Source organism: Stegostoma tigrinum, chromosome 2 (genome assembly GCF_030684315.1).
Source record: "Stegostoma tigrinum isolate sSteTig4 chromosome 2, sSteTig4.hap1, whole genome shotgun sequence".
Classification (NCBI taxonomy): Eukaryota; Metazoa; Chordata; class Chondrichthyes; order Orectolobiformes; family Stegostomatidae; genus Stegostoma; species Stegostoma tigrinum.
Window position 1 is genome coordinate 36,168,566 of NC_081355.1, and position 72,089 is coordinate 36,240,654.

The 72,089-nt window shown below is 42.3% G+C and overlaps 1 protein-coding gene across 3 annotated transcripts; it reads left to right on the forward strand.

Annotated features, from left to right (window-relative positions):
• Positions 1 to 981: 981 nt before the first annotated feature.
• LOC125467267 (uncharacterized) lies at positions 982 to 40,092 on the forward strand. Of its 3 annotated transcripts, XM_048562894.2 has the most exons (10): positions 982 to 1,126; positions 11,036 to 11,237; positions 18,669 to 18,768; positions 19,775 to 19,896; positions 20,345 to 20,494; positions 20,639 to 20,666; positions 28,732 to 28,782; positions 28,896 to 28,928; positions 34,321 to 34,382; positions 37,619 to 40,092. In XM_048562894.2, the coding sequence occupies exons 2-10, from the start codon at positions 11,190 to 11,192 to the stop codon at positions 37,658 to 37,660; spliced, it is 636 nt and encodes a 211-aa protein (XP_048418851.1). In that variant the 5' UTR covers positions 982 to 1,126; positions 11,036 to 11,189; the 3' UTR covers positions 37,661 to 40,092. The 3 variants fall into 3 exon arrangements, with proteins under 3 accessions (XP_048418851.1, XP_048418870.1, XP_048418861.1); XM_048562913.2 differs by lacking the exon at positions 11,036 to 11,237; XM_048562904.2 differs by lacking the exons at positions 982 to 1,126; positions 11,036 to 11,237 and adding an exon at positions 3,400 to 3,480.
• The last annotated feature ends 31,997 nt before the right edge of the window (positions 40,093 to 72,089 follow it).

Genomic DNA, 72,089 nt, shown 5'->3' on the forward strand with positions numbered 1-72,089 from the left:
TAAAAATTTCTACAACAGTGACCAGAGCTTCTTAATTCCAGATATTTTGCTGCTGTGACATTTACAGGAAGCTGAGGCTGTCTGAATACTCCTCAGTGTCCTCGAGTGTGCGTCCTCTGAGGCTGATGCAATCCTCATGAACCTTGTGTTGCTGCAGTTCTGCCCTCTGTGGCCACAGCAGTTTTCTTCTCTACTCCTCCTCATTGCAGATCTCCAAATCTGAGTGAATGAGGTCCATTGCAAACTGCTGCACTCAGTTTGCAGTTATTCCCCACCACTCCCCTTTGCCTGAGTACATACAGGGGCCACATGTGAGACAGCACACGACTAGTATGCCCCTGCTTTGCTGGTATTTGTCTATGGTTCTGATTGCTACTTCATTGTCCACACTGTTCCCCCATCCCTGCCAAGCTACATTGCTGTACATGGCGCCAATCCATAATCGACACTGACCCTACCAACCGGCTACCACCTCTTACATGGTAAAGCCCTGTTGCGCCATGCACCCATTGTAAAATTAGTCAGAAAAATACTAATTACTGGAGGAACTCAGCAGGTCTGGCAGCATCTGGAGAGAAATTTAATGTTTCGGGTCCAGTGACCCTTTTTGAGAACCGGTTAAGCTCTAATTAAATAAAGAGTGAATTTGCCTGTGTATTTTTCCTGCTGTGTTGTAGGACACAAGAAACTAATTCCCTCATCAATCTTTTGAGACATGATGTGATGATGTAATTATGTAAACACTACTGGCCTCTTTCCTTTCGTCAGAACAGTATGAATCATTTTCACTTTCCAAAGGGGGGGAGGGAAAGAACTGTTGAACATCGAGCACGAACATGTTTATCTGTGGATTGGGCAGTGTTGTCAACCCTGTATCAAAATGCAAACACCGCCCCACGAAGGAGTCGCCAAGTTCCCTCTGCTCAATCAGCAGCGGCGGACGTACCTTGAGATCATCCTCGAAGGGGCGGGGCAGTCACTTTATAAAATGCACTTCTTGCGGGTTTTTCTAGTTTTGAGTTATTTATTATCGAAGTAGGTGCTGTGTAAATCGGCTGTGTCTTTAAACGTGCTAAAAGTAGGATTTTTTCATCCCAGGGGCCGAGAGTGTACTTTCCTGTAACAGGTCTGTAAACTCGGCGTGGGCTGCTCAGCTTTCTGTCTTTTTTTTCAATATAGAACATTGTCAGAGGGAACGCGTGGTTGTGGTGAGTCTGAGAATGGATCCCCGAATGTTCTATGATTTATTTCGGTAGCATACGTGTCCCTTCTTTTGATCCCGTTCCCCTTTAATGTGCAGGCTTAAAATCGGCGACTGTAAGGTTAACGGCTTCGTAAACCTCAGTTTGGAAAATTACATTATCCCAGAGCTCCTGCCGGCGATTCATGATTGTTGAATTTCTAGCTCCCATCAGTTCAGCAACAACTTTCTCGAGGTTAGTGTTGTTATCACTGAGTGCCGTCACGAACGGAAAACTGGAGTGCACCGAGTCGCGGTCTAGGTGTTTGCAAACTTGCGGCTTTGTTGTCTTCTGGCTTTCACCAAATCCCCCCTTTCGGAATCACTGTCCACAAACTCAGACAACTTGTCACTGTATTGAACGCAATCGCTTAACACCGCTTTGGCTTTAAACCACACTTGAAAGCTTTCATTCCATTTCATGTTATTTTTAAGGTTTTGGAATTACGTAGATCTATCGTCTACATTGCAGTAGTGACTACAGTAACACTATTTCACTGGCAAAAGTCATATGATGATCCGAGTGGGAGCGATTGTTCCTCCACCTGTATTTGATTCCTTTACTCTGAGGATATTTCGCCCTTGAATGTTGTTGGCGGCACCCAGAATGTGATGGAATGAGGCTCGGTTACTGCCGCTTTCTGACTCATGCAATATATCGCGAACTTTCTGCAAGAAAATGAAATTTTGCATCAGAGTGGGAACAGCGCTGAAGGTGGCCATTCAGCCCATAACCGAACATTCACCTAGTACTAACCCCCTATCTTTTCCCGTAGTCCTACAGTCTGTATTTTTAAAATTGGATATGGCGGGGAGGGGGTGTATGGTGACGTAGTAGTACATCACTGGATGTATGTCCAGAGGCTCGGGCGAATGCTCTGCCGTAGGATAAATATCCATAATACCAACTGGTGGAATGTAAATTCAGTGGATCTGGGATATAAAAGCTAGTCTCAGGAATGATGATCAAGAAATCTGTCAACAATTTTCATTTTAAAATAATCTGGTTGTCATCAATTGTCATAATAAGTATCTGGTTTCCTAATGTAATTTAAGGATGAAAATCTGCCATCCTTACTCAGCTTGGTGTTCACGTAACTGAAGACCACAGCAATGTGGTTGACACTAAACCGCACTCAAGTCAAAGCCAATTGATGCTGGGCAACAAACCTTGGCTATGATGCCATTTTCCTATGAAAAAAGTGGAATTGATGATTATCAGAACAGACTCAGTGGGTTGAATGGTCTACTTCTGGTCCTAGATATTGTGGTCTTCTTAATAAATGACAAGATTGTGGGGTTGCTGATGCTGACCCCTTGGGTGCCTCCATTGTATGCATTCTTCAATTTCAAAACAGCTGTTTTCACATCCATGATCCTGTCTCCTTTTTATTTCATTTGCTTTAATGTTGCTCACAAATTTGTTGTGTCATATACTTGGAAATTCACATACATCACATGAACTGCATCACATTCCTCAACCCTCTCTACTAGCTCAGAATCATACATTACAGAAGAGACCTTTTTGACCCATCAAGTTTGTACTACCAAAAATGTACTGCTACCTATGCTAGCCCCATTTTCCCACAATAAACCCATAGCCTTGGACGTTACAACACTTTGAGTGCTTATCCAAGTACTGTGGGCATGTGGGCAGTGTTGCCAACCCTGCATCAAAATGCAAACACCACTCCATGAAGGAATCGCCAATTTCGCTCTGCTCAGAAACTGTATTTCAGGGGCGGTGGACGTAAGTCAAGTTCACCTTCGGAGGGGCGGGCCAGTTACTTTATAAAATGCACTTCTTCTGGGTGTTGCCACAGTTTTGACTTATCCTTTCTGGAACTGGGTGCTGTGTAAATCGGCTCTGTCTTTAAATGTGCTAAAAGTAGGATTTTTCAGCCCAGGGGCCGAGAGTGGACTTGCCTGTAACAGGTCTGTAAACTCGACGTGGGCTGCTCAGCTTTCTGTCTTTTTTTCAATATAGAACATTGTAAGAGGGAACGCGTGGTTGTGGTGAGTCTGAGAATGAATCCCCGAATGTTCTGTGATTTATTTCAGTAGCATCCGTGTCCCTTCTTTTGATCCCATTCCCCTTTAATGTGCAGGCTTAAAGTCGGCGACTGTAAGGTTAACGGCTTCGTAAACCTCAGTTTAATTACATTATCCCAGAGCTCCAGCCGGCGATTCATGATTGTTGAATTTCTAGCTCCCATCAGTTCAGCAACAACTTTCTCGAGGTCAGTGCTGTTATCACTGAGTGCCGTCATTACAGAAGAGACCTTTTTGACCCATCAAGTTTGTACTACCAAAAGTATACTGCTACCTATGCTAGTCCCATTTTCCCACACTAAACCCATAGCCTTGGACATTACAACACTTTGAGTGCTTATCCAAGTACTTATTAAAGGTTGTAACATTTCCTGCTTCAATTAACTTTCCAGGCTGTGCAATCCACACCTCCACCATAGGTGAAGAGGTTTTTCCTTAAATCCTCTTTTAAGCCTCTTGCGTTTCAATTTAAAATTATGCCCCCTTGTTATTGACCCCTCAATAAAGGATACAGCTGCTTTTGACTCATTGTGTCCATGTCCCTCATAATTTTGTACACCTCAATCAGGAATCTCTCTTCTCTCCTCCCCCTCCTGCCTCTGTAACACTACTTTCTCTGGCAACCTGAAGTTATCAGCCTCTCCCCATCACTGCAACATCCCAGTGAATCTCCTTTGGACCCCCTTCAGTGCAATCACATTCTTCCTATAGTGCAGTGACCAGAACTGCACAGATGCATTGATTGTAATTTTCCAAAATTCCCTTGGATTCTGGAGACGTACCAGAGGATTGGAAACCTGTTAATGTGAAACCCCTACTCATAAAGGAGGCAGCCACAAAGTTGGTAACAATTGGCCAATTAGCCTAACATCTATTGTTGGAAAAGTGTTGGGATCGATTATTAAGGAGGTAATAGCAGAAGATGAAAATTGTAATCTAATGAAGCAGAATCTGTATGGCTTCATGAAAGGGAAGTCGTGTCTTCATAATTTATTAGTTTTTCAAGGAAGTTTCAGTGAATAGTAAGCCAGTAGGTGTGTTGAATTTCAATTTCCGGAAGGCTTTCAACAAGGTACCTCTCAAAAGACAATAGAGTAAGAGCACATGGTGCTGAGGGAGCATATTGTGATGGATAGATAACCTAATAAGAAGGAAGCAGATTATGGATAAGGGGTTTTCTTTCAGATTGGTGACCCATAACCAGTTGGGCTCGACATGGATCAGTGCCGTGGCTGTAACAGTTCACAATATATATTATAGATAATAAATTACTGCCCCACTCACAATATATATTAGTGACTTAGAGGAATTAAGTGAATGTATTGTCGACAAATTTGTAGACAACACTAAAAGTGGGTGGAAAGGCAGTTTGAGAGGGATACACAGTTTAATTAAGTGGGCAAAAGTTGGCCAATGGAGTATAATGTGAGAAAATGTGAAGCTGTTCATTTTGTAAGGGAGGACAATATAACAATATTATTCAAATGGGGGATAAAGAAAAGCTGCAGCTCAAAGGGTTTTGGAGGTACTTATGCAGGAAACACGGAAAGCTAGCACACAAGTATAGCATGTAATCAGGAATAGCATGTAATCAGGAAGGCTAATGGAATATTGGCCCTATTTCAAGCAGACTGGAGTATTAAGAGTAGGGAAATTGTACTGCAACTGTACAAGTTGCTGACTAGACCATATCTGGAGCAGTGTGACTGCCATTGGACCCCTTGTTGAAGGAAAGATATTTCATTAGAAGCACTTTAAAGACAGTTCACTATGATGATCCTAGGCATAGGGAGATTATCTTATGAGCAAAGTCTAAATGCATTGAGACTCTACTCATTGGAGTTCAGAAGAAAGAGAATTGATCTCATTTAAACATGTTGGATTCTTAAGGAGCTTGACAGGGTAAATTCTGAGAGGATATTTCTCTTCATGGGATTGTCCAGGACGACTGGGCATAATCTCAGATTAAAAGGCTACCATTTTAAGACTGAAATGAGGAAGAATTTCTTATCTTAGATAGTTGAGTCTTTAGAACGTCTTGCCACAGAACTGGGGAGCAGAGTCTTTGTGCATATTTAAGACTGAAATAGATGGATTCTTGACTCCCCTACTGATCAAGGGTTAGGGTGAAAATATAGGAAACGGGGTCTGAGTAATGTCGGATCAGCCATGATCCTGTTGAATAATGGAGCAGCTTTAAGGGGCCGCATGGCCAGTTCCTGTTTTGATTTTGTTATGGTGTTGTGTTCTTATTCCATTTGTGGCCTAAGTAAAGTTCTGTGCAGCTCCAACATTACCTCCTTGCTCTTGGTAATTGTGCTATAACTAATAAAAGCAAGCATACCGTATGCATTCTTTCCAAACCTATTAATGTGTCTTGCCACCTTCAGGGATCTTTGGACAAGCATCTCAAGATTCCTCTTTTCCTTCTAGTGTTTAGCCATTCATTATGTACTATCTTGCCTTGCTTTTTTTTCTTCCAAAACTTATACTCATCAGAGTTAAATTCCATCTGCCACTGATCTGCCCACCCAATCAATCTGTTTATTTTTTCCTGCAACCCAACTCTTTCCTCCTCACTGCTAACAGACTGGCCAGACTTTGTCATGTGCAAACTTACTACTTATCCCCCTCCCCACCTCATTCTCATCTATATCATTGATGAATTTCACATACAATAAGGGACCCAGGACAGGTCCCAGTGGTACCCCACTGCACACGGGGCTCCAGTCACACAGTCTTCAACCACCACCATCTATCTCCTATCATTAAGCCAATTTTGGATCAATTTTGCCAATTACCCTGGATCCCATGAGTTTTTACGTCCTTTATTGGTTTCCCATGTGGGACCTTGTCAAAGACCTTGCTGAAATCCATATAAATGACACCAACTGCCCTAACGTCATCCAAAAACTTGGTCACCTCCTCAAAATTCCACCAGATTTTCTAGTATGACCTCTTTCTGACAAAGTCATGCTGACTGTCCCTAATCAAACCTTGCTTCTCCAAATGCAGATTATTCTTTTTCCTTAAGTGCTTTTTCCAATAATATTCCTACCACTGATATTAGATTCATTGGCCTATTGCTGCACGGTCTATCTCTTCCACGCTTCTCATACAGTGGAATCACATTAGCTTTCCTCCAATTGTCTGGCACCTCCAGCTCATCGAAAAACAGAAGCAAGTTCCTTGTCACTACTTTGCATGAATAAATGTATACCAGGTTTTCTTAACTAATTCACAATAATCAAGTGATTATTAATTTTTTCCCAAGTTATTGCTTCTAAAAACATCACCATACCAAAGTTAACCTGACTGGTGGTTGGATTTTTTATTGGACAATAATGTTACTTTGTGCCAGTCTTCAGTGTTCTGGCAACATCCCTAAGTTTAAAGGCTGAAAACGTATGATCTGTGCCTTTGTCATTTCACTTTTGTCCCTCAATATCCTTGGATTCATCTCATCCTGGTGTCCTATCAATGTCTTAAAGGCAGACAGTTTATCCAGTGCTGCCTCCTGACTAATTTTAAACTCACTGTGTGTAAATTCATACTTTGTTCAGTATGCACAGCGTCCTCTGAGGTAAAGTATGATACAAAATATTAAAATACCTCAGTCAAACTCATAGCCTCCATGTATATAAACCATTTTCTATCAAAAGAGACATAGAAGAAGTACCCACCAGACACCTACCTGTTTCCCTGTGGCATTGTACTTGAGCTCTGACAGCTGGCAACTGGTTGAAGCACCTCTCTCCTGCTAGCTTCTATCTCCTGCTGCTGCCCTTCTCTCACCGGTATGCTCCTCCCTGTTTATGAAGTGGCTGTATCCACGCTCTTGTGTTGTTTGAGAAGCTGCTGTCCCCACCTCATCTTGCACTGCCTCCTGTCTCTGATCCTTCTCTTACTCTTTAGTGGTAGTGCAGGAGATGGCGGGGTGTCCCCAAGGAATGTATAGGAAGCACGGAGCAGGAAGTGGTTTGAAATCATGACATTGGGTGAGACATGTTGTGTAGGGAATATTGCAGATGCAATAGAAAAAGTTGTGCTCCATGTGCCTTGGTGAGAGATAAGCAGCAGCAGAGTCAATTGGTGGTAGCCCTGTGTGTGAGGTAGCAGAGAGAAGATGGCAAACGCTTAACCTTGTGGTGTGGGGAACATTGACCTTAGTTCTGCACTACTGCATATCCCAGTTCACCTGGGCACAACACTGACCCAGATTGTGATTTATGTCCAGGCTGGCAAAGGTTGGTGGCATGGCCTCCTGTGATGATTGACATGAGAAAGCACTGTTTTACCCCACCAAGAACTCTAGGTCCCTGTTCTACGAAGCAGGGAAGGAGCTTCCCTTTTCTCAGGGCCATGTCCTTTGTGATTACAATCAAAGATGACAGTGTGAGGGCCAAATTCTGGCTAGCAGCATCTGAAGTAGTGCACACCATGGCTTGAATGCCAAAGTTGCAGCAGCCCTTCCACCTCCAGTCTTGTGATTGCCCAGAGAAGGGCACCCGGGAGATCATAATGAATTAGGTAAAGAGTGGAAGATTGAGAAGTTGCTCTGACAGACGAGATACAATGAATCCTTCTCATTCTGACTTAAAATTGGGAGAAATCCACTCTTTGTGTGCGGACAGCGGGCAGCCATCTTCTAGTTACATAGCAGAAACTAAGCTTCTGATGAGATTTAAGGCCAATTATTGAAACATCACACATCCTGCTAAGATCTCTTAATAAGCAGATTTCTAGGTGGCTTGGATCCTACCGTTGTTGGGGAACTGAAACAAGATCAAATTGTTACAATATTTCATTTGCACATGACTAGAGTGCAATAAAAGAAATGTTTGAGACCAGTAATCCACTATGAAACTGTTTTCCTAAGCATGCAGACTTTCTTCATTGAACTTAAAGGGATTACAGTTGTTTTCAAGTTGCTTTTCAACAGAGTTAAAAAAAAAAGTGACAAGGAAACCTTGAACTGTCGAGACCAAAGCTTATGATACCTTCTGTAATCATATTTGTGTGGACATCTTCTGGTGGATTGAACATGAAATGTTTATCTTTTGAACTCATGTAGAAAAAATTTTTCTCATTGGTCTGTTCTTGTGACCACATTCTGTTTAGAACACTGGCCACATTTTTCTTTAAAGACACATCCTATCTCCTCAGTCAAGAGGTGGGGAAGTGGGAAACAACCCTGACTGTGGTTTCTGCTGTTCACTTAGCAGTTGAATCTTCTACCTTTTGGTGCTCTTCCTTTTGTGGGTAATCACCAAACAGTTATTCTTGTATAGGATGTGTCATTGCTGGCAAGGCCAGCAACTTTTTTGCCCATCGCAAAACTTTTGGTAAGTGGCCTGCTTGGCATTTCATAGTCAGCCATGTTGCTGGCTTCACCAGGATTTATGTAGGCCAGACCCGCTATGGTTGGCAAATTTCCCTATCAAAAGGATATTAATGGACAAGATCGATTGTTATTGCAGTCGACAATGATTACATGGTTGCCATTAGATTCATATTTAATTTTAGATTTCACTGAATTCCAATTTGACCATCTGCCATTTGAGCAAATGTCCCCAGAACACTTTGCTTTTACTTTGGTAATCCAGCCATGTGGATGCTGGCAATCTGAAATAAGAAACAAATCTCAGTAAAATCTCAGTAGCTCTGGCAGCATCAGTGGAGAGAGAAAGATTCAATATCTTGAGACCAAAATTATTCTTCTTTGGAACTGAAGGGACTGGAAAATAACAGATTTTTTACGCTGTTGATGAAGGGGGAAGGGAATGATTCGAACAGATGGTGATGGTACCCCGAGCAATAGACAAAGGGAGTGATAATGCTAGTAGAGGGAATATAGATGCAGAATAGGTACAAATAGTAGATAATAGGCCAAATCTGATGAGAGAAACAGAACGCTCGGGGTGGAAGAGGGTGTAGTTAAAATGGAGGGCACTGTTCTTTTTCTGAAGTTGAACTCCATGTTGAGTCCTGAAGCTTGTAAAATGAGGTGCTGCTCCTCTACTTTGCATAAGACTTTGCTAGAACATTGCAACAGGCCAAGGGCAGTAATGTGAACAGCAGAGCAAGTTGGTATGTTGACCTGGCAAGTGACTGGAAAGTTGGGGTCATTTTTTTAGACGGTGGAGACATTGCAGTTGCAGTTGTACAGGGCCTTGGTGAGACCACACCTAGAATATTGTGTGCAGTTGTGCTGTCCTTTTCTGAGCAGGGACGCTCTTGCTCTCGGGAGTGCAGTGAAGGCTTACCAGGCTGATTCCAGGGCTGTCGGGTCTGGCGTATAAGAAGAGATTGACAAAGTTGTGATTACTCTCACTAGAGTTCAGACAAATGAGTGGGGAGAATCTCATGGAGACTTAAGTTCTAACAGGACTGGACAGGGTAGATGCTGGGAGAGTGTTCCTGATGGTGGGTGTGTCAGAATCAGGGGTCGCAGTCTGAGAGTTTGAGGCAGATTATTTAGGACAGAGGAGACACTTCTTCGCCGAAAGAGTAGTGAGCCTGTGGAATTCATTTCGACAGGAAGTAGTTGATATCAAAACATTGAATATATTCAAGAAGCAACTAGATATAGCACGTAGGGTGAAAGGGATCAGAAGTTATGAGGAGAGAGAGGGATTAGGATATTGAGTTGGATGATCAGCCATGATTGTGATGAATGGCAGAGCAGGCTCGAAGGGCCGCATGGCTCCCTCCTGCTCCTGTCTTCTGTGTTTCTATTCCACATTGTGATCAGCATATGCAGTAGCCTAGTTTGAAAGAAGTACAAGCACACTACTGCTTCAGCTGGAGGGTTGAGTTTTGATGCCTTGGACAGGGTTAGAAGGTAAAAGTGCAAGGGTTACATCTCCAAATACATGGGAAGGTAGCATTGGACACAAGCCACAAAGGGCTGAGGGAGCATTGGGGTAATGGAGGTGTGGACCAGGGTGCTGTAGAAAGAATGATCCCTGCATACTGCTGATTAAAGGAGGGCTGGATGTGTTTGGTAGTGGCATCCTGCTGAAGATGATGGTTGAATTTGTGGAGTGTGATTCCTTGAATGTGGAGGCTGGAAAGTAAGGATAGGGGAACCCTATTGTTGCTCTGGGAGACAATGAAAAGAGTGAAGCAGGATATCTGGGGACTGAAAGAATTATGGCTATTGGAAATCTGTAACAAAAATGGAAAATATTGGAAAATTTCAGCAGGTCTCGCAGCATCTGTGGGGAGAAATCAGTTAATATTTCAGGACCAGTGACCCTTCAGAATTCTTTCACGTTGTGCAGTTAGCCCAGGGAAGGGGGGTGGGGAGGAATAGGGAAGCAGAGAAATTGAGCGAACCAATGTTAAGTTGACAGTTCTCAATGAACAGGTCGAGTGCAGGTAAAAGGCCAGAGGGAGAGATCCAAGTGGAGGGAGACTGGTGAGTGAAGGGGTCTGTGGGACAGGGAGAAGGCTCTTGCCCAAAGAAATGGGCATGGAGGCGAATGCAACGGATGAAAAATTCAACATTGTTGTGCCCAAAATTCATGAAGTTGGGGATGCAGAGAGATAAAACTGAGATCTTTGCTGAGGACAGAACATTCTGCATCAGAGAGCAAAAAGTCAGAAGGGACAGTAAATACACAACAGGAGTTGGGGTTAGGAGAGGGGATGGAATCAGAGGGCGGGGTAGAATAGAACAGTTATGTTCTGAAGAAGGGACACTGGACCCGAAATGTTAACTTTGATTTCTCTCCACAGATGTTGTCAGACCTGTTGAGATCTTCCAGCAATTTCTGGATACGTGGGAAATAGGTTAGTCGTGGCAGAGAGCCCAGTCAACCACAATTGTGGAAGTGGTGGTTGGAATTTGGGAAAGGAAGGACATATTGGATATGATGGAGAAACTGGAAGAATGGAATGGATTCCCTACAGAAAGCTATGTGATTGGTGTCCTATCAAGGTAACCATTAGTCGATAGGTTTGTAACAGATATTGGTGGACAGTACATCTTGAAATGGAAGCAGAGAAGTCCGGGGAGGGAAGTTAAGTGTCAGAAATGGGTTGGTGAATGTGAAAGAAAAACGGAAATTGAGTGCAAAATTGATTTCTTTCCAATTCCGGATGAGAGAAGTAAGCATCATTTGTTGTCAATATACCAGAGAAGGTTTTGAGAGAAGGCAGGAGTAAGGAATGTTCCACATACCCCACAATGACACAGCCATGTGGGCTGTGATCCGTCCAGGTACTCAATGGCAACATCTCACGTGGAGAAAGTGAGATGAGTTAATGGCGAAATTGTTTGAAGTGAGAATGAGCTGAACTAGGTGGAGACAGGTGCTGGTGGATATGGACAATTTAGCCTCTTTTCAAGGGAGAAACAGAGAATCCTCAGACCACCCTGATGGGGTAATGAGTGATCGAGGGATAGTGTCCATAGTGATGAGGTCGCTGAGGCTTGGAAATTGCAGAACTGATGTAAAATATATAAAGATTCACTAATGTAAGTGGGAAGAAACTGGGTGAGGGAAGAAACAATTATCACAAGACAAAGAAATAAGTTCAGTGCGGCAAGAGTAGGCTGAAATGATTGGTCTCCCAGGGCAGTACTGCTTGTTGAATTTGGGAAGGAGGTATAACTGGGTTGTGCCAGATAGGATAGCTGTGAACTGGGAAACTGCGGAGGCAGAATCTCTAAAGGTGGTGAGATCTGTGATAGCTTGGGACATCTTGGCCTGGGAGCAAGAGGAAGAAGTGTCTAAGAATTGGTGCTCTGGCTGTCTAGGATTGAAGCCAGCATGCCAGAAGACACTAATATCACTGTTGTCAGCAGGTTCATCATAAATTCTCTGGATATTATTAACTTGGCCAACATCTACCCTGCTGAGCCAAATATGATGCCATGGACTTGGTTTTGACTGCACTCCCCAGATGACCTATCACTGTCCTCAGTATTCACAATGTTTGAAGAGTATGATGCGCTTGGCTGTCAACAGAACATTGCCCATCATGTCCATCATGGGCCTCCTGCACTGCCACAATGATGCCACCCGAAGGTTGCAGGAACAGCAACTCATATTCCGCCTGGGAACCCTGCAGCCATATGGTATCAATGTGGACTTCACCAGTTTCAAAATCTCCCCTTCCCCCACTGCATCCCTAAACCAGCCCAGTTCATCCCCTCCCCCCACTGCACCACACAACCAGCCCAGCTCTTCCCCCCCACCCACTGCATCCCAAAACCAGTCCAACCTGTCTCTGCCTCCCTAACCGGTTCTTCCTCTCACCCATCCCTTCCTCCCACCCCAAGCCGCACCCCCAGCTACCTACTAACCTCATCCCACCTCCTTGACCTGTCCGTCTTCCCTGGACTGACCTATCCCCTCCCTACCTCCCCACCCACACCTTCTCCACCTATCTTCTTTACTCTCCATCTTCGGTCCGCCTCCCCCTCTCTCCCTATTTATTCCAGTTCCCTCCCCCCATCCCCCTCTCTGATGAAGGGTCTAGGCCCGAAACGTCAGCTTTTGTGCTCCTGAGATGCTGCTTGGCCTGCTGTGTTCATCCAGCCTCACATTTTATTATCTTGGAATCTCCAGCATCTGCAGTTCCCATTATCTCAGAACATTGCCTGTGTCTTCTTGACAGATTGGGCCTTTATTTGTCAATCCAAAGAGTGGTTAACTTGTAACTAAACATTCCAATGATCCAATAAGCCACTCCGTTCAAGGATAATAAAGATGGGGAACAAATATTGATGTTGCCAGCAACATCCCCATCCCATGATAGAATTTCTGAAAAACACTGATAGAACAGTTAAGCTTATATGGTCAGTTAGACAATTATATTTTGAAATAATGTCTATGAATGCATTGGCCTACTGTGCCTTTCTTGTTTTCCTTTCAATTTTGAGAGGACTGTCAAGTGTTGTATCCAATCTTGTCTGAGTCAGTGGGAAGACCAGGCCACCATCTGCTTGCTGTTGTTCTAAAGTTCACTTGTCTTGAACAAGGCTTATAACTTTTGGTATTGTACATAGATATTCTGCTTCACAGTAGTACATCTGTCCTGGAGCAGTTTGTGGATTACAAGGAAGCTACTTGTTGGATAAGTCTTCACCAATTTTCTTTAAGCATGATGCATAAGATGTTCCTGAATTGCTGATATTTAACATTCTGGATTAAGCCAATGTGTGCACTCAGCCAATTCCTAGATCTAATGTTGTTGAAAGAGTCTTTTCAACTTAAAACATTAACACTGTTTCTCTCTCCACAGATGCTGCTAGATTGCATTTTTCATAGGCTGTTCTATTTAGTGACATTTTGTTTTTTTGTCTCCCACTTAATAACCATATATGCGTCAAGTAGCTCCAAGTGTGCACGCTGCAGCAGATGGTTGAATGGGGGCAAAAGAAAGCGATCTGTACCTATATAGCTTGCTATATTGTCCATATTCTCAGTAAGCTTTCCAGACAATACAGTACTTTTGGAAATGTGGTCGCTGTTGTAATATTAGAAACACAGCAATGTCCTGAATTGAAGCTTGTGATAATAATCTTGTTAGCTTTTAATGATGTTTATTCAGAGATAAATATTGGACAGGTCACTGAGGGAATTCTCTGCTTGTCTGTGAAAATTTTCTATGTCTTGAGAGGGTAAATTGTATCTCAGTTCAATGTCTGATCAGTAAAACAACACTTCCCAGAAAGCTGGGATTATACAATGTTATACTGGAGTGTTAATGGGCTTTGCATTTGGACCTCTGGAATGGTACTTGAACCTACATTCTCCAGTTCAGAGGTGAGAATGAACCTCAGCCTCGGCTAATTAAGACCTATAAAGGCAATAACCTGGAAAACAGGTAAACAAACCATGGTTAACCAAGGGAGTTAAGAATAGTTTGAAATTGCAAGTAGGATTATATATTATGGCAAAGATTAGTCATAAACTAGAACACTGGGAAAATTTTACTGGTTTGTAAAAGATGACCACAAAGATAATTGGGGGTGAAAAAATAAACTGAGGGTATAAGTAGCAAGCAATACAAAAATGGAAAGTAGGAGTATATATATAAAGGGATAGAAAGACCCATGTGAACATAGACCCCATAGAGAAGAGGCTGAAGAAATGATAATGAAGACCCCGGCAATGATGGAAGTTGGATAAAAGCTTTGCATTGGTTGTCATGTAGCGAACTAATAGCAATCCAAAAGTAACAAATCAAGGGACTTGGGAGGTGAGTGGGTGGAAATAAACAATATCTACTACTGGATAAATTTATCTAAAGGAACTAATGGAGCTCAGGGTTTGACTGAAGATTTTGTAGCTTAGAGGTGCTGGTTGTAGACGTTAGTGTGTTCACCAAGCTGAGAGTTTCGTCCCCTTACTAGGTGACATCCTCATTGCTGTGGAGCATTCTGTGAAGTGCTGTTGTCTTGCACCAGTTCAAATTTATATGGTCTGGTTTTTGCTGCTCCCAGAAGGTGCCGGTTCCAACTGTGTTGTAACGGTCGATACATCGGGTCTAATTCAATGTGTTTGTTGATGAATGCCAAGTCTCCAAGAATTCCCTGGCTGTCCTCTGTTTGGCTTGTCCAATGATAGTATTGCTGTCCCAGTTGAAAATGTGATTTTTTTTCTTGTCTGCATATTGAAACCAAGGACAACTGGCCATGTTGGTTAGTTGCTAGCTGGTGTTCATGGATGTGGGTTGCTAGTTGTCTGTCTTAGTTTCATGTAGTGTTTTGTGCAGTCTCTGCATGGTATCTTTTAAGCTACATTCATTCTGTCCATGGTATCTATTGTGTTGTTTATCTTCGTCAGTTGCTGTCTTAGTGCGGCTGCCAGTTTATGTGCTGTCATGATTCCTAGCAGTCTGGCTAGTCTGGCTGTCAGTCTGAGCTGTTTCTTATAAATGGTATGATGGTCATTGTTTTGCCATCATGTGGTTGTGTTGTCTGTTGACATGGTATCTGTGGATGAAGCTACAGGGGTATCCATTCCTGCCAAAGACCTTTCAGAGGTGTTCATCTTCCTTCTGCAGATCAGGTGTGCTGCATTGCGTAGCGGCCCATTTGAACAGGTTCCTAATGCAGCTCCTCTTGTGGGAGTTGGGGTGGTTACTGTGATAGTTTAAGATCTGGTCAGTATACTTGGATTTCCTATATAATTTTGTACTGAAGTCACCGTCCTCTTTTCTTTCCATCATCTCCAAGAATAGGAGTTTGTCATTTTCCTCTTCTCTAGTAAATTTGATTCCTGTGAGTATGGTGTTGATGAGTCAGTGGTTGTTCTCCATTTCTGTTCTTAATTACAAAAGTGTTGTCCCTGTATTTAATTCAGAGCTTGGGTTGAATTTGCGGGAGGGCTGTTTCTTTCCAGTCTTCGCATGACTGCCTCAGCTATCAGTCCAGAGATGGCTGAGCCCATGGGAGTCCTGTTGATTTGCTCGTATATCCTGCCTTTGAAGGTAAAGTGAGTTGTTAAGCGTATGCCCTGTGTTTGAGTATGCAGTGTTAGTTGATCTGGTCATCTGTTGTGTTTGTCTAGTAGGTTGGATATCGTTTCTTTGGCTAGATTTCTGTAGATTGATGTAAACAATGCCGTTATATCAAACAAGATCATCACTTCTTTATTTATTTTTTGTGTTCTTGATGTTGTCCAGGAATTCTTGTGCTAATTTGTGTGATGGGGTTCCTGGTAGAACCACAACTGGTCTGAGGGATATGTCAGGCCTGTGTATCTTAGGCAGTCCGTAGAATCTTCGAGTGTTTGTTGCCTTCCGGTTTCATCTTTTGTCGTTTTTGTTATCTGTCCTGTTTGTGTGAAAGTCCCATATTGTATTGTTTATTCTGTTAGCTGTGGTGGAGGTCCCACTCCCGGTGGTAGGCTTGTGGATCTGTAAGTACTTCTTCAGCTTTTTGTATGTAGTCTGTTTTGTTCATTACCACAGTCATTCTGCCTTTATCAACGAGAACAATTAAGATGTTTTTGTCCTTTTCTTCATCCCTTTCCTCTTTAAGTGTCTTCATTTGTGTTCTCCTTGTCAGTCGGTATACAATGGTCTGTCTGATTGTTGTTTCTTTGTTTAGTCCATTGTGTGGATTCCAGTGCTGCCAGGAAGTCTATTTTTTCAGCATCTCTGGTTGTAGTTCTGTCTTTTTGATCAGTACTGTTTATACTGCATATGTGAACTGTTGGTTGGAGAGGTTTCTTATCCATTTTCCAGTCATGTTATCTCCTGTCATTGGTCAATTTTTTCTGTAGTGTTGTTTTTCTGTGTGGCCCAGTTCTGTTATTGTGACGGCTCATTCGATTTTTGTAGTCCACACCAAATTGGTCACTTCTGAAATTAACAACTTTTGGTGTGCAATTTCTTGTTTGTACTGGTGGAGTCAGCTATGGGATCTGTGATCATGACGTGTATCATCCTGTGGCTGTTCTGTCTGGCTGTTTCTCTGGCTTGTGGGTTATTAACTGGTGGTCTGTACCTTAATCATGGTGGTAGTAGTTTGCTTTTTTTCTTTTGCACACAAACTGGCAGCCACACTAAGATAGCAACTGACCAGAGCTAAAAACTCGAGAGATACCATGGATAGGACGAATGTGGTCTACAAGATACCACATGCGGAGACTGCACAAAACACTATGTTGGACAAACAGGCAGACAACTAGCAACCCACATCCAAGAACATCAGCTAGCATCTAAATGACACGACCAGATGTTGTTAGTTTCAATGCAGACAGACAAAAAAAAATCACACTTTCAACTGGGACAACACTATTATCATTGGACAATCCAAACAGAGGACAGCCAGGGAATTCTTGAAGGCTTGGCACTCATCAACAAACACATTGAATTAGACCCAATATACCGACCATTACAACAGAACTGGAACCCTCACCTTCTGGAAGCAGCAAAAACCGGACCATATAAATTTGAACCGACGTAAGATGACAGCACTTTACACTGTGTCACCTATATAGGGGGTGAAAGTCTGCTAACAAACCTCCCAGTTTGGCAAACATACTAACATCTACAACTAATGGAGCTAAAAGATGATAAATCCCCTGGACTTGTTAGTTTGCATCTTGGGCTAATAAAAGCAGTAGCTACAGAGAGCACATTCATGGACACGCTGATTAGTAATCTTGCAGGAATTTCTACGTACTGGGAAAGTCTTTAGTAAATGTGTTTGATATGGTACCACACAGTAAGTTACTTAAGAGTTATGTTGTTGAGTGGTACAATTTCCTACTTAGAGAATTGGCTGACTATTAGGAAAGATTTGGGATAAAGGAGGCACTTTTAGGACAGCATCCTAAACTAGTGGAGTGCCCCAGGATCAGTACTAAGGTCGAATTATGTACAATGTATGGGGCTTGGATGAAGGAAGTGTATATACTATTGTCATAAGTGTAGATGACAAAACATAGATGGGAAAGCAAATAGTGAAAATAACAGATTCAATGGAGGAATATGGAAAGGTTCAGCGAATGAGCAAAAACTTGGTAAATGTGAGCTTTTGTGCTTTTGACGGGAAAAATGGAAGAACTGGATAGTATTTAAATGGAGAAAGACTGCAGTATCAGAAGGATTTGGAGGTCCTCATGCATGGATCCCAGAAAATCTTTCATCCAAATTCAGGGGGAAAAGGAAAGGTGAATGGATAGTTGACCTCCATTTCAAAGAGAATAGAATATCAAACTAACGTTTTTACTAAAACTCAGAAGGCACTACTCAGACTGTGCCTGGATTACTGTGAACAGTTTTGACCCCTTACCTAAAGTAAGATCAACAGGCAATGGGGACAGTCTGGAGAAATTTCGGTTCCAGGTATGGAGGGATTTCCTAACAAAAAGAGGTTGAGTAGGTTGACCTTGTATCATTGGAGTTTAGAAGAATGAGAGGCAACCTTCTTGAAATATACAAGATTCCTCAAGGACTTGACAAGGTTGATGTGGGTTCCCCATACATGACAATCTAGGACTGGAGGGCAGTATCTCTCAAAGGACTCATTCATTTATGACAGATGGGAGGACCTATCTGCAAGCGGTGAATTTGTGGGATCTTTACTGCAGAGGAAAATGAAGGCTGGGTCATTAATGATATTTGAGGCTGATTATATACAGAATTTTCCTTAAGGGAATTGAGGGTTATGGGGATAAGGCAGGAAGATGAAGTTGAGGATTATTTGTGGTAGATACAGGAGGCTAGAAGAACACAGCAGGCCAGGCAGCATCCAGAGGAAAGGAGAAGAGATGTGATGCGCCAAATAGCCTACTTCTGTTCCTCTGTCATGTAATATTACCATTTTCATCCATAAAGAATGTCCATGCACAGCCAGTTATACACAACATCTTGTGTCTTCAGAATCTCTTCTTTCTCTTTCCAGTGCACCTCCAGATTCTCCCATGTTTCAGAGCAGTTTGACCCAATTGCTATGGACTGGAGACAAAAGCTCTCTCTACTTATCCTCACCATTGCCACAAAAGGTAGGTAAAGCAAGACCTTCAGTCCTGTAATAGTTATCACTTATACTGCATAGGGGATGCCCTAGTGTCTTTAAAACATTCAAATACAAAAGATCCTGGGTATTGCAGAAACTGCCTCGTCTACCGTTTCAATTATGGGTATGGCAGCCTAGTGCTTATGTTACTAGACTAACAAGATCCACAGATTGGATTCAGATCTTACTATAGCAGCTGGTAAATTTAGTTTAATTAGGAATAAAAAAAACTAGTTTTCATCCTGGTGACCATCAAACTACCAAGTGTAAATAAACATCCTGTTCACTAATGTTTATTGGGAAAGAAATCTGCTGTGCCTTCTTGGTCTGCATTTTGCAACTCCAGACCACACATCAATGTGGTTGACTCTTAAATGTCATCTGATACTGTTTAAACCAATTTAGTTTTCTCTAGTACAGTAGGGCATGGGCAATTAATTTTGGCTTTGCCGGTGATGCTGACATCCTAGTCTCAGGAAGTTTTTTAAAAGTAAGAAGTGGGCAGTTGCTCATTTCTAAGTCAAATTATCCACCCAGCTGCTGGACGTTAGCAACAATGAATATTAGGGACATACAGGTATTCTTTGTGATATCAACATTGAGGTGTACTTGGTGCAGAAGAGCGTTTGCAATATATAGTTTCTTCTTCTGGATATTATGATCCTAAACTTGCTCCTGGTAACCAATGTCACTGCCCAAATTATGCCAGATTCCTGAGGCAATAAAACAATATTTATTTCCCATTGATGGACTCCAGTAAAACTACAGTAATGGTGTACTGCATGACACAGGAAGTCTTCAGTATTTGTGCTGGTGTAATCGTGGGAGTAAACGGAAAGAAGCTAGCCTATAAATTCACTGTTATATTTTGTATCTGTAATGAGCGTTGACATAGAGTAAGGCCCTGTGTCGTAACTTCTGTTAACACAAGGCAGAATCTGTATGCTGCTACAAGTTCTTACAGAATATTTTCCATTTAATTGTTTCTGCAGCAATAATAGCAATACGAGTAGAATATCACACGATGATTCATAATGGAAATGAATGTGGAATTGATATTAATAAAAGCAACTGTACAGGTGGATTTCAGGAAGAACATGAATTGACCCTGGATGTAAGTTTTATGATGTTAAACTCTTGCTTTTAGAGGCTTTCAGATATCCAACCATGAGCAAAAGTGTACTTGTGTTGAAATTTCCTCTGAGTTTGTTGTCACCAGGTACAGACGGTACAGGAGACCTCCGTGTCTCTGTCCTTACCCCAGACACACGCTCATTCTCTGTTTCCTCCTTTCATTTTCCCCGTTATCTTTTTGTGCTCTCCCCCTCCTCATTTTTGCACTTGCCCTTCCTTGCTCTTGCACCACCACCCCTCCCTTCATCACCAACCTTTGCCCGCTGTCTCTCTAGATTAGTGGGGTTTTTGTTGAATTGTTCAGAGGACTTGGTTCCTGCCAGGAATTGTGTTAAAATTCTGCTTGTGGCTTTTTAAATATGCTAAATTTTAACTGGGTGTAATTTTAAGGAAATCAAACACAATGACATTACTTGTTCTTTTAACAGGATAGACCCATTGCTATTTGGGAAAAAGGCAAGCCTTTAAATTGTACTGACCTGTGCATAAAACAACAAAATGGTGTCATATGGCTCAACTGCACCCCAATGACCAGTAAGATAGTAAAATACTCAACCATGTGCACAAAAGATAATCAGGTAAGATTAAAAGGGGAATCATTGAATAATACTATTATTCAGTCATTCTGCATTAATAATATTATTATTCAATCATTCTGCATTAATAATATTATTATTCAGTAATTCTGCATTAATAATATTATTTTTCTTTTATAAATTTAGCTGGATGAGTCAATCCTTTATTTCAGAGGCAAGTATCAGTTTGGATTTATACTATATTTAAATAGCAAAGAATCAAATATTAGATATTTTTGCAAAGAATGTGTGGCACAAATGGATTTTTTAAAATTTCTAATTTATTAGAGTAGCTAAAATGTGATTACGGTTATACAAGTATGCAGTGGTCACATTTGAAATAGTGTGTAAAGATATTCTGTAACTTGACCAGTATTTGAATAGCATGTGGTATTGGAGCTTGCTCAAAAGATTGCATCAGTCTTAAACAAGAAGTACTAAGAAGCCTGTAGGTTTTGCATCCCTAAGCTAGGATTGTCCATTCGTGGGGAATCAAATGGGCCTTACTTTAATAATCCTTGTTAAGTATTTCAGGTACACTGCTGCAAAACAGTGCCAACTTTAGTTGGGGTTAGCAGTCTTCCCTCTGGCCACTGACTCAGTCATAGCTCAAGACACTTGCTGTCTCAGATTCATGTGGACAATTCACAGCAGTATTCCAAAAAAGGGAGTTTTTTCCCAGCATCCTGGCTGACATTTATCTATCAAGTAACAGCTAACGACGCAAATTTTTGGGTCATTTCTGTATTGTTGTTTATAGGACTTTGATAATTAATTTTGAACATGATATATTTCCTTCATTAGAGAAGAGACTTTTTTCTGAACGTAACTTAATGTCCTGAAGTCCTAAAACAGGTCAAATTCAGTGTATTTTTTCAGCTTGAGGGTTGTGTTAACCCTGCCCATGTTGATTCTGCTGAAGGTCTGTGTTGTAAAAATGTGATGCTGATAAACTTGTATAACAGGCATTGGCAGATGCAGTATCTGCCACTGTTGCCTACCTGTGTACCAAGCTGATTTGTGTGGAAGGCTCATGGTACAGCCAGCCTTTTGTCCTTTAAAGGAGTTCATCCCTTTTACAGAGAGGTTTCTGCTGCCACTCTAAACAAGGTGCATAATTTAACACTTGGGCCCCAGACCATCCTGCCCAGGAATTAATTTGGCTGTGGTAATACCGCTGCCCCAGATGCACTGCTGTGAAAGGCAAGTGCTCAAGTCCCCTTTCAGTTTTTTAATGCTATTTATCATCTAATTTAAATATTTAATCGAGACGAATCATTCTGGTTGTGGAACTTAATGGTAGTAACATGGGCTGCCAGGAGTCTCAGCAGGGTGGGGGAGAGAGCACAACAGCTAAGAGGAAGATCTGAGGAGCAGGAATTTGCAGATAAGGTTTAAGGCTTTCTAGTGATTCGCTATGGGTGTGTTTGCTGCTGAGGAACGTTTGGTGATTTGCATGGAAGAGGCTGTCAAACAAGAGGTGTGGATTTTGGGATTGTGCAGCAGCAGATGTTAAGAATAGTGCACTTGGTTCAAGCTTCCTCCCAGAGAGGAAGGAGAGACTGTGTTGGCTACAGTCATACACAACATGAGCATTCCAATGGCCCTGAAAGCCCAGAAAGGTAGCAGTCATTGACAGTCCGCCTCAGGTCACTTGAGATTATGAGGGCATTGTGATCAACTCCTGCCAGTGCCAGGAACCTCCCCATGAGGCTCCAGTGTCTTGGGCAGAGGAGAGGCTGTCATTATCAGAAACTTGTCTAGCTCTTGGTGCTTTTATGCAGTGTTATTCTAAGTACAACCAGAGTGATTGATGTAACACAACTGAGGTGCCAGTATCTGCACTTGTGCTAGGTCTGGAGCAAAGATGGCATGGTGTACCCTCTGGTTCCACCTCAACTCCTTCCAACCCCCCTGCCCCCACCTTCTTGGAGGTGAAGACTTGACCCCTGTGGTTAAAATTTGGTAACCGTGATAAGTAACCTGCAGAATAAGTGAGTAGGCATTAATGTGTTGGGTAGAGTAGAAGGACCTTCATCTTGGGCCAGTTCCTAGAAATGAAGCACGCATGTGATTAAGTTGATGCCCCTACAACATGTGCACATACTTTCATCCTCCCTCCTCCCAAGACAGTACCTGTTCTAGTCCCTGTCTCTGCCAGACTCCTCCCGCTGTACCCCATCATTGAGCAGTTTATTAATGCATGCTGCAGCATCAATTGGAGTGTCTGTGGCCACAATTACCACTCCCCCCCCGATGTTCAGAGTGCTTAGTCCCCAAGTGCTACACATTAAGCCTCTGACCTAACAGCATTTTCTGTCCTTGCAGCTACGTTCAAACTTTGCAAGGGGGGAGGAATAATGTGAAGATAGCAACAATTCTGAGAAGTAAACTTTTTAGACATTTTGGATGGTAATGTAGAATGCCAACTTGATGGAAAAAAGACTGGATAGGCTGGGACTTTTTTCACTGGAGCTTGGGGTATTGAGAAGCGACCTTTATTAAAGTTTATAAAATAATGAGACGGTACAAATAAAGTTAATGTTAATTCACTTTTTCCTCGGATGGGGACTTCAAGAGTAGGGGGCACACTTTTGAGATGAGAGGAGAGAGATTGATAAAAGACATGAGGCAAAGTTTCTTTACACGGTGTTTCCCATGTGGAATAACTTTCTTAGGAAAGCCAAGGATATGGGTATAATTGCAATGTTTAAAAGACATTTGGATAAGTACAGGAATAGGAAAAGTTTGGGCCTGTGGCAGGTGGGTGGGGTTAGTTTAGTTTGAGATTATATTCAGCATGGATTGGTTGGACTAAAGGGTCTGTGCTCGTACCATATGACTCTATAACTTTAAGGCTGAAAAGAATTGAAATAGAAATCCAGATTATTCCACAATGAGTGCTTGATCCACTTTGCCAGTTAACTAACCAGGTATTAAAGACAAAGCATCAACCTGTGCCTCTGATTTGTTTAGGATGGGGCAGGAATGATGGTGCTGAATCAGTAGGAGGGCCACGTCATGGGACAAGTGAAAAAAAAGCCTGATGGTGGCTCCGTTCCCAGTGGTTATCACCTATAATTGCCACAATTGCTCTGACCGCTGTGGATTAGAAGAGCATAGGAACTTGGAGCAGGAGTTAGCTATATAATACCTCAAGTAAGCTCCACCAACCCTTGAAATCCAGGCTTGTCAACCTCAATGTCTGTGCTGTCATTGTATCCCGGTTCTCTTAGTATCCAAAATTCTAATGCTGCCCTGCCTTGAACATAAAATCCCATGAGCAACGAGAGCACTTTGGGGTAAAGAAACTTCTCATTTCGGGCCTTATATGATTGACCCCTTATTTTGAGACAGCTGTGAAGTTAATGATTCTCAAATCTGGGGAAATATCCTCCATGCGTCTACACTGTCAAGACCTTTAATAAGAATATTAGACGACTCCATGAGATCATGGTCTGAATTCCAACCTAAACACAAATGGAGCTGTGTTGGGTATTAACATTCAAAGAAACTGTGTCTCTGTCCTCAAGCTTTTGCAACACACTTCCAACTTTAACTTGAAGCAAGCTCACTTCTTGAAATCCCCATCCAAGGGAAAAGTCAATTGATATTAACTCTATTTGTACCCTGTCATTATTTTAGAACCTTCTATAAAGGTCACTTCTTAATACCCTAAGCTCCAGTGAAAAAAGTCCCAGCCTATCCAGCCTTTTATCAGTCAATCTACATCACCACCCAAATGATGAAGTCTATAAAGTTTAGTTCTCAGAATTGCTGCTATCTTCACATTATTCCTCCCCCCGCAAAGTTTGAACGTAGCTGCCAAGGACAGAAATCTGCCAGCTTCATTAAGGTGAGAACACAGCTGGATCCAAGTGCCCGCCTTAGTAGGCTTCCCTTACACCCTTTCTAGAGACAACTGATTTATCCTGCCCCTGTCTTTGAACTCCTTTACTTGGCAATTAGATTGACACCCCAGCACAGCCTTGCCTGCAGCTGGAAGCCTTTAGTTTCTAGGCTAACCTGCAGTCTGTTAGAAAGCCAGTGATTTAGATTGGCTTATGAGTAGAGAACCAATCAGCCACTTCACATGAGTGTTGTGTCGTGAAAGTTCTAGCATGTGAGGAAACCTCTGGCAGCTTTTTGACTGACCTACACTGTGCGTCAGATAAGTTTGAAGTTTCTCAACCCCAGGAAAGTTAAGTCTACCCACTCAATCTCTCCTGAAAGGACAGCTTCCTCATTCATTAAACCTACATTGCACTCCCTCTAAGGCAGTTGTAGTCTTTACGTTGGAAGACCAAAGCACTAAGGATTAAGAAGAATGTAGATTCTGGAAATAGTGTATGTTGTATTTCTTTGTTTACTATAAACATAGCAAAGTGAGTTCTTTTGAAGACAGTATTACGCATGCACAACTGCTGCTGTAATGTTTGGTCTAACAAATCATGTACAGCAATTGTGGTAAGATATTTCCACAAAGGTCTGTGTTGATTGCACTGCTTAGGTTCTAAAGAAGACACATTGCGCAATGGGAGCAGACGATGATTTGAGTGCTAATGTGGGAAGCTGGGCATGTTGCCAGGGCCCAGAACCTGCTTGTGTGCGAATGTGTCTCCAGCTGCAGTTCCTGAAAGCCTGAGTTTCAGAGTTAGAGTGGTGTCTGCAAATGCTGTGGAGCATTCGTGAAGCAGAGGGTGTTGTGGATAGCATGTATAGAGAGGTGGTTGCACTGCAAACTTAGACAGGAACGGAATGGATGACCATCAGGCAGAGCAGGAGGGCTAAACAGGCAGTGCAGGAATCTCCTGTGGCTGTTTCCTGCAAAACAGATATACTGTTTTGGATATAGTTGAGGGAATGGTCTTTCAAGAATGGTCTTACATAGCGCCGTGGTTGGCTCGGCTGCAGAGAGAGGGAGAAATAGGCATAGAAATGCTATAGTTATAGAGGATTCATTTGTAGGGAATAGATAGCATTTCTGTGGTTGCGAACAAGTGTCTAGGATGGTGTTGCCTCCCTGGTGTTAGGATGTCTCGGAGTTGTTGCAGGTTGCTCTGGAGGGGGTGGGTGAACAGCCAGTAGTCATGGTACACATTGGTTTGGGGGAAAAAACCATGAGGTCCTAAAAGCAGAATATAGAGAACTAGGAATAAAGTTGAAATGTAGGACCTCAAATGTAGTCATCTCAGGATTACTACCAGTGCCACGAGCTAGAAACAAGATATATAGAATGAACATGTGGCTGAAGAGATAGCATGAGGGGGAGGGTTTCAGACCGGTTCTGGGGGAGGTGGGCCCTGTACAAACTGGGCATGTTACACCTGTGTAGAAACAGGACTGATGTCCCTAGTGGGGATGGTGGTAGATACATGGTACAGTGATGGGGGAGGATTTAAACTAGTGTGGCAGGGTGATTGGAACAAGAGGAGTAGGGCAGTAGATGCAGAAATTGAGGGAGAGATGGAAACTAAGGCAAACGTGACTGTGAGCAAGAACAGGCAAGAAATGCTGTTGAAAAGAGGAGAGGGGGTGGTCTGAAATGTGTGTATCAATACAAGTATATTACGCAAGACAGATGAACTTACAACTTTGATTAGTACTTGGAGCTATGACATAATGTGATTTATGGAGACTTCTCTGAAAGAGGGTACAGGACCAGCAGCTGAATGTCCTAGGATTTGATATTTCAAGTGTGATAGGGGATGTAAAAGGGGTAGGGGATTTGTGTTACTGGTAAAGGAGTATCTCGCAGCTGTACTGGGGGAGGATACGTGAAGTAGAATTCCGAAATGGAAAGGTGAAATCACAATGGGAGTATACTACAGGCCTCCCAATAGCCATAGGATGCTAGAGGAGATAATATGTAGACAAATGCTGGAAAGGTACAAAAAGAGCAGTGTCGTTATAGTGGGTGATTAACTCCCCCACCTCACCCCCCCATATTGACTTCGACTCACGTCGTGCTAAGGGCTTGGATGGTGCACAATTTGATGACCATTCAGGAGGGTTTCTTGACACGGTACATAAATGGCCCAATCAAGGAAGGAGTTATACTGGACCTGGTTTTGGGAAATGAACCTGGCTTGGTGGGGAAGCATTTTGGGAGTATTGACCATAATACCATGAAGTTTAAGATACGCGTGGATAGGGATAATAGCAGTCCTTGGGTGAAGCTGTTAAATTGAGGGAAGGTGAACTACAATGATATTAGGCAGGAACTAGAGAACTGATTGGAGGCGGCTGTTTGAGGGTAAATCCACATCGGACATGTGGAAGTATTTCAAACGGCAATTGATAAGAGTTTAAGAACAACACAATCCTGAGAATGAAGAATAGGTAAGGCAAATTATGTGATCCTTGGATGACCAAGGATGTTACGACCTTGGTCAAAGAAAAAGGAAACATATATATGATCTCGGAGGTTGGGAACTGATAAAGACCTTGTAGTATGTAAGGAAAGTTGGAAAGAACTTAAACAAAGAATTTGAAGGGCTAAAAGGGATCAGGAAAAAGTTGTTTTGCCAACAGGATTGAGGAGAATCCCAATGCTTTTTATACATATATAAAAAGCAAGAGGGTAGCCACGGCAAGGGTTAGCCCACTTGACAAAGGAGGGAATCTGTGTGGAGCCAGAAGAGGTAGGTGAGGTCCTAAATGAATACTTTGAGTCACCATTCACCAAAAGGAAGTAATTGGTGGAAGATGATCTCAGGGAAGGGAGTGCAAAATTTCTAAGCCAAGTTGCTATTAAAAAGGAAGTGGTGTTGTGGTTCTTATAAAGTATTAAGGTAGATAAGTTGCCAGGTCCTGATAGGATTTATCTCAGAATATTGAAGAAGGCAAGAGAACAAATAGCTGGAGCATTGACAAACATTCTTGTATCCTCTTTGGTCAAAGTGAGGTCCTAGAGGACTGAAGAACAGCGAATGTTGTCCCATTGTTTAAGAAGGGTAGCAGGGATAATACAGGAAATGACAGGCCTGTGAGCCATATATGAACAGTCAGGTTCAAAGAGTAATTTGATCATGTCAGGGCAATATTTTTTTCCAGTGGTTATTCAGATACTGCAGAGCTCCCATGCTTTTCTTTAAGGATATTTTCTGCTTTTAACTGCAGGAGGTGCAATCGTTGCTCATGTCATAGAGCCAGTAGTGCCTGCTTATATCCAAGAACAATGTTCAGCTGGTTCTGTTGCTGCATTACGTGCACCTATTGATAAAGCACCACCTCTCTGCCTCACTCATCTTGGTTGAGCCAGGTCACCCTCTCTTGCTGCCAAAAATATCAATCCTCTTGCCCTCCTTGCTAATCCCTTCTCTGAGGGTTGATGAACAGGACATCAAGGAGGAAAGCAAGTGAGAGGTAGAGTATCAGGAACACAGGCATGCTGTTCTGGGACAGTGGCATCAGTGGCAATGGCAGGAATTAGTGTTTTTCCCAAAGTGTCGTGCATCCATGGAATCCCTACAGTGTGGAAAGCAGACCATTCAGCCCATACTGACCTTCTGAAAAGCATCCCACCCAGACCCAGCCTGCTGTCCTGTCCCTGCATTTCCCACAGCTAATCTACCTAGTCTTCACATCCCTGGATGCTATGGGCATCTTAACATGGCCAATCCACATAACCCGCACATCTTTGTACTGGAGCACCTGAAGGAAGTCTGTGCAGACATGGGGAGAATATACAAACTCCATACAGTCAGTTGCCAAAGGATGGAATTGAACCTGGGTCCCTGGTTATGAGGCAGCAGTGCTAACCACTGAGTCACCATGCTGCCCATCTGCCTGAGAAAAAAATGACATCAGCTTAGATTTGCATCAGATGGCAATTGCCTCCAAGATTATCCTCGGCACTGCACTGAAGAGTCAATCTAGATCACATGCTTAAGTTTCTAGGTCAGAGCTTGAACCCATAGCTGCCTTAGAGTTGATGCACTACAGGAATAAAGCTGACCAAACTTAAAAATGAAAAAGGCAGCAGTGTATCAAAATTCTTTGTTCAAGTTTATGTGAGTTCTTTCTCTTCTTTCTAACTGGAGAAGGTCAGAAGAGAGTTCTAGAGTAGAGTCGTTACTTAATACAAGTTTAGAAGAAAATTTAAATATTGAATTTAGTATTGAAAAAAAGTGCATCTATCATAAATGACTGCCTCTGTTTGAAATTTCTATCTCTTGAGTTCATTTTATTGATCAATGGAACAAAGTCTCTAATAATAATCTGTCTTTTTGAAACAGACAATCAAGAGCGGTTATCTCCTTTTCTAAACCCGACAATGGTTGCTCCAAGTAAGTGGGTTTTTTTAAACTTTGGGCAGCCTACTGAATTGTTTATACACTCCCACCTTGAATTCTGTTCACAATCAATCATGTCTGAATTTTTTGCTGTCTCTCTTTCCAAGCAGGCCCCCAAGCAAACAAGAATAAGCATATAGGTAAGTCACAAAACTCGAACTTTTGGCATAAATATGAGTGAAAGCCTTCAGTTGTTGCTAGCAAATGTGCCATATCAGCTTTAATATGAGGCAGATTAGAGTAATATTAATGGAGCAACTGCCCATATGTCTTTAAGAAAAAGCATGTTTAATAATCATTAGTGCGTTTGTTTTTGATTTCTTTGTGCATGGTAAGCATGTGCAAATTTAGAGTTCTCTTTTTTTTTGTACCTTTTGTTTCTGATTGTGATAAATAACCATACCTAGATGCTGCTATATCTGGATGACAATAAAAGCTGAGCTGTACAATTTGGATACTGTTGTTTTTTCTTGGAATGCGGACACAGTAGTTCTTGAGGTTGTAGACATGCTCAGTGAGCTGGTGGGTTTGGTTTTAAACGTTTTGTCACCATTCTAGGTAACATTGTCAGTGTGCCTCTGGTGAAGCATCAGTGGTCTGTCCTGCTTGTTACGTGTATGTTTCGGTTTGCTGGGGAGGTTGGCCTGACTTCCGGTTCTATTTCCTAATGGTTTGTACAATGGACCTAATTTAGTGTGTTTGTTAATGGAATTCCCTGGCGTGTCTGTTTGGCTTGTGCAATTATGGATGTGTTGCCGCAGTCAAATTTGAGTCCCTTGTCCATGTAGTGAGACAGGCGCATATAAATAATAAGCGGGACAGAACATCAATGCTTTACCAGAGGCGCAGTAACGAAACACTTGCAATCAAACCCACTGGCTCAGCGAACATGAATACAGCCTCATCCACAACTCAGGCTACAAATCTTGTTAAACTGTAAATGATATTTCTTGTCCATTGCTATGGACCAGACCAGATCCCTTCAGTGTATTTTAAGGTAGCCTAGACCCTAAACTTTCTTTCTTATTTTGATGGTAAGTGTCAACTGCCATGTTCCAAATACAATGCAACTGGTCAAACCAACTTACATTAAGCAAAATACAATTTATTTAAACACTACAGTTAAAATACAAAGGAGGAATTTAGAATAACCTATCTATGGGAAAACTTAACCCAGTAATACATACAGTACCTATTATTAACTGTTCTAATATAGTAAAATTCCATTAATATACCCCAAATCTAAAAGGCAAATTCGGACACATTCTCACATACAGTTCTCCAATCTAGGAGGAGGAAAACGCATCAAGAGAAAATTCAGAAAGTAGCAGCTAGGAAACATTCACTGAAGTTTCCACTCTTTAGGTCCCAAAGGCTTCTGATATGTCTGTAAAAAACCAAAGCCTAGAAATCTGGATCTCAGTTGTCAACACCCATTCAGGCTGTTTTTAAAGAAAAAACACTCAAGGCCTCTCAAGCTATTTACTCAAGTCATCCTCGATAGCCAGCATTTTTTTGCCTCTTCCTTACAATCTCTCTTCGAAAAGAAATGGGCAAAATAACCTCAAGTAACAACATCTAACTTTTCCTAGAATATATATGATTCAATATTTAGGGTAATGTTTAAGCCAGTCTAAGTAGGTACCAGCAATCTGTCCTTGGAGAATGTTGATGAATCAGTTTTATTCCACACAATATCAATCATGGTAATCAGCTTCTGTTAGTGCACAAAAGATTCAATTTATTGAATTCAACTACGTGACCTCAAGAACGTTGATCCACCATTCCAACCATGAGCCACCACGCCCCGAATAAGACTACGCAGCAATAAAGACAAATTGGAGCTGAAATATCTTTATTGGGGAAAAGAACCAGTCTGGAAGGAAATATTTTGGATAGAATAGAAAGAGACTGGATGCAGTAATTGACTGTTTACATTTAAATGTTTATGCAATTTATTGCAACAAGCAAATAGCTGTGGCATAAAGATGAACAGAGTGCAATCTAGTTATGGAGCCTTTATTGACAAGGTTTTAGATTTGGTTTTGGATGCCTGAATTCTTTTTAAAGGAATTTGCCTTTTCTTGTTCATGAGGTGGTTTCTTTGTTTATGAAATATACTTATTGATAGTCCCAATCTCTCTCTCTCTCACGTTCGGAAGATTTGTAGGAAAGTCCTAACAGCATTGATCAACTGATGTCCCACCATTTGTACACTTTTTTTTGCTTCTGGACACTGAATAAAGAGAGAAAGCACCTGAGATTACTTTTCAGGCCTTAGGCTCACTTATGGTAGACCCTCAGATGTAGATTTATATAGTCTACACGTTGCCTTCCTCCTTTTTCTCAAAATATGTTTAAATGTTTGAACTTTTCAGCTCGTTGACCACCTCTTCCCTGATAATTTCAGTGTTCTTGAACATAGAAGAAATTGGGAAATATTGCTAATGCTGAGGAAGCCTGTAGCACAATGCCAGAGGCATTGACAAATTTACAGAATGGATTTGTGAATAGCAAATGAAGTTCAGTTTTGATGGGAAGTCATGGATTTTGCTGGAGGATTGGGTAGGGCATCTAATGCTTTTTAAAAATAATTTTAAATTGGGTAGAGGTACAAGTTATCAAAGTAACTGCTCTGGTGAAATAAGGAAAATAAGTAAAAACAATGTTGCAGATGTCAGAAATCTGAAGCAAATATAGAATGCTTGAAAAACTCAGCAGGGTAGGCAATGGCCTCGAGGTATCGCTAGACTATAATCCAGAGACCCAGCTAATGTTCTGGGAACCTGGGTTCAAATCCCACCTGCTCAGCAATAATCTGCTCGGTGACACCCAGTTTGGGTTTCCCAAGAGCTACTCAGCTCCTGACCTCATTACGGCCTTGGTTCAAACATGGGCAAAAGAGCTGAATTCCAGAGGTGAGGTGAGAGTGACATTGGTATTAAGGCAGCATTTGAACAAGTGTGGCATCAAGGAGCCCAAGCAAAACCAGAATTGAAGGGTATTGGTGGCAGACTTTCTGACGGTTGGAATCGTACCTGACATAGGAAGATGGTCATGGTTGTTGGAGGCCAATCGTCTCCTCTCCAGGACATCTCTGCAGAAGTTCCTCAACGCAGCGTCCTAGGCCCAACCATCTTCAGCTGCTTCGTCGATAACCTTCCCTCTATCATAAAGTCAGAAGTGGGGAAGTTTGTCGATGATTGTGCAATATTCAACACCATTCGTGACTCCTGAGATACTGAAGCAGCCCGCGTGCAAATGCAACCAGATCTAGACAATATCTAGGCTTTGACTGACAAGCGACAAGTGGCAAGTAACAATCAGGCACCAAGTGCCAGGCTATGACCATCATCAATAAGACAATCTGACCACCACCCCTTGACATTCAATAGTGTTACCATCACTGAATCTCCCACTATAAACATCCTGAGGGTTACCATTGACCAGAAACTCAACTGGACTCACCACATAGACACAGTGGCTACAAGAGCAGGTCAGAATCTAGGAAAATTGTGGCACGTAAATAATCTCCTGACTCCTTAAAGCCTATCTACCATGTACAAGGCACAACTCAGGAGTGTGATGGAATACTCCCCACTTGCCTGGATGAGTACAGCCCCAACAACTCAAGAAACCTGACATCATCCAGGACTCAGCAGCCTGCTTGATTGTTGCTACATCCACTCCTTCCACCACCACTGATGGTCTCTAGCAGCATTGTGTATCACCTACAAGATGCACTGCAGAAATGCACCAAGGATCCTAAGACAGCACCTTCCAAACCCTGACCACTTCCATCTAGTAGGACAAGGGCTGTAGATACATGGGAACACCACCACCTTCACGTTCCCCTCCAAGTCACTCCCCATCCTGACTTGGAAACATATTGCTGTTCCCTCACTGTCGCTGGGTCAAAATCCTGGAATCCCCTCCCTAATGACATTGCGGGTCAACCCACAGCAGGTAGACTGCAGTGGTTCAAGGCAGCTCAACACCACCTTCTCAAGACCAAGTAGGGATGGTCAATAAATGCTGGCCTGTCAGTGACATCCACATCCCACAAATGATTAGAAAATAAGTCTGGCAGCATCTGTGGAGAGGGAAAAATTGTTATTGTTTCGAGTCTGATAAGACTTCTTCAGAACTGAAGAATCATACGAGATTCAAAATATTAATTCCCGTTTCTCTCCACCGATGCTGTCCGACCTACTGAGTTTTTCCATCATTCTCAAGGAAAAAGCAGCACACTGTGAAAAGGATAAAGCCAGTAATTGAAACACCAGGTTATAGTCCAACAGTTGTGAAAACAAAGTCTCAGAACCTTAGTTCTTCAGGTGTTAGTAGAAACATTGAGGCTCCAAAAACTTGTTTTTAAATAAACCTGTTGGACTGTAACTGATGTCGTGTGATTTCTGAATTTGTCCACCCCAGTCCAACACCAGCACCTCCGCATTATGGAAAGGATAGTAACAGACTTCAGGAGGGCATAGTGGTTAAATAACTGGAGGTGTGACAGATGAAAATGTAGGAGAATGTTTGTGTGGATTTGAATACATGAACAAAACATGAGATTTTAATAGCATCCTGTATCAATTTCCATCTCCATGAGAAGTATAACTTAGTTAACTTGAAACAATCAACGGTATGCTTAAATCTAGCTTCAAAGTAGAACACTAATAACAGATTGATAGTGTAATTCAGCACAGTAGATATGTGAACCATTCTGGACTAGGCTTGAGAGCCTAATGCCAATTTGCTCTGAAACTGACAAAATGCACTACCAGATAACAAGGTGTAGAGCTAGATGAACACAGCAGACCAAGCAGCATCAGAGGAGCAGGAAAGCTGACGTTTCGGGTCTGGACCAGACCCGAAACGTCAGCTTTCCTGCTCCTCTGATGCTGCTTGGCCTGCTGTGTTCATCCAGCTCTACAACTTATTATCTCAAATTCTCTAGCATTAGCAGTTCCTACTATCTCAAAATGTATTACAAGTCAGATTCTGAAACCAACCAGCAGCTGTGAACTGGAAATTTGGGATTCAAGCCCTAGTTTAAACATTTAAATTTGAGTTCAAATCAACATCCTGTGCAATACTGAGGGAACATGGCATTGCAGAGTGCCTTTAGAAAGAGATTTGATTTGAGGGTAGATCTGTTCTTGCAGCTATGCATAAAATTCAATGGTGCTATTTGATTAAGAGCAAGGCGCATCTTTCAATAGCTGCGCAGTGTCCTTCAGCCAAAATCACCAAAACAGATTGTGGCAATTTCTCATTAATCATCAGTAATGTGTGCAAATTGGCTGTGACATGCCTGGCAAATGACCATGATAACACTTTTTTAAAATTGTAAAACATTTTGGGATATCTGAAGATGTGAAAGATGCTAAGTAATCATTTTTATATGCTTAACAATAGCTTTTTTTTGTGAAAGTTTATCAATATGTACTTGGAAGAAAAGAATTGTTGTAGAAATCTTAGCATGGAAGCTTTTTAGTTGTGTTATAATTTTTCATAACTTCTGTTTAGGTTGTTTCGTATCTGTGATTATACTTGCTGTTGGCGTCGCCATCATTGTTGCTGCCGTCATCGTAAGTGAGACCTCCACTCATGTAGCTTTGGAATCCTGACGTTTCCTTTGATTGAAAAATGTGTTTAAAGAGTTCTAAATTACCAATTTTAAGATATATTTTAATTCTGAACTGTTAAACAGTGGCAACTTCAGTCTAGTGTGAAAGCAGATTTCATTAAAATCTCCTTCCTGTTAGTGTTCCTCAAATACAGGGACTTCCCAAGAATTCTAGTACCATAATATTATTCTTTAATGTAGTGGGGAATGAGTGGCTAAAATTTATGGAGTATGAGGGCTCCTCAGTTCAAGATCTGATGTCACAGTCAAGAGAATCTTCAAAGAATTGTGATCTTCATTTCATTCAATTCATTGTGATGTTACTGATGCAATCCTCCTCTTGGTGTTCAATACTCACTCGTCATTAATAGTAGGCATTTTTGGTGATAGATTATGCTACAGTGGAATTTACTAACACAATAGCTGCTTTTTTTTATTCATTGGATGTGGGCGTTGCTGGTTGGGCCTGCATTTGTCATCCATTCCTGGTTGCCCACAAAGTGGAAATGGGATTCCACTTTGAACTGCTGCAATTCACTTGGTATTGGTGGACCCTCAATACTGTTGTGCAGGGAGTTTCGGGATATTAACGCGGCTGCATTGAAGGAACAGTGACTGTATTTTCAGGTCATGGTGGTAGGTGGCTTGGAGGGAAACTTACAGGCAGTGATGTTTTCATGTGTCTGCTGCCCATCTTGATGTCAGTAACCCTGGGTTTGGAAGGTGCTGTCTGAGGAGTCTTGGCGAAATTCTGCAGTGCATCTTGTAGGTGATACACAATACCACTTCTGAGTGTCAATGGTGGGGACAGCAGATTACCATGTGTCAGAGTCCATAATAGAGCACTGAAACACATGGGAAATGAAATTTAACGTTGACAGATACAATTGATCCAACATGTGTGCAACCAGTAATTTGCATAGAAATGAGAAAAGTAGTAGACCAAGACACTTCTTTCACTGGCATAGCAGGGGAAAGGGTTCAGCTGGATTGGAAACTGTGTCTCTGGGTAGTTAGGTTGCTGATTTTTTTCTGGGAAGTGCAGACTGGTTTTCTCAATAAGGTAAATTTAAAAAAATGCAAGATATTAGTTGTCAATAATTTGTGATTATTTTTAGGGGTACAGCTCCTAACTCTGGACCAGAATTCCTTGGTTCAAGTCTCACCTTTTCTAGAGGTGTTTCTTGATAGTTGATTTTCAAAACTCTTAAAGCTTTGAATGGCAGCCTCTAGTGGTCACTTGAGAACTGCAGTATTTGGATCTTAAAGATTTTGAAACACGGTCTTGTCTGTTAAAGTACTGGAGGAAAACATCTGTGCCCCTATTGTCCTGTCACCAGTTTGCTGCATCTGACTTGCTGTCCACCCTACTGCCCCTCTTGCCACTTTGGAGCAGCGAGCAGGGCAGCAGGCCTTCCAGAAATGCAAGGGGACAGAGAGTCAAGCATAAAGGAGGAACTGAAGAAAATCCTTGTAATCTGGAAATGGTATTAGGCAGATTGATGGGATTAAAACCTGAAATCCCCAGGACCTGATATTCTGCATCCCAGAGTACTTAAGTGGCCCTAGACATAGCAGCAGCTGTGTTTAAGGAGGGCTTTGAGCTGACTGGGGTAGCAAGAGTTTGGCACATATGGCGAAGAAAGGGTTAGGGGCCAGGCAGTAATTGGTAGGAATCCAAAACATTGTTTGGCGCAGGCACTTACCTGTGGCAATACGGGTGGTAACATCACCAGCACTGCAAATGTATTGTGAACATACCCCTGCAATTGCTTAAGCAGCAAGTATAGCCTTTTCCAAAAGTCTCTGAATTTATATGTGTGAAGATTCATTTGCTTTAAGCACGTTCCCTGCCTAGAAATCCTAGCAAATATTCCAGTATAGATTGAGTGTTTTCAGCATCTGCAAAATTAATCTTAAGTGCATATTTTATTCCTAAAGCAGGAGCAGTACAGTTCCATTCAGGGTTATTGCATTGTAGAGTCAGACATACAGCACGGAAACATTCCCTTCGAAGGCAGCTGACACCAAAATTGGAGATGTAGTGGGCAGTGAAGAAAGTTACCTCAGATTATAACAGGATCTTGATCAGATGGGTTGACAAATGGCAGATGGAGGTTAATTTAGATAAATGTGAGGTGCTGCATTTTGGAAAGGCAAATCAGAGTAGGACTTGTACACTTAATGGTATAGTCCTGGGAAGTGTTGCCGAACAGAGACCTTGGAGTGTAAGGTCATAATTCCTTTATAGTGGAATGAAGGATAGTGAAGATGTCGTTTGGTATGTTTGCCTTTAATGGTCAGTGCATTGGGTATAGGAGTTGGGAGATCACATTGTGGCTGTATAGGACATTGGTTAGGCCACATTAGGAAAACTGCATTCAATTCTGATCTCCTTGCTTTCAGAAGGATGTTGTGAAATTTGAAAGGACTCAGAAGATTTACAAGGATGTTGCCAGGGTGAAAGGGCTTGAGCTATTGGGGGAGGCTGAAGAGGCTGGGGCTGTTTTCCCTGGAGTGTCAGAAGCTGAGGGGTGACCTTCTAGAAGCTCAAAATCACGAGAGGCATGGATAGGGTGAACAGACAACGTCTTTTCCCAAGGTAGGGGAATCCAGACTAGAGGCCATAGGTTTAAGGTCGGACGGGAAACTTTTTCTACACATAGGATAGTACATATGGAATGAGCCGCCAAAGGAAATAGTTGAGGCTAATACAAATACAACACTTAAAAGGCATCTGGATAGATACATGAATAGGAAAGATTTAGAGGGATTTGTCCGAATGCTGGTAAATGGGCCTAGATTAATTTTGGATAGCAGGTCTGCATGGACAAATTAGAGTCAGACATATACAGCATGGAAACAGACCCTTCAGTCCAATACATCCATGCCACCCAGGTATCCCAAATTGATCTAATCCACTCGCTCACCTAATGAATAAATGCAAATTGCTTTGTGTGCAGTAGTTGATATTTAGCAATAATTATTTTCTTTATTGTATGTAAGGACCCAATACTATCAGAAATTAGTAAGTTAGGGATGGTCAGGAATCACATGCTGACTCTACAGAACCTCGCCAAATTAACACAGCAAGACCATTGTTATAATGGGCCAGGGATAGTCAATCGAAATAAGTACAACTTTGAAAATAGATACGTGTCCTAATTTACTATAACCTATTTGTTATTTTGTTCATAGGGAAAGAGGAAGAAATCGCCTGCAACAAACTTCTGTGTTTGAAGGCAACAAAACTGTACTTAGATAATTTGTACAAACTGGTTTGGTTATCCAGTATTATATACCTTGACTGTCTCAAACTGGAGAAATTTTTATGGTTTGGCTCAAGTTGTGATTTTCTGAACTACGCACGTTCAAGATTTTGCTCAAACTCATTTGTTTCTTCCATGAATGAACATTATTGGGTAGCATAAAAGAATGCAATTATTTATTTTTCCTTGCATTAGGTCTTATTTGTGCATTTAGGAGCAATAACTCTGAAACATCAATGAAGCAAGTGAAACTGAGTTTGCTGCATAACAGAAGGGCTTACTTAATACATTCTGTGCAGAGCCTGACCTTAAACCACTGATGTTTTTTGCTTTTGGGCATTTGTAAGTTAAATGTTTATTTAGTGGTTTTAATAGAACTGGTTAGGCAAGAGAAAACCTGAAGTTGGAAAGTTTTCTCAAATGAGTTCAATCACAAACCAGCCATGCTCACTACTACAAATTGAGCCAGAGCCAATTTTTTTTAAATGGAGCTGACTTTGAGTGCAGTTTTTAAAATTTATAAAAGATTGTGGAATCTTGAGTAGTGTTGAACATAGTTTGAGCTTAAAGCTCTTTTTTTAGGATGCCTAGTTTCAAACATAACATAAACACAGACTCTAGGCTTAACATTTTAATAAAGATGGTAAAAATATTTGTATTTATAAGTTATGTTTGAGATATTTAAATGGTGTAGCATGTTACAATCACTTTAGAATAAATTGAGTATTTTCTAACATTTCTTTTTTTCTCAAAACATTTGATTCTAATAATCTTTAATACTTCAGACTGTCCCAAAGTAGATATCTAATCACTTCCTTGTACAAGTTCTGAAGAAGGATAACACCCAAAACATTGACTACTCCTTTCCTGCAGATGCTGCCTGGCTTGCTGTATTCTTCCTGTATTTACAGTTTATTTTTGTTTCAATCCACACTTTTACTTCCTTCTTTCTGTGCTCCTGGATAACCTAATGCTAAATTAACTTAACTGCTGTTTTATTGATTTAGTAGATTTTTATGGATTATCCATTTCATTATTGTAATATTTTAAGATACTGTAATGTGAAGATTGAACTGCAGAACATGATGGTTAGGTTTGCTGATCATCTGACCATTTCTGCTGTTGGGCTTTCATGTATCTATGATAAGCTGCACATAGCCCACGTTGCGAAGAGGAAGTTCTGCAGATAGGGGATCACTTTTTCAATGTAGTCCATTACAAACCTATTGCATGCTCCTGAAAGAATAGTTAACATCACATTCCAACATATCGACACATGAGTTGTTTATCAATTGTTATGGAAGGGGAATGGCTGCGATGCTTTGATAAGTAAACCAAAACACAAGCCCTAATCTGTTTTGACGGGAGTAGAGGTTCCTTTCTAATAATTACCCCAAAACACCTGAAGAAGCTCACCCTTCCCCTTGCAACCTGTTAAGAGCGGTTAAAAGGAAAATCCCTGATTCCCTTCATAAATAACAAGAAGCAATTTATTTATTTAACCTTAGCAATGAATAAATTAACAATTACTAACAAACTGAACAAGTCCCACCAAAGTACTAACTACAGGCTAGCTGATCTAAATGCTACTAGAATGCTGCTCAAATAAACATAAGTCCCACTTATATAAACCCAATTGATAAGACAACAATAAATTAAAACTTAGCCTGTGTGAATTTGGAGAGATTGCATCTTCTGGAAGGCTCTGCCTTCTCTGTTACTCTCCGAATGCCTTTCTTCCACTGATTCTGCCTTCTTGGATATTTCTTTCTAACTTCTTCAGTGAAGGCTGAGTTAAAGTGCCTTGGTAACTTTTTTGAATAGATGGTGCTTTCTTAAAGCCTAGTGATTTCTTGTGAGAGCTCAGGGGTCATTTCTCAGATGGCAGGCTTGGTATCTCCTCTGGCAGTTTACTTTCCCCCAATCTTCATAAAGACCTTTCTTTTATAATCTCCTGCGACAAATTAAATTCTTATGATTTGGTTTCAGGTTGTCAACCCCATCAGTTTTTAAATTCAATTGGCTTTGAATTACTGAGTGCTTGGTTTAAGTTAATTGGCAAAACAAGTCTGCTGTTTTGCCTGCCACCTGTAAGGCCTTTTAATACGCTTGTTCAATTTTGAGGCTCTCTGTACAGTGCTTGGGAATTTGCAAGCACAGACAAAGCACAATCTGTTAAAGGGACCACGCACTGTTTTTCAATTCATGAGTATCTAGCACAACTTTGTGCCGCTATGCCTGATTAATGTGAAATTGTGTTTCGCAAGACTATGTCTTTAAAACTCTTGTGTAAGAATAATGGTAAAAATGAAATGGACAGCTTTGTATTTGTTTGCAGAATGGGAGATAAGATGAATGTGAAATTGCAGAAATTCAGTTATTAATGTGTCACTAAGTGCCATTGTCCAGCATTAACTTCCAGTTTTTGTGATACCTGATTAAAAATCACTTTGACTTTATTTCTGACTGACAAGTAGATTTATTTTTAAGCAAGATCCTTGGCTGAAAAAAGATTGTGTTATTCGGTCTCTTCTAGATGATCACATCCAGAGCGGCCTCTTTCCACGATAACTGTTGCCAAATTCTAGTTATTTAGCTGTTGGCCCTTTGTTTATTTCAACATTTTTTACAACTATGGCTTTTTCTCAAACATATCCTCCCCTCAACCTAAGCCTTTATGTCCCAATAAAGCCAGGTCCTGCGGGTACCAATGTGGCTGCACTGCTTTCTTCCAAAGATTTGAATAGATATGTGGACAACTGGTTGGTGATTCACTATCAGATCTACTTTGACCACGCAAAGCATGATTGGATCCTACTCTTATTTTTTAATTTAATCACTATTCCAGGATCATTCAGGATTACCAAAAAGCCACCTTTTCTCCACTGCAAGCCATTTTCCTCAATCCATCTCTCTTTCTCTCTCTCTCCCCTATGTCTTCTGCATCCTCAGCCTCCAGCAGTCAGCGCAAGAAGCTCAAAAGTGGATTTCTTATTAAGATTGAAACCTGCCTCTGCTACCTCTCTCATTACTTTCATGACTCACTGCGAGAGTGCGGTGGAAATCAAGCGCTACTGTTCCTAGTTGTGAAATGATTTAGGAAAACGAGTCAGGATGCAATTAAATGTTTTTGTTGTCCAGCAGTTTTCCTTTATTTCAAAACCCAGTGGTTCTGTGATGTCTACTTTGGCTCTTTCCTTTCCAAGGAAACGAAATAAGTATTATACACAAAAATACACTTCGTCGCAAGTAAGTGGCAACAGAAAGCAATAAGAGATTTACATCCGTTTATTCTTCCTCTTCTCCCACTCCCCAATACAAGCCTTCTAAAATCTTGAATATCTCTTAAATCCTTAACTTATTCCATAATTTTACATTTGGGCTAACAGTTCAGAGATGCATTATTTTTATCAGTAATGTAACTAATGTTACATTCAGTGACTTAACACTGAACAGTCTTACACTTTGAGTTTTACATTCCCCAACAAAATTATTCCTTGAATCTTCTTCCAATTGCGATGTGCACATAGAGTAGGGGACCAAATAATAAAAAAAACTTCAGTAATAACCTCCATTGTCAGCTTTCAAATCTTCACTTGAAACAGAATTTTAAAAACATCATGTTTATTTCGTTCTGTCAATATCTGAAATTATATTGAATTAACCTGGCTCCCAGGTCAATGCTTTTGGATTAGTGTCATTGGACTTTTCCTGCAAATCTAACTCCAATAAATATTCTAGCTGGCTTGCTTCAATATAGTCACCAACTATGAATTAGAAACATTTCCCCCACACACATGCCTTCTGGCCTTATTTCCCTATTTTGAACTGCAGTAGCTCCTTGCGTCAAATTGCTCCACTTCCTCCAATTGGGACAAGAAACCCTACTGCTTCAAGGAGCTGATCCATATTTGTGTTAAACAAGAATACTTCACAGGAACATCTATTGTTCTGAATCATCACATCAGACTTGGAACTGTTTTCAGAGGCCTATGTCCTGACTGTTGTTCTGAGCTATGTATGTCCATTGTCTCTGGAGCAAAGGCATCTAAAATTTCTCACCATTTAAATCAAATCCTCTCAGTAATCTGAGTTGAGTATTAGTACAAGTGGTGTGAGGAATTTGCATCTCAGTTGCTTCAGGTTTCAGTGTCAAGCTTGATTATTCTGATTGAACTGGAGCACTACTAAGTAGCTGTTAAAAACTGATACAGATTTTAAAGGTACTGGTTTGATTATGTTGAGATTTACTTACTACCCGACACATTTTACAGAATTAAAATTCATAACATACTTATGTCTTGGCCAGGAGATGCCAGGTAAAATATCTGTTTATTGGTGATTGAGTTTTCCACAATTTTACATGTCTTTCTGTAAAAATCTAATGTACTATTTGCAATATCTCTTTGTGATATCTGATTGGTACTACTATCTGATAAACGACTGTTCCTTCTTCATCTGGGTGTGTGAGGGTGTTTACACTTCCTCATCAAATCTCCAGTTTAAATACAGTAGCATTCAGAACCCCTTTAACCTTAGTTTGAGAGGGAGCTGTCTGTGCAAACTTGGAATTTGCTTTTCTGAGCCAAAATGAATGAAAACATGTGAAATACTTCCTTAGAATCATCCTTCCCGTGAAGAATACTTCGGCTACTCTAACATCTACTTGTATTATTTTTATTTAAGGTGATGGACTTCGTGTAGTTGCTGCCCTGCAACATGTTCCTTTAACTTCTCCCTCTCTAACTTGCCTCAGGCTTTCTGTAATTATGGGTGAAGCTGTGACTTTCATGGAGGTCAAGTTGTTACCCAGGAGTAACTCCACTTGGCCTACAGATAATTTCTTAACGACCCTTAACAAGTATTCCAAGTGAAATTTCTATAATGAAATTGGGGTATACTCTCCCCCTATATATTTACTGAAGCTTTTATTTTCATTGAATTCTCTGTGGGGTGGAGAAACAAAATTCTTCTCCAGAAAGAGAGTTTGATCAGCTCCTGCATGCAAATAATATAGTTATGGGATTAGCTGCATCATTTGAAACAAATTGTGATAACTTCCCTTTTGGCAAAAACTCCTTGTAGCTCCCATTTACCATTCAGATCTATTGTACTCAACAGTTTTTACCTCTAGTTCTGATAGTAATCGACAATTGGAACCTTGATATATTTCTTTTGGCTCTTTTTTTAATTGACTAATTTACTATTGCCACATCTACCAAGATACGGTGAAATATGTTGTTTTGTGTGCTATACAGGCAGATCGTACCATACAATCTGCAACAGCATAGCAGAACAGAGCTCAGAACGCAGTGTTGTAGCTGCAGCCAAGGTGCAGAAAGAGAGATCAGAATTAAAGTCAATTCAAAAGTCTGATAACAGCAGGGAAGATGTTGTCTTTGAATCTATTCATACATGTATTCAGACTGGTTTGCGTGATGGACTGGGCTCTGCTCATGACTCTCTGTAGTCTATTGTGGCCTTGGGAAGAACCATTGCCACACCATGCAGTGATGCAGCCAGATAGGATGCTCTGACTTATTCTTACAACTTCCAGTAAATTTCATAGGCTTCCCTCACAATTTGCAATATTCTGAACTAAGGTGTCCCATTTTATTACAGCAACAACACTTAGGACTTTGTAAGTCACCTCCACTGTCGGTACTTATCTTTCTGTCCTGAGAAGGGGATGTTGGAGTATGTCAAGCTGCCCTTTACCCTGGCTACTTGCCTTCCTTCCAGTCATCCACCCGCTTCCCTTCTCAAGGTTAATGTGGTAATTACAAAAACCATTCAGTTTTAAGAATCAGCTCATAAGTGTCAGCAATTACTGCTGCGGGTTTAGCAGTTGCAACCTTTTAGCCTTCAATGGAGTTTCTTATGACAGAAAGTAAAGAGTTTTGAAATTGTTTCAAGAAAATAATCTCTCAGATCATCATGTGTGATTTCAATTCCTAATACTTGTATCCACCTGCCTAAATTACTTTGCTCAACCCTTTCAAATTAAATATAGGTTTGCCCAGGCTGTTCCCTTAGATTTCAATGCATTTGCCTGTAAGCTTCGGGGACCAACTCATATGTACCCAATATAATGTGTTTTACGGTGTCATCTCCCTAGAAACCTCCTCTTGACAGTGAAATATTAATTTCCTGTGCTTTACCAGTCAATTTATTCTGCATGGGAGATGTCTGGTTTTCCTTTGGCTAATTCATCTGTCTTGCAATTTTCTCAAATGCTGAATGCTTCCACAAATATTGGCAGCGCCTGTACAAATGTAATCTAAAGTCCAGTAAGGAGACGTTTGAGTAGAATTCTCCTGCTCAGAGCCTTTGGCTTCTGATGTCTCCCTGTTTTTAACAGCATCATTTAAAACTTATTATTTTTCTTCATCCTCTGTCTCTCTTTTTCATATTCATGTATTCTCTCTCTTGTTGACTTATTCTTCAAGCCAAGTCTCTTAAATCCTAGTTTCCCCTTTGTCTCAATTTCTGTTCTTTCCAATTCTCAAACTGCTTTAACTGTAATTCAATATAAACTGATTCGGATGTCTGACTACTTAATCTACATGGTCTCTGTTATATTCTCTACCAAGCTCAATGTTGTGCTAGTGTTTGGATTACGTCTGTCATCTTATCTTTGGACAATTCCACTTCAAGTTTACTTGCCAATTTAATCAATCTGGCTTTTATGATAATTAAAAGTTTGGCAGGAGCATCTCTTTTACCTGAAGGAAGGCTTTAGCAGTTTCAAGTACTGTCATATTTCTGATAGTATAAAACATGATGTTTCCTGTCATTCTGTTTTCACGTAGCAAGTCAGTGGGAGATCTGGGATACAAGTCTTCGGTGCTTTTGTTGCAATGTTGCCAGGGCCCATAGCCTTTGCAGTATCTAGTGCCTCCAACTATTTCTTGATATCACATGGAATGAATCAAAATAGCTGAAGACTGGTATTTATGATGCTGGGGAGATGAAGATGGCTCATCCATTTGGCACTTCTGGCTGATGATTTCTGCAAATGCTTCAACCTTGTCTTTTGTGCCAATGTGTTTACAACTGTAGAGGATGTTGGTGAGCCCATGCTTAGAGGACCTTGTACAGTTTTGGTCCCCATTTAAATGTACTGCCATTGGAGGTGCTTTGAAAGCTTTACTCTATTAGGTCCCTTGGGATTTCCAAATTTTTCAGTGAAATCACCTCTTTCTTCTAAACTCCAGTGAGTAGAGTCCCAACCTTTGTTCATAAGATAATCCCTCCATGCCAGGCATCATCCTTGTCAACAGTCTCTGAACTGACTCCAATGAAATGTTGACTTTGCTTAAACAAGAGGACCAAAACTGTTCGTAGCACCAGATGTGGTCTCACCAGTACCTTGTACCGTTGCAGTAAGACTACCCTCCTCTTATATGCCAAGTTCCTTTAAATAAGGGTCAACATTCTTTTAGCCTTCCTGATGACCTGCTGGACCCATGCACCAGCTTTCTGTGTTTTGTGCATCAGTGCCCCCAAATTCCTTTGTGATGCAGCTTTCTGCAGTTTTTCTCTATTTACATAATGTTTTGTTCTCCCATCCAAAAGGAACATCTTCATATTTTCTTACATTATACTCCATTGAGCAAAAAATATTGCTATCTGTCTGTAAAATGTTTACCCTCTTACAACCACCTTTGCATCCATTTTTGAGTTATCTGCAAATTTGGCTACAGTACAATCACTTTCGTCCTCAAGTCACTAATATGTGTTGTAAACAGTTGTGGTCCCAATACTGATCCCTGTGGAACCCCACTTGTCACAGGTTGCCAATCTGAAAAAGAGCTCCTTAGCTCCTTGAACCAATTCTGTATCCATGCCAATATACTCCCCCCAAAACTGTAGGCTCAAATCTTATGGCCCAACCTTTTGTGAGATACCTTGTTGAATACCTTCTGAAAGTCCAAATACAATACATCTGCTGGTTCCCCTCTGTCCACTCTGGTTTAGATTTTTTGAAAAATAAGTTATTCAGACACTATTTGCCTTTCATGAAGCTATGTTCACTTTGCTAGATTAGATTATGATTTTCCAAATGTTCTGCTATTACTTCCTTAATAATTCATTCTAATAATTTTCCAAAAATACGTGTTAGGCTAATTGGCCTGGAGTTACCTAATTCTTGGCTCCCCTTTTGAATAGGGGTGTCACAGTAGGAGTTTACCAATCCTCTAGTACTTTAGAATCCAAGGGGTTTTAGAAAATTATGACCAAGGCAGCTGCTACCTCTGTAGCTCCCTCTTTTCGGATCTTGTGGCAACAAGCATTAATTTGTCTAATACTACTGCTTTAGTGATGGTACTTAATTCTTCTCACATATTCTTTAGTATTAATGGAATATTCAAAGTATTTTCCACTTTAAAGACTGATACAAAATATTTGTTTAACTCATTTACCATTCACTTGTTTTCCAAAAACCATCTCCCTACATTCATTTCTAAGAAGTATAATTTCACTTTGACTGCTCTCTTCCTTTTTATATATTTGAAGAAAGTCTTATCAGTTTTATTTTCCTTGCTGGTTTGCTGTCTAGTTTATTTTTTCTGTCCTTATCTTTTTAGTTTTCCTTTGCTGGATTCAGAATTTATCCCTGACTTTAGCCTTCTCATGTGCTTTTTCTTTCAACATGATAGTCTCCTTAACTTCCTTGGTTGGTTTATCCTGCTGTTGTAATCTTGCCTGCTCACTGGGATGTATTTTTGCTGAGAGTCATGAGTTACCCCCTTAAATGTCTGCCACTGCTTGTTTACTGTCTTTCCTGCTAATCTAATTCCCAGATCACTGCAGCTAATTCTAACCTTATTTTATTGTAACTACCTTTTATTTAGGTTAAATACAGTTGTTTCAGAACCAGGTTTCTCACTCTCTAACTGAATAGTAAATTCTATCACATTATAATCATTACTTTCGAAGTAATCTCTCACTCAGAGATCTTTCATTAAACCTGCCTCCCTACCAATTACCAGACCCAAGATAGCCTACTGCTCAGCTGGGTCTAGGACATCGTGCTCAGGGAAACTATCCCAAATGCACTCTATGAATTTGTTGTCGTAGCTACATGAAGATTAAATAAAATCATGACGAGTATAGATAAGGTGAATGGCAGGTGTTTTTTTTCCCCTAGGGTGAGGTATTTCAAGACTAGGGGGGCATACTTTTAAGGTGAAAGGAGAAATATTTAAAAAGGACGAGAGACAATTTTATTTTTACATGTGGTTCATGTGTAGAATGAATTTCCAGAGAAAGTGACGGATGCAGGTACAGTTACATTGTTGAAAGGACATTTCAATAAGTTCATGAACAGGAAATGTCTGGACCGATATGAGCCAAATGGACTAATTTAGTTTGGGATTATGGTCTGTATAGACTGATTGGACTGAAGGTTCTGTTTCTGTGCTGTTTGACTATGAATTAAAGTCACTATTAACTGTTGCTGTATTCTTTTTACACTCCCCTGTTTATTGATTTATTGCCTTTCCCACATAATGGCTCTTATTCCTAACACTATTCCTAACAATGTCTTCTTTCCCATGCATTTTTTTAAACCTACACCCGAATGGACTCCAGATCATCTCTTGCAACTGGCCTCATTTCCTTTCTTATTAAGATTGTAGGAGAACTGTCTGAGCAGTGAATTGTTTCAATCAAAGTACATTCTCTGACCCGAGGAAATTGTTTATAGCAAAATCAGAAGTGCTAAATAAACATCAGATATAGCAAGAACTGCAGATGCTGGAGTCAGAGACAACTGAGGAGCTGGTGGAACACAAAGGTCGGGCAGCAAGAGAGGAGGGAGAAAGTTGATATTTCGGGTCAGAATTCTTCAGAAATGGGGAGGTGGAAAGGGGCTGAGAAATCGAGAGAGGAGGGGTGGGACTGGGGAAGGTGGGTGGGATGGTGATAGGTGAGTGCACGTAGGGAGTGGTGGTGATTGGTCAGTAGGATGGGTGGGGCGGATAGGTGGGAGAGAAGATTGACAAGTTGTCAGGCCAAGGAAGTGGAGCTGTGAGCATGGCTTGGTCAAGGCATGAGGCAAGGGGTGGGGAGATTTTAAAACTGGTGAAGGCCACGTTTAGGCTACTGGGCTGTAGGCTCCTGAGGAATATGAGGTGTTGCTCCTCCAGTTTGCAGGTGGTGTCATTTGTGACACTAGTGGAGGCCCAGGATCAACATGTCACCCAGGGAGTAGGAGGGGGTGTTAAAATGGTTAGCGACTGGTAGGTGTTGTTGCTTGTCGCGTACAGAGTGCAGATCTCTACGAAACAGTCTCAGAGTCTACACTTGGTCTCATCAATATAGAGGAGGCCACATCGGATGCAGCACATACAACAGACCACATTGATGGATGTGCAAGTGAATCACTGTCTGATATGAAAGGTTTGTTTTGTGCCTTGGATGGAGGTGATGGGGTAGGGGGGAGATGTAGGGGCAGGTGTCGCACTTCCTGCAGTTGCAGGGAAAGGTACCATGGGTCATGGGTTTGCTGGGGAGTGTGGATTAGATGAGGGTGTCACGGAGTGAGCGGTCCCCATGCAAGGCAGATAGGGGTGGGGAGAGAAATTAATGATACGTTTGATGCAGAGGTTGGTGACGTGATGTGAGGACATGGGGGATTCTGTCTTTATTTTTGTTGGGGGGAGGGGACATGAGGGCAGAAGTGCAGGAAATGGAGATGTATTTGAGGGCATTTTTGATCACCAGAGGGAGGAATTTACGGTTCTTGAAATAGGAGGACATCTGAGATGTGTGGGAGTAGTACGTCTTTGGAGTGGACGCGGTGAAGGAATTGGGAATAGGGGATTGCATTCTTTCAGCAAGGTAGATGAAAGGAGGTGCAGTCTAGGGAGCTGTGGGAGTTAGTGAGTTTGAAATAGATGTCAGTTTTCAGGCTGGTTACCAGAGATGGAAGGGGAGAGGTCCAGGAAGGAGAGGGAGGTATCAGAGACGGTCCAGATGAATTTAAGGTTGGGGTGAAAGGTGTTAGTAAAGTTGATGAACCGTTCAAGCTCCTCGTGGCAGCCCCAATACAGTCATTGATGTAGCAGAGGAAGTTGGGGGGGTGGGGTGGATAGTGCCAGTGTAGCATTGGAAAAGGGACTGTTCTACATCCTACGAAGAGTCGGGCATATTTTGGGCCTATGTGAGTGCCCATGGTCACCCCCCTTAGTCTGTAGTAAGTGGGAAGAGTTAAAGGAGAAGTTGTTAAGAGTAAGGATGAGTTTTGTTAAGCAGATGATTCTGTCTATAGAGGAGGACTGGTTGGGCCTGAGGGAGAGGAAGAAGCAGAGGGTTTTTAGGCCATCTGCATGGCAGTCCAGGTATACAGGGATTGGATGCCCACAATGAAGAGGTGTTGAGGGCCAGGGAATTGGGAGGAGGTGGAGGGCATGGGTGATGTCCTGGACTGAGGTGAAGAGTCCCTAGACTGGGGTGGGGGGGTCGGTGGTAGGGATGAAATAGAGTCAAGGTAAGTGGAGATGAGCTCACTACCCTCCACCTCTTCCTCTGCTACATCAACAACTATCACTGCTGCCTTATGCTCCCATAAGGAACTTGAACAGTTCAACGTTACTAACATCTTTCACCCCAACCTCAAATTCACTTGGACCATCTCCGATACCTCCCTCTCCTTCCTGGATCTCTCTGTCTCTATCTCTGGCGACCGCCTTGAAACTGACATCTATTTCAAGCCCACCTGCTCCCACAGGCCCCAGAGCTACACCTCCTCTCACCCACCCAGCCTCCTTCAAGAATGTGATCCCCTACTTTCAATTCCTCTGCCTCTTCTGCGTCTGCTCCCAAGGTGGGGCATTGCACACCCACGCATCCCAGATGTCCTTCTATTTCAAGTATCGTAACATTTCGCCCCCAACCGTGATCAAAAATGCTGTCAACTGCATCTCTTGCATTTCCCACACTTCTGCCCTCATGTCTCCTCTCCCCAACAAAAATAAAGACAGAATTCCCCTTGTCCTCACATAACCCCACCAACCTCTGCATCCAACGTATCATTCTCCGCCACCTAAAAAGAGATATTTCTCTCCCCACCCCTATCTGCCTTTCGTGGGGACTCCTCACTCTGTGACTCCCTCATCAACTCCACACTCCCCAGCAACCCCATGACATGGCACCTTTCCCTGCAACCGCAGGAAGTGCTACACCCGCCCCTACACCTCCCTGCTCACCTCCATTCAAGGCACAAACCAAACCTTCCAAATCAGAGGTTCACCTGCGCATCCATCAACTTGGTCTACTGTATTTGCTGCTCCCGACGTGACCTCCTGTACATCAGTGAGACCAAGCATAGACTCAGAGAATGTTTTGTAGAGCATCTGCACTCTGCATGTGACAAACAATAAAACCTTCCAGTTGCCAATCATTTTAACTCCTCCTCTCACTCCCACTCCCTGGTGACATGTCAACCCTGGGCCTTGTCCAGTGTCACAATGATGCCACCTAGAAACTGGAGGAGCAGCACCTCATATTCCGCCTCGGGAGCCTACAGCCAGGTGGCCTAAAGATGGAATTCACCAGTTTGAAAATCTCCCATCCATGTCCTCATCCCATATCCAACTCTTCCTCTCATCCCCACCTCCTTGACCTGATGCAACCTGTCCATCTTTTCTCCCATCCATCTGCCCGACCCATCCCATTGACCAATCCCTATCTGCACTCACTCACCACCATCCCACCTGCCATCTCCAGCCCCACCCCTCCTCTCTATTTATTTCCCAGCTCCCTTCTGCCTCCCCCTTTCTGAAGAATAGTCTTGACCTGAAAAGTCAACATTCCTGTTCCTCCAGCTCCATACTGTGTTGTTCCTAGGGAAACATGTTTGGTCTCACAGCATTGTGGAGAGAAAAGTAATTAGCTTTTTAGTCCAATATGACTGTTCTGCAGAATGGACTGAGACCGGAAAAGAATGGATTTTATTTTGTAGAAGATGATGAAAGAAGAGCTTGTGGTAAAGATGTCCTAGAGCAGAAAGCAAAGAGAGTGGTAAAAAGACCATAAGACATAGGAGTGGAAGTAAGGCCATTTGGCCCATCAAGTCCACTCTGCCATTTAAATCATGGCTGATGGGCATTTCAACACCACTTCCCTGCACTGTAGCCCTTGATTCCTTCTGAGGTCAAGAATTTGTCAATCTCTGCCTTGAAGGCATCCAATGTCCCAGCCTCCACTGCACTCTGCGGCAATGAATTCCACAAGCCCACCACTCTCTGGCTGAAGAAATGTCTCATTTCAGTTTTAAATTTACCCCCTCTAATTTTAAGGCTGTGCCCACGGGTCCTAGTCTCCCCGCCTAACGGAAACAACTTCCTAGCGTCCACCCCTTCTAAGCCATATGTTATCTTGTAAGTTTCTATTAGATCTCCCCTCAACCTTCTAAACTCTAATGAGTACAATCCCAGGATCCTTAGCCGTTCATCATATGTTAAACCTACCATTCCAGGGATCATCTCTGTGAATCTCCGCTGGACAAGCTCCAGGGCCAGTATGCCCTTCCTGAGGTGTGGGGCCCAAAATTGGACACAGCAATGCCCGTCACAGGGCCCGCTCCCGCTCCTCTCAGTAACACTGACTGACTGTCACAGGGCTCTCTCCGCCTCCTCTCAGTAACACTGACTGACTGTCACAGAGGCCTCACCTCCTTCTCTCAGTAACACTGCCTGTGACAGGGCCCCTAATGGCAGTAAGGAAGAAATAATAGAAAATGGGTAGACCTTAGTTGTCAGCAGGAAATAAGTCAGTTTTTTGTCAAAATCCATAGAGCATGGAAGCAAACCATTCAGCCCATCGAGCCCATACCAACCCTCCACATATCCACCCCATCCCTGTAACGCTGCATTTCCCCTGGCCATCTGTCTAGCCCGTACATTCCTGGATGGAGAAAACCCATGCAGACATGGAGAATGTCCTACTCCCCACAGACAGTCCCCCTGGACCGTGATGCTGTGAGGCAGCAGTGCTAACCACTGTTCCAACCTCAAGTCTGCTGAGATTAAACCCATGCAAACCAGACACTGGAATTTTAGGAGAGGAATGGATAAGGTAATCAATATGGAGGACCGAGTTCATGGCCTAACGTTTCAGTCAACTTCTGCATTCTTCCCAAAATTTACAAACAGATGAATTGTTTGAGCCTGTTCATGCCCAATTGAAACTGTCCCAGCAACATCTCATTTTCTCCTCAAGCACTTTACACTCCAGGACTCATTATTGAACTCAAAAATTTTAGAGCATGACACTGTCTTTAGCATTTTGATTACACTTCCACCATCCCCAATACAGCTGGGTCTTGTTTATATCTGGTTGGCTTTGCTATCAGCAATGCAGACCTATTTTCTCCTCTATTCACACCTATCATTTGCATTTATTTTATAACGCCCTTCCTCCTTTACTACCATTGGTACTCCCATTGTCTTTTGCCCTACACCATCTGATCCATTTGATCATTCTCCCTTCTGTCAACAGCATGAAAAATGCCATTTTCCACCCTCTTCAGCTCTGAAGAAGAGTCATATCCAATTTGAATTTTAACTCTTCTCTCTCCAAAGAAGCTGCCAGATATGTTGCGTTTCTCCAATAATGTGTTTAATTTCAGATTTCCAACAGCTGCAGTATTTTGCTTTTATTTGAGTCAACTTATTTTTCTTGGTTATTTCTTTCTCCCCAATCCATCCTTTTCCCACCAACATGTGAGATTCTTAAGATACTTAACATTAGTTCCAAACTGTCCAGTTTCCTGGTGTCAGCTGCCTCCTCTTGATATGGACTGTCAACTGCACCTCTATCCCCACCGAAATGGCCTGAGGGCTTTCTGTTTCCTCTCAGAAAGGAGGCCTGAACTGTCTCTGTCCCACCTGCCTCTTCCTGGCTGAGCTTTTTCTCACCGACAATTTCTCTCTAAACTCATCTCACATTCTCCAAATGAAAGGTGTGCTTATGGATACCCGCAAGAGGTTAGACCTGTCTCCCTGTGGGAACATTGAACATTTCTTGTCCCTACGGAGGCTTCTTCCCACAACTTTTGCTCCTGTTTATCAATGGTGTGGAGATGCTGGTGTTGGACTGGGGTGGACAAAGTCAGAAGTCAAATGACTTTGACAGGTTATAACAGGTTTGAGATCATAAGTTTTTGGAACGCTGCTCCTTTGTAACCTGATGAAGGAGACCATTCCAAAAACTTGTGATTTGCAATAAACCTGTTGGACTGTAACCTGGTGTCATGTGACTTGTCACCCTGTTCATCAATTGATGGAGCTTTCTGCTTTCATCCAGGATTGGAAAAATTCAGCAATTTTGCTTCCAAATTTTCATTTTCCTCTCACCTTCAAATGATTTTGAGTCATACAGCAAGGGAAAAGACCCTTTGGTCCAAACAGTCCATGCTGATTATAATTCTAAACTAAGCTATTCCCATCTGCCTGCACTTGACCCATATCCCTATAAACCTTTCCTACTCATGTACTTATTAAAAGTAAACATCTTTTAAATGTTGTAACTCTACCCACATAAACCACTTCCTCTGGAAGTTCATTTCACACACAAACCACTGTGTACAAAAAAAAGTTGCCCCTCATGTCTTTTTAAAATCTTTCTCCATCACCCTAAAAATATATCCCTTGGTCTTGAAATCCCCCAAACCCAGCAAAAAGATACTGTCCATGCTGCTCATGACTTTATAATTCTCTAGAAGGCCACTCCTCAACTTACTTTGCCCCTTTGAAAAGAGTCCCAGCCTATCCAGCCTCTCCATCTTTTCTAAACTCTCTCCAGTTTAATAACATCCTTCCCATAACAAAGTGACCAGAACTGCACACAATATTCGAGAAGAGGCCTCACCAACTTCGTGCACAAACTCAACATGATGTCCTGACTTCTACACTCAAAGGTCAGAGCAATGAAAGCAAGTGTCCTAAATGCCTTCTTAATCACCCTATCTACTTGTGATTCTAATTTTAAAGAATTATGTACCTGAATCCCCTCAGTCTCAATGTTCCACAACACTACCCAAGGCCCTACTTTTAATTGTACAAGTTCTGCTGTGTTTGTTTTGCCAAAATGCAATAGCTTGCATTTATCCAAATTAAACTCCATCTGCCACTCCTCAGTCCATTGACACAATTTATCAAGATCTTTGTAATTTTAGATAACCTTCTTCACTGTCCACTTTCCTGCCAATTCTGGTGTCGTCGCACACTTGCTAACCATGCCTTCTATACTCTCTTCTAAATTATTTATATAAATACAAAGATAAGGGGACCCAACACCAATCCCTGTGATTTTCCCTTTCAGGCTTCAGGTTTGAATGACAACTTCTACTCTTTTAAACAAAAAAGTGTAAGCAGAAACAACCTAAGGCCCCTGTCCGACACTGCCCCCCCATCAGACACTCCCAGGGCAGGGGCAGCAATCAGGTGAAACACAGAGCAAAGTCCACTCACAGAAAATAAGGCTGTCTTGACTTTATTAATGAAAAATAAAGACCACATTACTCTAGGGAAAAGCAAAAACAAATAAAAATGGCTCTCCCTTATATCCTTCTCCACTCAGCTCTTTTGAACGGGGGCCACAATGGGTCAGAGTAAAAATAAACTTAAGCAAACAAAAGAAAGAAAGAAACAAACAAACAACTAAATAAATGCTCTCTGCTCTACTGTTTTAAAATGAAAGATGTAAACAGAAAAAACTCATTATGTCTCTGAGACCTTCTTCCCAATCAGACACTCCCAGGACAGGGACAGCACAAGGTAAAGCCTGTTAGAGCAAAGACCACCCTGCTCTTTTGAAATAGAAAATAAAGCTGCTTTGACTTTGTTAAACAAAAGACAAAATACTATTACTCTGGGGCAAGAACAAAAATGGATACACAAGCAAAAAAAAAACCGGCTCTACCTTGACTGTCCCCACCAATACCTTTTGGGCAGAGGCCACGGGGGCCAAAATAAAACTAAACAAGCAATATCAAAGAAAACAAAATAAACAAACAAACAAATGCACAACTAAATAAATAAATTCCTTCTGCTCCATCCCCATTGAGCACTCCTGGGACAGGGACAACAACGGTTCAGAATCCAGAGCAAGTTCCACTGCTCACATCAATTAAAAGTAGGATTACCCTCTCACCAATCACCAAGCACATCTGGGACAGGGACAGTGTGGGGCTAAAATAAAAGCCCCTTGGCTCTTCCACGGGGTCTAAAGGGAAAATTACACAGCCCACTTCCTGGGGCATCAAACCAGAAAACAAATGCAAACTCAAAAAGGCAAAATGGAAACTTGTAACACAGAAACAATTGACTGAATCAGAATATCATTATCCAGGTCAATAATGCACTCCGGCCCCCTCAGCAGCCAATGGCCTTGAAAGGCCTTGACCATGACAGTAAGCGCTGTGTGCTCCCTCCCCAGGGACACCCAAATGCAGATATAACTGCAAAAGAGGGGCAGAAGGTCAAGAATGATGAGTGCCTCCCAGCTGGACCATCTTGGTCAGGCCCAGGAGCAAAGCCACAAAAAGGTGCTGGGCTTGTCCACCTCTCCCTACACCATAGATCAGGAGTGTGAGGCAGAGTGTAACTAAACTTAACAACAGCCCCTTTGTAAAACCTAGTGGAAAACCATCTCCTACAGGCCAAGAACATGCATGTTGTCTGGCGCCTGCTAAACTTGCTCAGTTTCCTGTTGCACGGGACCACCACAGGCAGCACTCTCTACCCTGGATCCTCAGTGTAAGAAGGGAGGGACCCTTTCATAGATGGCCCACCACTGGGGATCTCTGCCACAGGAGGGTAGAACGTTATGCCAAGGTGTGTCTGATGGTGGGTGAAGGCATGGCAATGGACAGCATGCAGTGTCATCTCATACAAATAACGCCTCCCTGCCATTCGCAAGGGCACCAGGAGAATATCCCTGAGATGGCTTAGATTGGGGGACACTATGGCACAGAGAAAGGCAGATAGCGCTCATCCAGAAGCCAACTGCACTTTTGAGCCGACTAGAGGGCACGCAAGGTGTCAGGGCTGAGTGGCTCATTCATTAGGCTCTGGGTGGCCAGGGTTGCAAATCAGAGGTGGGCCAACACCGTTGCAGTGAACTTTGCTGGCGTTCTTCAGTGTACTCCTTTTCCATCCAGCGCATCACTGCTCCTGGTCAGCTCTGCATCCCAAGCTGTATCCTGCCTCGGGCGGTGAAAACTGCAATCACGAGGGAACCCATTCCAAAGCAGTGGCTACCTGAAAGGAGTCACCCCTCCCATGGTGGGGTGGGGGTTGTGCTCTCTGGCACGAGACATCAGTGTCCCAGACTGTGATCAGGAGATAGGCAATACCTGGAAGAAGACCTGAAGCTGGGATCACTCCATGAACAGGAACTGTGTGTGTTATAATGGAGGACACGCACCTGATGGAAGAAATATGTCATCAGGCCGCACCACCTTGGACTGTGAGTGGCAGAGCCCAAAGATGGGAAGTTGCTAACTGGGTGTGAAAGCACACTAGCCCCTGATCACCCTCCTCAAGTGGGAAACTCAGAACCACAACAGCAGCCCAGTGTTGCATCATGTCCTAAAAAAAAAATCAGCGAGCTTTTTTCTGGATGGCGGTGACAAAGCCAGGGGGTGGGACTGAAGTGTACCATAACATGGTGGCCAGCAGCTAGTCTATGACCAACACTCACACTCTGTACGACAACACTTGAAGCAGTCCTGCTGGACAAGCGGGAACCTTGGTTTCCAACTCGTGCCAATTGGTTGGCCAGGATTCCTCAGTAGGGCAAAGTTGGACTCCCAGGTACAGGAGGTGCATGCTATTCCACGTGAAGCTGTAGAGCTCCTCCAGCAGGGAATGCCAAACACTTGCTGCAGTTGATCCTTGCAGAAGATGCCGCAGAGCAGACCTCCTGGCACTCACACATCCTCCGCAGGTCAGCTGGATCTGTGAGCATGAGGAACATGTCGTCAGCGTGTGCTAAAAGAGCCACCTCCAGCCCAGGCCCACGCAGAGCCAAATCCAAGATCTGCTTATGCAAGAGGCATAGGAAAGGCTCCATGCAAAGAGAGAGTAAAGCTGGCTGGACACAGGATAACCTTGACGTAGTCCTTTCCCAAAGTGTAGGGGCACTGTTAGGTACCTTTTAACCTTCGCTAGTCACTCTGCAGCAGTGTACAGAAGTCAGATCCAAGTGACAAACTGCGTACCAAACCTGAAAGTTTGCAGAGTCCCAAACAGATACTCGTGATCCACTCTGTCAGCTGCCTTTTCCTGATCAAGGGAGAGAAAGGTACTCAACAGGCCAGCCCTCTGGGAATAATGGATCATGTCCCAGGCCAGGTGGATGTTGTTGTGTATTGTCCAGCCCTGGATGGTGTAGGATTGGTTTGAGTGGATCATGTGGTCCAGCACAGTGCCAAGGCAAAATGTCAAAAGTGCCCTGGCAAAGATTTTGTAATCTATGCTAAGGAGAGAGTCAGGAGCCAATTCTTTAACAAACAGAGATCCCCCTTCTCAGGCAACAGAGTGGTCATGGCCCAGCACCAAGAAAGGGACATCTCTCAGGTTGTAACACTTTCCTGAAGGACCCATGCATAGTCACCCACCAAAGAACGTCCTGAAGAACTCCAGGGCCTTGGCCCTGGAAACATGGTGGAGGGCACTGGGCAGCTCCTTCAAACTCAGAGAGGCATTGAGCCTCTCAGCATTCTCAGGGCTGACTCACAGCAGGCCCTCCCACAAAAAAACTTTGTAAGCTTCCTCACTGGATGGATCCAGAGAGAAGAGAACCCTATAACAGTCCCTCATTTGGGCTCTGATCCCCTCTGGATCTGAGGCCAGGGACCGGTCATCAAATGGGAGAACAAGATCTGCTAGCAGGCCCTGTGCCTTTTTCCACCAAATTTGGAGGGGGAGCCGCGTTCAAGATCCCAAAGGAACTGTACCCATGTTCTCATGGGCCCACCTTCGGACTCAACAAAATGCAGATCCCAGAGTGCGGCCTCCTTCTCTCTGTGTGCTTTCTGCACGGCCAGGTCCAGATGGGGTTGACTGAAGCATCACTCCTTGTTGAGCACCTCCTTCTTTAACTCCTTGATCCTGGATTTCCACGCCTTTGTTGACCCCAAAGCGTATTGCTGATAGAAGATGTGAGTCTTGCCCACATCCCACCATAGTTGAGGGTGGGCAAACCTCCTCAAGCTTACTTCTCTAGCTGGTCCAGAAGTGACGAAGCGAGCCCTGGAACTGCTGTCATTCAGCAGCAGGCTATTAAAGTGCCAAAATGCCAACTCCGCCCTGGTGCTGAACAGCACGAGCTCCGCCCACACCAGGTTGAGATTGTAGAATGGCACCTGCTGCATGGAGGCATATACCTTGGAAATATAGAGGTGGTCAACTATTGATGCTCCAACCCCAGGCCTCACACAGGTGGAGGCAATGGAATCAGGATGGAGATTTTGTCAGATGTCTACCAAATCAAAAAGGTTTTAACCAAATCCCTCATCGTTCCAACTAATGGTGAGCTCATCTGGCTACTGCCATGGTCCCAACTCTCAAGGGTGCAATTCAAATCTTCCCCAAGAAGGATGAGTTCACCCTCACTGATGGAGCTAAAAGGAATGGACACTTCTTCAAAGAAGCACGTCTCTTCCAGTTCTATCCAAAGCTTCTATACATTCACAAAGTGAAGCACCATGCTCCAAATTGAACTGTAAGTTGGAGCAGATGGCCTGGCACAGGCTCCTTGACCCACAAGATTTCCAGCTGTGAAATACGGGCCAACAAGATAGCAACCCTGCCAGAATTGGAGGCCGGGTGACTCACAAAGGCCCTTCCCCACCACTCCAGGAGCCCCATGTATCTTCATCTCCTGAAATGGTATGGGTTTCTTGCGGGGTTTCTCTTATTCCCTAAGGGAGTGAAAGGATACAAGCTCTGTGCTGGGCCTTCCCAATGCCGTGATGGCTAACTGTGGATGTCTTCATGGCTGTATGTGCCAAAAACAATGAAAGCCAACTTGTTCCTCAAGAATGCTGAAAAGTAATCCCTGGCACCACTGCTTTGCATTCTTATCTGTTGCTGGGGCTGCCAATAGTGGCCAGGCAGTCATGACCAGAAGCGGTGAAGAATTCCAACAGCCCCACAGCCAACCAGACTCCATCCCGGTGACCAAGCACTGCTCGCAAAATGTCCTGGAGTTTCCCAGCAGGGATGAGGGGGGCCTTGTCCGCCAACACCACGTTGCTCTCTGCCTCACCCAATTCAGCAGTGGTCATGACAACACCCAGTCCTCCTCCAGGTTGTTGCCTCTGACCCTTGAAGAGTCAGTGAAGGCACCACCTCAAGGACTTCCAATTATTGTGGCATGAGCAAACCTCAGCCCCAGAGAATATTTGATAAAATGAGCCTCTGAGCAACTACCTCTAGAGGGTCAACAGGCAAGAATGTCCCAACTGACAGTAAGTCCCTCCTCCAGGGCAAGGTGCACCACCCATTCAATCTTCAGGAAGAACACCACCTTCCCAAACATCTTCAATGCAGTGACAATGGCGGGGATGCTGACTACCTCCGTCAAGGACGTTGAACAAGTCTCAATGGTCACATTGGCGTGAATGTAACATTTCACCCCAAGCTGCTTCGTTAATTAAGTAAAGGGTGATGAACCACCCAGTGGGACTGTAGGGACACAGAGGATACAGCCACCCCCATGTCAGAACAACTGGGCCCCACCCCAGAGGTTGTTTTAGAGCACCCCATGGTCGCCATCACTCACCGCAACAAAACTAGGGCGGCCACCACCACCACTCACACTAATCACATAAAAAGAACCTGACAAAATCTTGTTCAGCCTGACAAGCCAGCACAAGCCTTAGGCTGTTATATCCCAACCCACAGCTCCTCAAAGCCCAAAGGCAAGTCACTGCCAGATGGCATAGGCCAAAGTTTGGAAGTGGGGAGAGGGCTCGTATCAGCTTCAGGCCCAAGACTCCAGAATACAGTCACTCACAAATAACTGCTCGGGTCCCAAGCTGTTAGTGCCCAGGCCTAAATCCTCCAACTAACATACTCTAGGCTCCAAGAACAAGCCTCCCCAGCAGCAGACAGAATAGAAAAGTCCAGGCATCAAGGCACTGGCTAGGTAGAAATACAAGCCCATCAGACTCCTCAGGAGAGCAGCTGCAACCAGTTCCAGGCATGAGTCCTTTCAGGCAGGCAGGCTGCAACACTCAAGGCTCCAGCACTATGCCCCAACCAGCAGCAGCTTCTCTCTGGTGCAGCAATGAGGAGAAAATCAGGCCACCAGGCTTTCAAAGGCAGTGGTGGCACCAGCAGCAACAAAAAATCCCAGGTTTGAGTGCCCCCAGATAGGTAGGCTGCAACAGAAGAGACCTCAGGCTCTAGGCCTCCATCAGCTCCAGCTGGTCTCAGTCACAACAAGTGTTACCACTCCAACCCCCAGTTTCGATTACAGCAGCAGCAGAGTGCAGATTCCCAATACACCACCCTCTACAGGGAAAACAACCCTCCATCACTACTCTCTGTCTCCTGTTGTTAAGCCAATTTTGTATCCCATTGGCAAACTCACCCTGAATCCCATGTGATCTAATTTTATGAGTTTGTCTACCAAGCAGAACCTTGTCCAAGGCTTTACTAACAATCAAGTAAACAACATCTACCGCTCTGCCCTCGTTAACCTTCTTAGCTACTTCCTCAAAAAATTCAATCAAGTTTGTGAGACACAATTTCACTCACACAAAACCATGCTGACTGTCCCTAATCATTCATTACCTTTCCAAACGCATATAAATCCTATCTTCAAGAATCATCTCCAACAACCACCCATATATAGTTCCCAGGCTTTTCCTTACGTTCTTCTTAAAGAAAGGCACTACATCAGGCACTCTCCAGTCATCTGGGACCTCACCTATAGTTACAGATGACTCAAATATTTTTACAAGGGAACCCACAATTTCCTCCCTAACCTCCCACAACATCCTAGGATGCATTAGATCAGGTCGCAGAGAATTGTCCAACTTCATATTTTCTAAGACCTCCAGCACCTCCTTTTCTGTAATGTGAACTGTTTTCAAAAATCAGTATTCCCCGAGTCCTTTCCTTTTTCCGTCCCTGACTCTTCAATTCTTTCACATCTGTGTTCTGTTTCTAGGGATAGGCAGTCTCTATTTCATTGGTGAGGTCAAACATAGACTGACTGCTTTATGGCACAATTCTACTCTGTCCACAGGATGACCTCAATTTTCTGATGACTTGCCAGTTATTTACACCATCTTGCTCTCAAACACGCATTTTCTTTTTGTGTGATGTTCCTTTCAGAGCAGAGTAGATATTTTTAACCAAGCTATTTGGTTACGTTGTTACATGGCTGGAACAGATGAGACTTTAACCCTGACCTTCTGCCTCAGAGGTAGGGACACACCATTGTACTACAAGAGCCCTTTTAGGATCAAAATAGGCTGAGGTGTATCCAGAAAGAGGATTAATTAGTTTGCTGTTTATAACATCAGTTTGCAATTACTGTGTGACCTATTGCCATGGGGATGAATAAATGAGCAGCATAGAGTAAATGGAAAGCTAATTTCAGTGATGTCGGGTCAGCCTGTGTTATCTGTTTGACAGTCCAGAACAAATTGAGGATTTGTGTGAAAAGGAAGGAGGCAAGCAATGTTCTCTCAGAATGGACTGTTTTCTGTTTGACAGTCTTTGAACAGCTTCTGAGGTTGAAGCTAGCCTGTAGACAATGAATGGAAGAAATTAGAAGGAATGATGAATGCAATTAGAAATACATGGAGTTCATGAGTTTCAAAAGGGCATAAGGGGGAATAAGGGAGGTACTTGTCAGAGATGCAGGTTTGGCACTGGGCCAACACTGGAGCTTATAGAAAGACATTAATTTTTCAGAGAAAGATGGGAGAAGCAGAAGGAGCTGAACAGAAGGTCTTAGTCTTAGTGATGCAATCCATATGAAATTCATTGCAATTGTTGGAGACAGGGACGGGAACTTTGTGCTGAAGAATGGAACCTGTGGGTGTTGGAAATCCAGCAATAGTAGTAACATCATGATCTTGGGAGGTAGGTCCCATTCCCTAAGAACACTGATCGTATTTATTGATTTTCAAAGACCCAATAAAAACGTGCCTTTATGGCAGCACGGTGGCTTAGTGAAGCACTGCAGCCTCACAGCACCAGGGACCCGGGTTCGATTCCAGCCTCGGTAACTGTCTGTGCGGAGTTTGCACGTTCTCCCTGTGTCTGCTTGGGTTTCCTCCGGGTGCTCCGGTTTCCTCCAACAGTCCAAAGATGTGCAGGCTAGGTGGATCAGCCATACTAAATTGCCCATAGTGTTCAGGGGTGTGTGGGTTATAGGGGGATGGGTCTGAGTGGGATGCTCAAAGGGGCGGTGTGGACTTGTTGGCTGAAGGACCTGTTCCCACACTGTAGGGAATCTAATCTAATCTAATCTTTTCCAAATGCAACAACTTTATAAATCAACAACCATCAGGATGAATTAGCATTGAATCAATTTAAGCACCAGAGGGCAGCAAAGTATAAGGAATAAATTCAGCTAGTCTTGCGTGAAAGCAAAGGCTCTTCTCATTTTATAAGGTTCTGTGATTTCAACTGAGTACTTTTACACAGAATAGTTCATAAGCAGATGCAATTTTCACAGATCCTCATGTCAACCATCTAGACTTTGCCACCAATGATCTTGACTCTTTAAATGCTGCAAATTCTCCCTGCAGTCCCATGCCAAGTTTTGGATTGTACAGGCATTCCTCAAAGAGACGTGACAGTCGATTAAACACAATGTAGAAGCAAATTACTGCGGGTGTAGGAATCTGTACGGAAAACAATAAATGTTAGAGATCACAGTGGGTCAGACAGCATTCACAGAGAGAGAGCAAGCTAATGTTACAAGTCCAGATGATTCTTCATTAGAGCTGAAGTGTGGACAGTGCAGCATTAAAGCAATAATTGGGTGAAGGGAGTGGGCACGTGGTTGTGGCGGTGGTGGGGTGTGCACCACTGCCACAAACACCCTCCTAAATCAGCCCCCCCCCAAACTACAGCATAAATGCTGGTCCCTCCATACATCAGTTCTGATGAAGAGTCAACCAGACTCAAAACATTAGCTTGCTCTGACTCTGTCATGGATGCTATCTGACCTGTGATCTCCAGCATTTCTTGTTTTCAGTTCAGATTATACAGCTTGCCCACCCACTTGTGAACAAAGCCTTCACTATCTATGAATATATTGTGGATGATCAGTATCATGATTTTAACAAAAATTTAGCTGAAGCACAAAGACACTTTTCCTCTTAATGAAGCCTCACTGCCTCACTACATTTTCCACAACCAGCCCTGTCAAACCCATTGTGGTGCTGAAGTGAGGCTTATCACCAGATCATGCCTTTCTCTGACTCTCTATTCCATTACCACTTTTTCTTCCTTTGAGTGTTTCACCTTGTTATACTTCTATCACCCCATTTCATTCTGTGCTGACATATACAATGAAAATGCCACTACTGAGATAATTGCTGTACTTTTCTCCATCAGCCTCTGCACTGAAAGACTTCTTAACCTCAGTGAATTCAACCTCTCTCTCATCTCATCATGTTCTCTCTGTGGAAGTTGCTAACTTATAAAAAAGACCAGAATTCCCACGATGCCGACAAGAAAACAACTTCCTAAAACTTTACTGTACAGATCAACTAAATGTAACATAATTAAAACATTAAGCAGGTGAAGGATATTTCCATTATGGTAAATTTCACTTAAATTGGTTGAAATAACAAAGCTATGCCTCATGTAATTGTAATCACATTAATCTCAAAACAAATTACATTATTTCCCATATGCAGGTTGGCCATATATAATCTTACATTCTTTCCAACTTAGTCTGCACTCTGAGGGATCTGTCATTTCTCATTCAATCATACTAACTCTCGGGTTGCGTGCTCCAGCAGTGGTGTTCCATCTGATATCCCCAGATGTGGTCAACAGCACCAAGGAACATGTCAGTTAACCCTTTCTCGCTGAGTCAAGGGATTCATTACGGAACAGAACCCTCAGAGTTTCCCTTCCACCATCCCTTTTGACGTTCTATAGCAACACTGAAACAATATGTCACATCCAATTGACAATCTATTGCTCTTCCTGTTTTCAGCCCCCCAACTCTTTCTAACTATATAATACAATATAACACTGTCTTTGTTCTATTCACAGAAATCTAGTTCAATCTCAGGAACTGTTCAAAGGCTGTCAAAACTAAAGCTGTTTCATTCACAGAGAACTTTGAATGTTTCCTTTTCATACAAATCTCTATGTGTTCTGAACTGTCAAACAAAAAACATAGGCTGACCCAACCCCACTGCAAACAGCTTTCTATTTACCCTTTACTATTTACATATTCATTTTGATGGCAATCTTAGGTCACTTACAATTTCTTAGAGATTACTGGTGTCATAGTGTGGGAATCAATCGATCCTTTTCTGAACTGAGTCATAGAGATGTATAGCATCTCATCCACGCCGACCAACTATCCTAAATTAATCTAGCCCCATTTGCCAGAATTTGGCCCACATCTCTCTGAACTCTTCCTGTTCATATACCCACCCAGATACCTTTTAAATGTTGTAGTTGTACCAGCCTTCATCAATTCCTCTGGCAGCTCATTCTATACATGCACCCACCCTCTAAGTGAAAAAGTAGTCCCTTAGGTCCCTTGTAAATCTTTCCCCTCACACCTTAAACCCAGGCCCTCTAGTTCTGGACTCCATCACCCCAGGGGAAAGAAAAACTGAGAGAACTGCAGATGCTGCAAATCAGGAGCAAAAACAGAAGTTGCTGGAAAAACTCAGTAGGCCTGGTAGTATCTGTGAAGAAAAGAAATCAGAGTCAATGTTTCAGGTCTGGTGACCCTTTGAATAATAACTTCAGTTTCTGTTCCTGGGGAAGACACCTTGCCTATTCACCCTATACATGCACCTCATGATTTTATACACTTCTAAGGTCACCCCTCAGTTTCTGACGCTCCAAGGTAAATAGCCCAAGCTTTTCTGATCTCCTTCAAGTATCACAACATGCTTCTAATAACAGGGAGACCAGAACTGAACTCAGTATCTCAAAAGTGGCCTAACCAATGTCCTGTCCAGCGGCAACATGACCATCCCAACTTCGATACTCAATGAATGGACCAATAAAGGCAAGCATACCACACGCCTTCTTCACTATCCTATTTACTAGTGATTCCGTTTTCAAAGAACTGTGCACCTGCACTCCAAGGTCCGTTTGTTCAGCTACACCCCCCAGGACCTTGCCATTAAGTGTATAAATCCTGCCTGATTTTCCCTACCAAAATGTAGTACCTCATGTTTATGTAGATTAAACTCCATCAGTCACTCCTCAGCCCATTGGCCCATCTGGTCAATGTCCCATTGTGCTCTGAGGTAACCCTCTTCGCCAACTCCCAGCCTACTTTTGTTATAAAAGAATGTTGTGCAAAAAGAAAATACATGTTTCCAAAAGCACATGGGTCATCACATTCTTCTAATTTCATTCTCCCTAAATTTCTTCCTCAATGTAAATTCTCCAACTCATAATCACAATCCTTGACTTTGTATCACTTATGGTCTTGGTAGTAAAGTCATATTAATTGTAAGTAAGGTATCATTGATCATGTCTTGATTATAAAAATCATCCACATTGCTCTTACCCTGACTCTTCCTCTTTTTGAGAACTCTTGTCAAAGGCAGTTCTGACCTGCTGTGCCTTGACCTCCACCATAGGTAGGACAAGGACCTCCAAACAGGATTGAAGATTGTTCTGTTGACATTAATCTGATCGACATCATCCTCTCAGCTAACCGAACCAAACATCCCTAAATGAGTCTGAGTTGCTCTGGTAGCATACTATTTTGCATGCTGTAGTTAGTGGAATTTGAACCCTGAACCTCTGGCTCCTGCAAGACCCATTCCTTCTGTGCCAAAATATCTCCACAGCAACTACATCTTCTATATCCAACCCCAAAAAAGAAATCTATCCCCTACTTCAACTATTATTGCACATTCAAAACCCCAACTGTCTGGCACCATCACTGATGAGTTCTCCTCCAAGCCATTTACCATTTCCTGTGGAAGTTTATCACCACTCTTCACCATCAGTGGGACAAAAGTGATCCTCTTGTCGATTTAAAGTGTTCCTTTCCAAACAGCACTGTGGATATACTCGCACCACATGGCCTAAACAGTTCACCACCACCACCACCTAAAAGGCAATTAGAGACTGACAGTAAACACTGGCCTTACTTGGCAGTAACCTTCATATCCTACGCATAAATACATTTTAAAAATCTCTAAATAGTTGTGACCTTTGTATCATGATTGCCAAATTAAAACTAATTGACGCAGAATTGAATTTTAAGGTAATTTTCTTCCACTTACTAATGACAAATTGGATTGTCTGAACTGACTCAAAACACTTGGTAGCTTACAATGAGAGAATACCATCACTGATGATGGTTGAGGTGAATTCAAACTGAAGTCCTTGTGCCAGAGTCGAACACTGAAGTGCTTTCATTATTTCTAAATGGCCTTTTTCACATGAATTACCATAAAACTCATCCATTATAGACCATATTTTACTTTACAGACAAACTAACATCAAACCAAAAACGAAGTCTTACAAAATTTCTTTGTAGGATTGTAAAACTACATTGATATTTGAAGCAAAATTGAATATTTTTTGATAGAAGAGATATAAACGAACAATTAGATCTTAATTCATATTTATTTGTGTCACTTGAAGAAAAGCTATTAGAGTAGATTTCGAGTCCTCACCCATTGCAAGATGTATTGGAGAATTGTAAATCTTCCTCACACTGTTTTTCAGTACTCTCTTGAGACATGGTAGAATCATTGGATCATAGAGCGCAGATGGAAGTGACCGGACTATTTGATCTATTCTATCTTTTATTGCTCTTCTGCAACACTAGATTTTGCCTCCTGTAATGGTGCGTCAAGCCTGGAGATTTCCTGTCTCCTACCTTGGGAAGAAGTACACTGGATGTCGAGGTCATTGTTTCAGCAGGTACAGGTGCAGGGCTGCATTAGAGTTGGCCCACAGTCCTTAGACAAAGGTTGGAGGTGGTCACAGGGGTTGTTAAGTGCCAAGACACACTGTTTTAAAAGCAGGTCTCAGTTCTATGGGACTTCAGCCCATTTGTTTTCTGAAACATTAGGCTAACTATCGATAATCCCTCACAGCTCCTCACCCTCATCAACTATCAATGGCCCCTCTTATTTCCTATGCCAACTCATAACCCTCACCCATCCCAAATGGCCCCTTATAGCCTCTTTGCCAACTTACTGCTAGCTCATGAACCTCCATCCACCACCTTTTGCCTTACAGCCACCATAACAGGTTACTCAGTGCCTAAAACGAGCAGATATCTGGACCCAGGCTGAGTTGGAATACAATAATATTATAAAGATCTATTAAAGACTCTTTTTTTCCTTTATTCATTCACAGGATGAGGGCATTGCTGGCTAGGCAGCATTTATTACCCATCCGTAATACCCAGGGGGCAGTTAAGAGTCAAGCACATTGCTGTGGATCTGGAGTCATATGTAGGCCAGACCAGGTAAGGATGGTAATTTCCTTCCTTAAAGGACATTAGTGAACCAGATGAGTTTTTCCGACAATAGATTCACAGTCATCATCAATTCCAGATATTTATTGAATTCAAATTCCACCATCTGCCGTGGCGGGATTCAAACCTGGGTCCCCAGAATGTTATCTGAGTGACTGGATTAACAGTCCAGCGATAATACCGCTAGGCTGTGCTTCCCCAGTACTTTACTCTACTTCATTTCAGAGAAGTCATTCAACACATAAAATCTCCCTCATAAAAAATACAAACATTTGTGTTCCTAACTCTACATAAAAGACAGCTATCCCTAAACAATCTCTTTGAGGTGTCAATCAATGGTGAACTTACCCAACCTTCCATGATGATATGTTGCAGGAACAGTGAAGTATTAGATATGCTGTGAGTAGCTCTCATGGTTATATGAACAAACAGCTATTAAATTTATTTAAACAATTTCTTTTAATTCTCATACTCAAGCAAGAGGTTTTTTTTTTAATTTTTGAAGGGCTGGAAATTTGAATAACTCAATAGTTGAAAGCTCTACAGAGTTTATCCATCCATTATTTCTCTAAAGAAATGTTATTCCCACAATGTAGGATAAAGTACATGCCGAAGAAAAATGAGAAACTCAGAACTGAACTAAAATGGCTGTTGGATTTGTGCTTACTATTGTAGGAGTCACACCCCGACTTTATTCTCCCCACACAAACACGAAAACACATGCACAAATGTTTCCAGTTCAAATATGAATAAAGTTTATTCTAGAAAGCAATATTGGAAGTTCTTACACTGAGCCTTCAACACATCACGGATCGTGACAATTTTCAGGGTTGGAACGAAGTCTATTCATCCACTCCTTGGTATTTTGCCAATTATGTTAATTTGTGTTCTCTGGCTATCAGTGTGCTGCTGGTCAACACAGGGTCAACCACTCTTGACAATTCAGAAGATTAGCTGCAATGCATCAAAAGAAAAAGCACCAGATGATGTGCATCATGTACTGATTCCTTCTTTTCACCTTCCTCTCTCAATTTAAATCCTTGTCATGGATGCGGGTTTTAAAATTTCCAGTTGTCCAATGTTGTCAATTGGCTTGAATTCTTATTTTCACTGCAGCTTGTATCTGTAAACAGGCTTCCAAATCCTGTTGTACACAAGCACATTTCCGATTTGATTTATTATTCAGCTTTCAGTTCAGATTGACTCATGCCCCATGGTAAACCCTTAAAACACCATACTGATGAAAGTTACGCCTTGGACTTTTAGATAAACACTTGACAAATCAAAGTCAAAGGCATTATTGAAACAAAGACGATATCAATGTAACTGAAAGCCTATGGTGAACAAAATGTCACAGGTTATCTGGGTGATTTTTGAGAATTATTAGACATGTTTTAGACTAACTAGGCAGGAAAGATGGATACAGTAATGAAACAGGGATTTAACATGCACATTGCTGCCTGGAGACAGTATGCCTCAAACAGTATCAGTGACTGTTGAGGAACAATGGATAAGCTGTGGGAACATCCCGTCATTTGGAAGAATGATGTTTCAGATTGTTTTCAGGGGATTTGTCCTTCAAACAGCTGAGAAGAAAGGGGGCAAGAGTAAGGGAAGAAGATGAAATAAAGCACAAGAAAGCTTTCTTCAAACAAGCTCCATCTGCCTCGTTATGTGAGCAACAAATACTGGCCGTGAAAAGCAGAATACATTAACAGCTGCTTCATCACAGCTTGAGACAACTCTTGGAATGATTGCCGCTGTGGTTTGCCAAAAAAAAGCTAAGCAGACCGGCTGGATGAATAAACATAAGCCCTTTAAAACAGCAAGTCAAAGTGACAAGAGTTGAAGGAATGACTTGTACAAGATTACGCATTAGTTAGTGCATGTAACCTGCATTTACAGATTGCTCAACTCCTCAGAATGACGTGGCGTCTACTATATCAAGTATTGGCTGTAAGATTTCAGCATTTCATTATTTTGCCATGCCCGTCATACCAGCTGGAAGTAAGGGAATTCTACTTAAAACAGTACAAATCAACTAGTGAAAATTGAGGTCAAGAGCAACACCTTTCACCAATGTTAATATGCTTGCTATACTCTATGGTTTCTTCTTCAAAAACTTGTTTGAACCAACACCGAGGTTGATTAAAACTTCCCTGTCAGAAGCAATCTTTAATAGATCCAATAGGGTTGGACAGATCAGGGTGAGATCCACCCTCAATTGTTGATGTTGTTATGTTTATTTGAAGAAAGAAAGAGAGAGCTATAGAAGCATAGAAATGTCATCGCACAGAAAGAGGCCTTTCAGCCCATGTGTCTGTGCTGGCTGAATAAACTGGGAGCCCTATCTAAACCCACTTTCCAGCACTTGATCTGTCACCTTGCAGGTTACAGCACTTCAGGTACAGTTCTAGTTTCCTTTTAAATGAGATACATGCTTCTGCCTGATCCACCAGGCCGTTCAGTGGAATCCAGAAACACACCACCTTCTGGGTGAAAAGGTTTCTCCTCACATCTTCTTTTAATCTTCTAACAATCACTTTAAAACCATCTTCTGGTCATGGCCCTCTCTGCTAGGAGAAACAAGTCTTTACCTAGCCTGTCTGTCCAAGCACTTTATGATTTTGTACACATTAATTAAATCACCTTGCAGTCTTTTCTGTTCTAAGGACTCAGCCCTTGACTACTTAGTCTTTCTTTGTAGCTGCTATTTTCAAGCACTGGCAACAGTGGTGGTCTTTTGTCCTGGTCTCTCAGCAGCACATGCCGGTCTCTCAGTGTGCATGCAGGTCCTGCCTGGGCATGTTCTGGAGGCACTAGGGATATATCAGGGAGGTGGTAGCTCCAGCAGCAGTGATTCTATCACAGCCCAATGCGTGAAATACAAGCAGTGAGGGAGGCTCCCTGTTATCTGCAGAGGCAGTGTCGAGAACAGGCAATTGAGGTCTCAAAGAGAGTGAGCCAAGCATCAAAGACCGAAGAAGGGTCTAGGCCTGAAACATCAGCTTTCCTGCTGCTCTGAAGCTGCTTCGCCTACTGTGTTTTTAACTCGGTTCTGTTACTAATTTGCATCTAGGTACTTTTGTCCCTAAGGTGGCACCATGTGTGTTACTATTGTACACATTTAACTGTACTCCTGTACTTGAGCACACATGACAATAAAGTCTAAATCTAAACCTAAATGGTAAATCTCTATATTCTACAATTATGTTATCCTGGTGATACAGTGACCAGAACTGCAGACAAATCTCCAGTTGTGGCTAGAGGCTGGAGGATGGGTGGGGCACTCTTGTCAGCTCATTGGAGAGCTGTGATGGGCCCAACCTGCCCCTTGGAGGGAAAACCCTCTCAATCTCACTGCCAATCAGGCTAATGCTGGGCCTTCTCCTGGAATATCCTGGTGTTGGATGTCTCTCACAGTGAGAACCACCAGTCAAATAGAGGCTACCACGACTCCACAACTGAAGTGACAAACTACCCACATAGATGGACCTGCTGGGTACCCTTCACGTTAACAGACTTACTGAAATGGGTTGATCTCAGTAATGGCAGTCTGATGTCCTTAAGTGCTCCTTACTTGGCCACTTAAAGGCCTCAATTAACTGCTGGAAGGTTAATCACAGGCGTTGCCTCCCCAAACTTTATTCTGGTGGAGATCCTTCCTGCCTCCAATTGTAGTAATCTCAGGAGCACAATATTCCATACTCACTTATATTTATATAAAGTCTGGTGAAATATTCCAAAGTCCATTAATTTCGTGCAAAACACTGGAAGTTCTGGAGAAGCTCAAGTGATCTGACCACATCTGTGGAGAAAGAAACAGAGTTAATGTTTTGAGTCCAGTATGGCGGTACTTTTTGCCAGACCCGCTGAGATTCTCCAGCGTTTTCTGTTTTTGTTTTACATCTCCAATATTCTTGGCATTTTGCTTCCATTAATTATATTTTGTTTTGCAGTCAGCTTCGTTTGTTTTCCTTTTAATTATTCTTAGATGTCATTGGCAAAGCCAGTATTTCTTACACATCCTGTTTGCCCTGAGATACTGGTACTGGTACTGAGGCCACTCAGAGGATGGCTAACAGTGTTGGTATGTGGCTGGAGTCATCATTAGAGTTGAGGTACCATCTAAGTTCAGCAGATTTCCAACCAATGTTATGTTTTATCCAATATCTGCATAGTCGCCTTTTTATTAGTTCCAGCGTTTCAAGGATTTTTCTAAAACTGTATTTAAATTTGCATACTTCCGATGGTGATTACAAATTCACACATTACCCATTCAGTAATGTAACCATGGTAGCACAGCAATTCTGTGTAGTCAGAATATGAGAACAGATTCCAGATTAGGTCCTCCCATTGAAGTCACTTTCAGAAGGTACTGGTTGGAAAATTGCATCGCCAACAACACCGGATTTTTCATGGAAAGTCATGGTTTGCGGGGGTGCGCAAAGTCCTAAACTGTGCTTGCAGCAAAACCAGTCTTTCACTGACCGAATCTGACAAGCGAAATAAACTTATCATGGAAAAGAAACATCAGAATTTTGTACCAAATGAATTTGCTCCTGTAAAGTTAAATGTTTATTCTGAAAAGTTAAGACACCATTCAGCATCAGGACAAATTACATATTTACCTTTACTATCATTTATTTCCTGCTTTTTAATTAGAAGGAGGGAGACAGCACACTGAGGTGGTTTGCAGCATG

Bases quoted from the DNA above. Each gene is read 5' to 3' on its own strand.
- LOC125467267 (XM_048562894.2), top strand. From the start codon at position 11,190: ATGGAATGGATTCCCTACAGAAAGCTATGTGATTGGTGTCCTATCAAG. The intron at 18,769-19,774 runs GTAGGTAAAGCA...TTGTTTCTGCAG, and splicing joins CCTCACCATTGCCACAAAAG to CAATAATAGCAATACGAGTA. The intron at 19,897-20,344 runs GTAAGTTTTATG...TTCTTTTAACAG, and splicing joins AACATGAATTGACCCTGGAT to GATAGACCCATTGCTATTTG.